The sequence below is a fragment of the Eriocheir sinensis genome, chromosome 1 (genome assembly GCF_024679095.1).
Source record: "Eriocheir sinensis breed Jianghai 21 chromosome 1, ASM2467909v1, whole genome shotgun sequence".
Classification (NCBI taxonomy): Eukaryota; Metazoa; Arthropoda; class Malacostraca; order Decapoda; family Varunidae; genus Eriocheir; species Eriocheir sinensis.
In genome coordinates this window covers 17,004,408-17,076,496 of record NC_066509.1, presented here as the reverse complement: position 1 = coordinate 17,076,496, position 72,089 = coordinate 17,004,408, and the positions used below count along the sequence as shown (strand labels likewise).

The window sequence follows — 72,089 nt, the reverse complement described above, 5'->3', positions numbered from 1 at the left end:
GAAAATCTTTCGGCTTGAGTGAGGCTCGAATCCAAGTCTGCCAGGTGACAGCCTGTATGACGGGAATGGTGTGTAATTCACCCACGGCCTGATCACGAGCTGGATTCATCGTCTCCAACAAGTACCCTCCTGATTACAGCAAGGCTCATTAGTCGATCTCTGGGTACTGCTGGGACCTTCACAAAATACACACCTCCTTGCTCAAAGGGGGGCGTGTGTGTGTGTGTGTGTGTGTGTGTGTGTGTGTGTGTGTGTGTGTGTGTGTGTGTGTGTGTGTGTGTGTGTGTGTGTGTGCGTGTGTGTGTGTGTGTGTGTGTGTGTCCCCTTGCTCAAGGGGGGACAGTAACCACTCCTAGTCAACGGAAAGAGTCCGGCCTGAGCGGGCTCGAACCGCCGCCCTGTCAGACCGTGAAGCCTGGCAGCGCAGCACTCTAGCCAGGTGCGCCACGGAGTGTGTGTGTGTGTGTGTGTGAGAGAGAGAGAGAGAGAGAGAGAGAGAGAGAGAGAGAGAGAGAGAGAGAGAGAGAGAGAGAGAGAGAGAGAGAGAGAGAGAGAGAGAGATCCACCATGGATCACCTGAAGATCCGCCACCCCACAGTGACCACCTGAAGATCAGCCACCCCAGACTCTCTCACCTGAAGATCAGCCACCCCAGACTCTCTCACCTGAAGATCAGCCACCCCAGACTCTCACCTGAAGATCAGCCACCCCAGACTCTCTCACCTGAAGATCAGCCACCCCAGACTCTCTCACCTGAAGATCAGCCACCCCAGACTCTCTCACCTGAAGATCAGCCACCTCAGCCTCTCTCACCTGAAGATCAGCCACCCCAGACTCTCTCACCTGAAGATCAGCCACCCCAGACTCTCTCACCTGAAGATCAGCCACCTCAGCCTCTCTCACCTGAAGATCAGCCACCCCAGACTCTCTCACCTGAAGATCAGCCACCTCATCCTCTCTCACCTGAAGATCAGCCACCTCAGCCTCTCTCACCTGAAGATCAGCCACCTCAGCCTCTCTCACCTGAAGATCAGCCACCCCAGACTCTCTCACCTGAAGATCAGCCACCTCAGCCTCTCTCACCTGAAGATCAGCCACCCCGCGCGCAGCTGGGGTGGCTGATCTTCAGGTGATCCTTCACCATGATCTAATCACTCTCTGAACTTGCAATCGCCAACCAATACCTTCCCCGAATGATTAAACTTTGGAGCTCTTGAAGCCGTATTAATAAACAAGTCTGGGAGTGGAGTCTTCCTCTCAACTTGGCTCCTATCTCTTAAGATTACTCGCAGAATCGGGACTCGTGAGATAGCTCGCAAATCGCGTGAAAGGTAAAAGTACTGTGAAGGGTCTTTTAGCGACGTTGGAGTAAAGTTTTGACAAGCAGCACCACGGCGGGAATGGGAGCAGACGTTTTTTTTTTTTTTTTGTACTCGGCGTTATGTGCTGAAGAATAGAGTGAGAATAGTGTGTGAGGAATAAAGTGACTCAGAGCTGGTGAAAATGTATAGACCAGATAGAAGACAGAAGGAGAAAATGGGAGGAGGGGAGACTGATCAGTGCATTATGATATGGATGGCGGTGGTCGACAGCGTCACAGCACAGCCTGCCGTGCCTGACGCCATCATAAGAACATAAGAACGTAAGGAGTCTGCAAGAGGCCGGTTGGCCTATACAAGGCAGCTCCTGTAAGCCTAACCCCACCTTACCTCACTATCAATGAATTTATCCAACCTCCTCTTGAATGTATCTATGATATTGGCACTGACAACATAACTGCCAAGCCTGTTCCACTCATCCACGACTCTATTGGTGAACCAATTCTTGCTTATGTCTTTGCTGAATCTGAATTTATCTAACTTAAAACCATTACTACGTGTCCTACCTGGCTCTTTTACAACCAAAACACTATTGACATCCCCCTTTTAAAGCCCTTCATCCATTTATAAACTTCGATCGAGTCTCCTCGTAACCTTCGCCTTTCTAGAAAATGCAGATTCAAATGCTTCAGTCTATCCTCATACGGCAAGTTTCTCACCCCTTGAATAATTTTTGTCACCCTCCTCTGTGCAGATTCTAACATCTTGATACCCATTCTATAGTGGGGTGACCAGAACTGGACGAGATGAGGTCTAACTAGTGCTAAGTAAAGTTTAAGGATGACTTCAGCGCTCCTATTGCTTACGCTCCTTGAGATGAAACCAAGTACCCTGTTTCCACGATTTTTAGCCTGAGTGCATGAGCCCTAGGACGTAGATCAGAGTTCACTAAGACTCCTAAGTCCCTCTCACACCCAGACAACCTTAGAGGAGTGTCATTTAAGGAGTAATTGTGTGGGGGGTTATTCGGACCTACACTCATAATATTACACTTCCCGACATTGAATTCCATCTGCCACTTCCCCGCCCAATCATAGTCTGTCTAGCTCATCCTGGAGGAAGCTAGCGTTTAGTTGAGCAAAACTAATCAGTATGATTGTATATAACATAATTATTGAAAATAAACTTTAAACCAAGAAATATGAAGCATAGAAACCATATCTCGGCCAATATCAGTAAAAGCGCAACTTCGAGTGATCTACTTGCGAGTAAAGACTGTTCATACGAGTACTCTCGAGAGTAAGTACTCGTACGAGGAGAAGCAACCTCCTACGAGAGCTCCCGTAATTTTACGAAGCATCCTATGATTGCTCGCAGAATCTGGACTTTGTTCAGAAATATGCTCCTAAATTACGTAAAAGGTAAAAGTAACCGCGGATATATATATATATATATATATATATATATATATATATATATATATATATATATATATATATATATATATATATATATATATATATATATTTAGCGGCGTAGGAGTAAAGTTTTGACAACATAAACAAGCACCACGGTGGGGAATGGCAGCAAACGGAGGGCACCCATGAAGTTTTCGTACTCGGTGTGATGTGCTGAACGAATATAGTAACTCAGAGATGGTGAAAAGGTAAAGACTAGGTAGAAACTAGAGACAGGAGTGGCAGTGGTCGGCAGCGTCACAGGCCTTCACAGCCCGCCCTGCCTGACATATTGGTCTTGTTGAGCAAAATTCGAGTTTGCGCACTCGTAGATAACATATTTAATATAAAACAACTTTAAAACTATATATATTTATCATACAATCTATATTTCGGCCTATGTTATTAAAAACAGGGTGCAATTTCACATACGAGTGATCTGTTTAATTGCGAGCATATAGGGATTGTTCATATGAGTAATCTCGGGAGTACTCGCAGAGGTGAAGCGGCTTTGAGTTTTCTGAATGTCTTTCCTTTCGCACTAATTTATTTTCCTCACTTCTTGTCATCCACTTGGTTTCGATTGACACATACCACATATATTCTTCAGTACACAAGTTTCTGTTTGTTGTGTTAAGACTTAAGAAATGTATCATTCGTTCATCACCTGTTTTACCAGAAAACTTACACCTGCCAGCTGCTCACATTAACTTCACCCTAGTTACCTTAGAAGAAGTTATACTTATGAGTTCCATGCATGTTAAAATGCCTCCAAAATTGTTCCTTCTATTACATTGTCATCCATAAGGAGAAAAACATCAAGAGAAAGGAGAGAGAAAAAGAGAAAATGCTCGTTGAGGTTGAGGACCCTGTACTCCTCATCCAGATCAACCAGCCCCACGATCGCGACAGTATGGAACGGTAAAGTTGGGTGCCTACGCTAAAGCTGCGCGTGGCTGCGGTGCTCATTTCCGTTGTACTGGCCCTTTGAGCCTGTGCTGGAGAGAACCGAACACGGGCCAATGTGAAGTCTGAGATTTCCACAATTTACTTTCCCCAGGTTTCCCCAGAATGATATCCATTTATCGACCAGTCTGAAAGGGAGGATGAACAGCTAGGTGAGTTGCACACCGACTGCCCGAGTCAGATTTTGAACCCAGGCCCGCGGATTCTTAGCTAGGCATACTATCCACTGCTCCACGGAAGGGCTTGTACGTAATTTAAGTGGAATATTAGGGTTCCTCTTGCTGTTGTTGCTGCACTTATTTATTGTTCGTGGTATTTAGTTTCAATGTCACTCGTAGTATCGTGATTCTCTCACATTACATCCAGATCTACCTTTGTTTATTGTTCTTCTTCAGTAGTTGTGGGGGTATAAAAACTATTCTCTCTCAGTCATAGTAGTCTAGTGGCAGCTCATATATACAACCTTCAGTGAACCCAGAAATGTTGCTTCCACAGCAATTATTTTATGTAAATGTGATCTTTGGTGTTTGGAGACAACACTCATAATCGCAGGGATGCCAACGAGTAAATGTTTCGCAACTTGTGTGATAATCGTAATTAGCATGTTAATTGCATCGGAAAGCAAAATCTGTCAAATTCTCCATATAAATACACTTAGAGGTGTGATGTTGGTGTCTATACCCATGTTCTCGACTTCGAAGAATTCAATGAGCATGGTTTGAAACTCATTAGCATATTCCTTATTTGCACATGCGCATAATTATATGCATAATCCATCTATTCATTACGCAAAAATTATCTTAAAAAATTCCATATCATTTGCTAGATACATCATATCTTAACGTCTAAACCCATGTTTTTGAGCACTAGGAATTCACCGAGCATACTTTTGAAATCATTAACATATTCCATCTATGCATAATATGTATACTAAACATATACTCACTTGTGAGCTTACCCAGCTTTTCAACGGCAAGATCTGGCCAATGGCATTTCGTGCCTTTCGCATGCTGGTGGCCGTCCTGCTGCATGATTTCCAGAAATATGGACCAAAAACTGATGAAGAAATCGCAAGATAAATGGAGAAGGCAAGGGGGCAGCCAACTGGGAGGTTGTGGTTGGATTGCTTCATCGTACCCACCATAATCGCTTGTGGGCAGGCCCGGATTAAGCTTGCATTGGGCCCTACGCCACCCACAGTTTTGCCCCCCCCCCCCCCCCTGAATAAATTAGGCAAGATCTGGACAATTTCATATTTTATTGAAACATCAGAATTGATTAATGATACAATATATTTGATACAGATTGTCATCGTCTTTATTTTAATTCTTTCTGTTCTGTATTAGCAGCATATATACCATACTTATTTTTGGATCCTTCTTTTCTTGTATTAAATCAACTCTTTTATCACTCATTAATTACTCCATAAATGATCTCACCGTCTCGTATCCCTGGTAGCGTGATCCGGCTTAAGTTGTTATTGGAGACTGGTGTTCGGGGATAAACAAGGGAAAAAGAAAATATACATTTATTTAAAATTAAATGAAAGTAATTGCCTTACGCAATATTCTATGCTCAGACGATCATAACACTGGCATATTCAGCAATGGATGCAACATATGACAAACGACATGTCTTAAACATAATACTACAATATGTGCTCAGTTGTTGCCAATAATAATAACACTCGTCGTTCCACAAGCAGTGGTTTGTATCTCTCTGCTTACATCACAATCATTATGTACTCTCTTCACAAAATCCTAATAACACATTCCTATAGTATAATCTACTACAAGTCATGGAAACACCCAATTATACCACACCCAGTGGTTTTACCTTTGCTTTACATCGCAAACAAATAATCACAATCCTGTCCCACTCACAATCCTACTTCACATCTCCTACATTATAATCTCCAGGACAATACAGTCGGTTTCCCTTAGATTCTCGAATTTCTACTCACGATTAAGATCACAACAGCCTTTCTCGGCTGAGTGAGTAGCAGGTCTGCTTGAGGCGAGAACCAAGCTCGGTCTACCCATACCACTGATTTCTAGGCCACCTTTTTCTTTGCTTGAGGCGGACTTACATCCTTGACACGCCCTTAATTTTCTACATAGCCAATGGCCAATACTTCCTGTCACACCCATCTGCTCGCTCATTATGTTGTATTGTTTTACTTTTCCTGCTATTCGTGAGTCAGTCTTAAAACACTCCCACAGTGATTTTTCTGTTAAATTATTGGCTCTTAACATGTCGCCACGACTGACGTCACGGGTCAGAGTCTTTTTCAGTGGTTGTTCACACTTTCTGACCACGCCCACTAGGCATCTGTTTTCTGTATCTGAGTCTGGGTATCTGTTTTCCTTTACCCTCGTTGTTTCCCCTCTTTTGTACTTGAGATGTTTACACTGTTATATATGTCACCCTTCTTGTTAGTGTGTGTCCTGTCAGATGTTTACACAGTTGTATATCTCTCATTCCTCTCTGGGTATCTGTTTTCCTTTATCCTCGTTGTTTCCCTCTTTGTTTGTGTTTGTCCTATGAGATGTTTACTCTGTACAGTTATGGCTATTCCTCTTGTTTGTTCGTTTTCTGGTTCCCGACATTATGTACATAGGTAACTATTGTAGCTACTCCAATGCCCGTTTTCTTGATTTCTCTTGTGAAAACCGTTCAATGATGGTTTCAAATGTCATTGAGGAGGTGACACCATTTTCAATTGATATATCAGACAAAGCATTCAGTCGTTTTTGAGTCATTGTTGAATGAAATCTATTTTTGATCAAAAACAGTTTGAAAAATGAACGTTCACCTTCGCAGACTGTGACTGGTAATGTTAAGAACAGTCGCAGAGCAGTTGAAACATTGGCAAATGTTGACTCTACAACTGGATTCTTCCTTAAGTATTTCAACAGGACGTGAGGATCACGATCCAACTTCAAATGAGTTACAAATTCTGAGACTTACAAATTCATCCTCGCAGTGGGGTTCCAAGTCATTGATGTATTTTTTCAACTCTCAGCTGTGCAGTAGTATCATTCTCCCTCAATGAATTGTTAAAGGCAAAGTCGTCAGATATCTTGGATATCGGAGAGAAGCTGAGCAAGGACTTTTCTGAAACACTATACCTGCATGGTGGCTTTCACAAAAAAAATGAGAAGAAAGTGAAAACGATGCTGCAAATGAAGAAGGTTATCAGTGTGAAGGGGAAACCCGTGTATGATATGGAAACCATATTGTTTTGTCTCCTTGTAGTAGTTCAACAGCGGGGCATTGAACTGAAGGAGATCTTCAAGTATGAGCTCAGTGGAGTTCCACCAGCACTAGTCGACGAATTTGGGTGCCTGAGGAAGGGAGAAAAATCTGTCTTGGTTAAGCGATTAGGATGCATCTGTGAGACTGCCCCAGCTCCAAACGTTCTTCTCGTTAATGTAAGTCAGCTGTTATATCATGTTGTTTGGCCATTATCTGGTGGCACTGTGTCTGACATTTCTGACATTTCACGATGCTCTGACTAAATGTACGATAATTATCGTATCATTAACGTCCATATGATGTACGATAATTTCTTGACGGCCTCAAAACAAATAATTTACTGTTAATATTGGTTATATTAAAGCGCCCACATCTCGCTTTCTACCCTATGAAGTCCTTTTGTGTTGTCATGCGTATTCTACTAACCTTCAAACCTCTCGAAAAAAACATGAGAAAGAATGTAAAGATTAAAGAGTGAAATAGCCATAAACCAACTGTACAGTACGGACGAAGAAAATCATTAGTTACCGTGACGTACATTATAGATATCGTCCTAAATTACTCAGTCAATCAATGGGGGCATACGCCGGGGGACACGTCGCCTCGCCCACCCTACGAAGCCAAGTCCGGGGTCACTCCGGGCGAGTCTCCATGCAAGCCCCCTTCCCATCCTGAGTACCTCCCGGCAGGATCTATCGACTTCCTCAAACCACGACCTCCGTGGGCGTCCCCTTGACCTCCTCCACTCAGGATTGTCTCTTACAAAGACAACCCGATGAGCAAGATCAGCTTCAGGTTACGTGCCACGTGCCCGTGTAGCCGGAGTTGGCGTTGACGGACTTTGCAGGTAACATATGTCGAATCAGTCTCACGGAGTAGTCGCCGGTTTAACACAAAGTCATTCCAGCGATATCCCATGATTCTGCGTGGACATTTATTACCAAAGGCATCAATCCGCCTCTCCAATTAAGCCCCTATTTAGTGTCCATGTCTCACAGCAATAGAGTAAGACAGGGAGCACAAGGGACTTCAAGTTCCGGATCCTTGTCCTTCTGCACAGGTATCGACAATGCCATATACTCGTGCTGAGCGAGTCCATAATACCGTGGGCCAAACCAATGAGCCGCAAGACTTCCTGGCGAGACTCACCGTTGTTCTGAACTACTTACGTTACCAAGGTATGTGAAATTTTCCGAGATCACAATGTTCTCACCACATGCATGAGCAGATAGCAGGCTTACTGTTTCATCTAGCAAGCCTCGAAACACCTGTATTGTCTTAAAGGCAGACTGATTAGAACCGATCTTATTATGGTGTTTAAAAATTTAAAAGGACTTTGCACTGATCTTGAACATCTGCTTATGAGAATCATAATAAGGCCTCTAGAGGTCACTCCTATAAGCTTTTTGTCCCTCGTTGTAACACTGAGGTGAGAGCTCGATCGCTTCTTCTCAGTGAGGGCAATTAACATATCTGGTGCATCTTGCCGGAATCTGTTGCTTCTGTCATCTCGGTGAATGCCTTCAAACACCAGCTAGACACTCATCTTGATCAGATCTTATACGAGTTTGATTAATTTGTTCCTGTAGTTTGATTGTCCTTTTGGGTGTCTTGTTTGGATTGTTGCTGTTGACTGTGTTTGCTGCTTTAACAATGATTTGTAGTTTGCTGTGTGGATGTCTTGAAAAGAGTACCTAGTTGGCCGTGCCATCTCGCGATGTCATATTAGCCAACCATCAGAGTATCTTCATGAAAATTTGTCAGCTGCAATTCTGGTTGGAGACATCGATCGGTCAGGGTTGATAGGTGGAGAAATTTGTTTTTTGAGGCACTGAAGGACACAAGGTTCCTTTTACCCCAAATCGGAAATGATAGCAAGGTCTGAAGTTAAGCGTTCAGCAGCCTCTAGTCTGGAGTCTTGTAATTCCTGTTGAGAAGGTCTTCTGTTGAAAGAAGTTGAATAATGCAGAGTGGAGTCGTCAGCGTAAGAATGGATAGGACAGTTTGTTAAAGAAAAATCATTGATGAAGAACAAGAAGAGAATGGGTGAAAGGACAGAGCCCTGTGGAACACCACTGTTGATAGGTTACCGTTTAGGGGAAGGACAGTGACCGTCTGCCACAACGGAGATAGAACGGCCGGAAAGGAAGCTGGAGATGAAGGAACAGAGAGAAGAATAGAAACCGTAAGAGGGCAGTTTAGAAAGCAAAGACTTGTGCCGGACTCTATCGAAGGCTTTCGATATGTCTAGCGCAACAGAGAAAGTTTCACCGAAACGGATGAGAGAGGATGACCAAGAGTCAGTTAAGAGAGCAAGAAGATCGCCAGTAGAACGCCCCTTGTGGAACCCATACTGGCGATCAGATAGAAGGTCAGAAGTGGAAAGGTGCTTTTGAATCTTCCGGTCAAGGATTGATTCAAAAGCTTTAGATAGACAAGAAAGTAAAGCTATAGGGCGGTAGTTAGAAGGATTGGAGCGGTCACCCTTCTTAGGCACAGGCTGTATGAAGACGTACTTCCAGCAGGAAGGAAAGATAAATGTTGATAGGCAGAGACGAAAGAGTTTAACCAGGCAGGATGTCAGCACGGAGGCACAGTTTTTAAGGACAATACGAGGCACTCCATCAGGTCCATAAGCCTTCTGAGAGTTGAGGCCAGAGAGGGCATAGTTAATATCGTTCTTAAGAATCTTAATAACGGGCATAAAGGAGTCAGAGGGGGGATGAGTAGGAGGAATATGCCCAGAATCGTCCAGAGTGGAGTTTTTACAGAAAGTTTGAGAGAAGAGTTCAGCCTTAGAGATAGATGAGACGGCGGTACTGCCGTCAGGGTTAAGGAGAGGAGGGAAAGATGAAGAAGTGAAATTGGAGGAGATATTTTTGGCTATAGGGGCCAGAAGTCCCGGGAAAAAATAGAAAAAAGCAAGATTTTGACATTTTCTATTTATGAAAGAGGTTTGGTAAGTCGAAGAATAGATTTGGCACGATTCCGGGCAGAAATATAATGATCATGGTTAGTAGGAGTGCGAAGGCTCTGGTACCTTTTGTGAGCTGCCTCTCTATCTTGGATAGCACGAAAACAAGCGTGATTAAACCAAGGCTTTTTAGCATGAGGAGTAGAGAAAGTACGTGGAATGTGTGCCTTTATTCCAGAGACAATCACCTATGTGATGCGCTACTATAATCATTCCACTGGAAATCGGAAAAGTACATCCTCAGGTCGTTCCACCGAGCGGAGGCAAAATGCCGGAAGCATCGCCTCTTCGGTGGGTCAAGAGGATGTACTGGAGCGATAGGACAGAATACTGGAATAAGGTTGTGATCTGAGGAGCCCAACGGAGGGAACAGTGCGACAGATTAAGCAGAAGGGTTAGATATAAGGAAGAGGTCTAGTATGTTGGGCCGATCTCCAAGACGGTCGGGAACACGTGTAGGGTGCTGAACTAACTGCATAAGCCGCTTGGGCTTATGAGAATACCAGGATACATCCACTTCTACCATTGTCCCAGGACAGCCAAGCTTGGTGGGGTTGGCCTGAAGGTATCTGCTGCACACTTCTGGAAAAAAAAAATGTAGTTGTCGACTATAGTTTTCTCTGAAACACCTGTTTGACGGGATGCTTGTTTTTCGCCAATGCGTTAATTCACTCCATAGATACAATGCATGGATCCAGGTCTGAAGTGATAAATTGGAGTTGTATATTTGTACTTAACACAGCCTTTCGTTTGGCATCTCCACGTATAACCATCCTTACACTTGGCATGTTTAGTCCAGTTCATCGCTTTTTTTTTTTTTTTACATCAAAGGATGCAACTCAAGGGCAACAAGAAGAATAAAAAAAAAAAAGCCCGCTACTCACCCCTCCTACAAAAGTAAAGAGTAAAGAGTAACCAAAAGAGAGGTCAATTTCGGGGCAGAGCCCTGAGGAACACCACTGTTGATAGGTTTAGGGGAAGAACAGTGACCGTCTACCACAGCAGAGATAGAACGGCCGGAAAGGAAACTGGAGATAAAGGAACAGAGAGAGGGATAGAATCCGAAAGAGGGCAGTTTAGAAAGCAAAGAGTTGTGCCAGACTCAATCGAAAGCTTTCGATATGTCTAGCGAAACTGAGAAAGTTTCACCGAAACGGCTAAGAGAGAATGACTAAGAGTCAGTTAAGACTTAAGAGAACATGAAGATCCCCGGTAGAACGCCCCTTGCGGAACCCATACTGCCGATCAGACAGAAGGTCGGAAGTGGATAAGTGCTTTTGAATCTTCCGGTTAAGGAATGATTCAAAAGCTTTAGATAGGCAGGAAAGTAAAGCTACAGGGCGGTAGTTTGAGGGATTGGTACGGTCACCCTTCTTAGGCACAGGCTGTGAAGGCATACTTCCAGCAGAAAGGAAAGGTAGATGTTGATAGGCAGAGGCGAAAGAGTTTGACCAGGCAGGGTGTCAGCACAGAGGCACAGTTTTTAAGTACAATAGGAGCATAGCTGGGCACGATAACAGAAAACCTTATTCCCGATAACCGAGAACTGATAATGAAAAACCTTAACGGCGATAACCGATATTCGTTAACTAGAGACACAAATATAGGTGATAACCGATAACCGATACCCGATATAAATCCACAATTCCGATACTAGCTAGCGATAAGTCCGATAGGCGAAAACGATACTATATTGATATTTCAGATAGAACAACATTGATGAATTCAAATTTTCATTATCTGTATTTTAGGAAACTTACAAAACCTTAAAACCACACGTTGACACGTACATATGGACGTTAATACTAGAAATGCCTGAACCGGTGTTGTGTTATTTGGCGTCCCCACCGTCAAAAATTGTTTACAAACACTGGTCTCTCGTGAATGGTGCATGCTCAGACCAGCAAGCGTAGACCTGTACAGTCTCACAAAGCTTTTAAACCGTAATTAAGAGTTGCTGGAAGGCTGAATCAGACATATAGTACAACTACCACCATCCTCGCTGTTTCTAGGACGACACTGTACGAGTTGTATTTATATGTACAGAGTGTACGTCGTTCTAGAAACAGCGAGGATGGTGGTACTGTATGTTTGATTCAGCTTTCCAGCAACTCTTAATGTGTTAAAAAAGCATTGTGAGACTGTACAGGTCTACACTTAATGGTCTGAGCATGCGCAGTTCACGAGAGACCAGTGTTTGTAAACAAAAGCCCCAGCTTTTGACGACGGGACACCAAATAACACAACACCGGGTGCCTTCAGTATCATGGCATGGTCACAAACGAATATGGAATATCAAATTTGAGGCAGTGAATAATCATTTTGGGGGCAAAGTTAAATGATTTTTCTCTATGATATATTGATTTTTGAGTAGCATAAAAAAATAACCTAGTGTTTTAATTTTCATGATCTAAGTATGAAACCTCATCACCGAAGATATTTCATACCCCGAAGATTTTTCATACAACACCGGGCCACGCATGCGCAGTAGGGAGACAACGTTTTTTTCTGAGGCGGAAAAAAAGTAGCGATTATCGCTAGTTTGGTTACAGAAGTAACGAAGATACCGATAAATATTTAAATAAGTAGCGGATGGTCGATAGTCCGATTTTGTTATCAGCGATAAAGTATCGCGATAACTTATCGCGATAACGCCCAGCTATGAATAGGAGGCACTCCATCAGGTCCATAAGCCTTCTGAGAGTTGAGGCCAGAGAGGGCATAAAAAACATCACTCTTAAGAATCTTAATAACAGGCATAAGGGAGTCAGAGGGGGGAGGAGTAAGAGGAATATGCCCAGAATCGTCCAGAATGGAGTTGTTACACAGGGCCGGATTATCCTATACGCCAAGTATACGCCATGGCGTAGGCCCTCAGCACTGAGGGGCCCACAAAACCTGATAGACTCGACCCATAATTGGGCCCCCACATAATGGAAATCCCGGAAATGCCTGTAGCCTCAGGGAGATCAGTATGCTTCGCTGGACTGTTGATCGAAAAAAAATAGATAAAATAAAATAGCGAAAACTTCTTTGTGTTGGCAACGCAAGTCAGTGCTTGCAATTTCTTTGAACATGTGCAAGATTTATATGCATATTCAGTTGGATCAGCAAAGCGCTGGAATTTACTAACAAAGGGATTGTCACCTAATGAAAATGGCAGAATTCTAACCCAATACAATACGATAATTTAGTTTGAAATACGACAACTTTGTCCAAATTGTACGATGATGGTGGCATCCGTCACGCCGTAAACAAGTCTGGCACTCCAACGGGGCGCGGCGAGCACTTTCTGTGGACTAACTTGATAAGAAGGTACCTTCCTGCAGAAGTCGGGGCAACTCGACAGGATCTAACTCCCGCCCTGGTGACAGGCCGGCCAGCACAACCAACAACTCCTGATAACAACTACCACTGACGGGGCTCTAGAGGCTGTGGGTCCACAGCCTAAATAGCCCCATAAAACACCCACGAAGAAGAAGAAGAAGAAGAAGGTGAATAATTGAACATATCAACCCGAACTCCATTTAGCCTTTGCAGAGTTGTCTAGTTTAGCCCCATGTTATAATTAGCGTGTGTGTGTTGTTAGTGGATTACTTTTTCTTTGGAGCAGTTCTGCCTTGTATTGCTTTTTAGGTCCCCCTTGGTACTTCTGTACATTCATATACTGCAGCATATATGGGGCAGCAGCTCCCTCCACCCTTGCCAAACTGGACAGTGTGAGCACCATCCAAAACACTGCGCTGAGGATCACATTGAGTGCTATGCGGCCCACCCCAGTTACCTCCCTCCATGAGGAGAGTGGCATCCCCCTCCTAGCCACCCACAGAAGAGAGGTGCTGTCCCACCACTACCACCGCATCAGAGAACGCATTGTTTTCACAGAAAACTAGGAACATTTCAAGGGTACCAAAACTGTTAAAACCCAAATTTCAATGTCTGAGTTGAAAATATTCATTTTTTCCGTCGCCTCCCCTTAAGTTGCTGAGACGCTTTGCTTTCTGCCGATTCTGATTCTGTTTGATAATGCTCAGGGCACCAGCAGAGTTGCCAAGTTGGGGACTGCCAACCCGCCACATCCATCCCTGAAAACCGCCAAATCCCGCCAGACCAATTTGTTTTTTCTGCCCCCCCTGCCCCCCCCCCCCCAAAAAAGCCAAATTTTAGGCATCATACGTAGACTTTTTCAAATTGCATAACATTTCATTTTTTCTAAAATTAACATCAATAAACCTAAAACAATAGTTTAGAAATCCCTTAGAATTTATAAACAATGCCATGTACCTACTAATTACCCACAAAAGAAACAAATATATATTATATGATACTGAATAAGTTATTAATGGCAATAAATAAAATGCTACGGTACCTTAATAAGAATTGCGCTGTGCAAGAGGAGATATATAAATTTATCTTTGGCCTATACTTACAGCTATAACTATTTTCCTCTTTAGTTTTATAATTCAGGGAAATCCAGGTCTGTGTATCCACATCCTTACAGTATATGACTTGAGTGAAAAGGGCTAACATTGATGATGTCGGCACAAATTCTTGGCAATACATGCCGTTTCACGACTCAGTTGCTTATTACGTCCGCATATCATACACATACATGAAAATTCGCTTCTGGAAGGCCTAGTGCAGGTGGCCTTAACTGACAGGAAAATAAGCCCTCCCCTCTTGACCTGATGTGAGCAAGGGCAAGGAGAGGAAAAGGAAGGGAGACAGAGAAGGAAGGGGGAGACAGGTATAATTAGTGGGGAGAGGTCGTGGGCAGGGAGTGACCCTGACTCAAGCTGTGAGGGCAGGCAAGGATCATCATTAGCAGCTGAGTGCGAACATTCTTCTCGTCGCTTGCCAGTCAACTACATGTTTTATGAATCATGACCTTGAAGATCATTTTGATAGTAAGGGTAATTTGAAATTTACTGGAGACAGAAAAAAAGATGCAAAAAAATCGCCAAGCAGGACAGAAATCTGCCAAAAAAACGCCAGCCCGCCAGCATCAAATTTTGCCTCCTAAAAAAAATAAAAAACGCCACATTTTGCGGAAAACCCGCCAACCTGGCAACACTGGGCACCAGGGTTGGGGCATAACACGCAGATGTAGGAGTTGGTTGATGGGGGGAGGGTGAGCTAAGTGTGCAGGGAGAGAAATGAACAAGTGTAATTGTTGATATTAGGGTGCAATCTAAAATATCTTGGTCTGTTCCAGTCACGTATAGTGTATGGAAAGTATGAATGCTTACATGTATCAGTATTGGTATGGTATATGTTTGGTATTTCTGGCTGTGTTACAAGTATGTTGATTGTTTGTGTGGTGTAGGTATATATGTGTATCAGTGTCAGTTTTGTACATAAGTGTGAGTCTGCTTGTATGTGTGTGTGTGGAGGAGATTTACGTTTATTTGTTGTTTGATACATGTTGTGATTCCAGACTAAAATATACCACCAGTTTTCTTGTTCTCTACTTGCAGTTCTACTTGTCTGTGTGCAGCACTCTGTCAAGAATCATTTAATATACCTTGTCCCATATTTTTCAATGGCATAAATTCATCCATCATTTTGGTAATGATTCAGTAAACATCTAGCACATTTTTTGGTAAATATCTATAATTTCACCTGTCTCACAGCGTCATATAAAACTTTATTTTTGGTAAGTTTTGATGTGTTTTAATTAATCTGCTAACTATTTTCTGGGGAAATGACAAGTGTCCTGAATATCACTCCCCCCCTCAAAACAAACAAAAACTCACCAGGAATCAAAGTTTTGTCCTCACAACATGCAGAAATGAGTGAAGAAAGGACTAGCTTACCTAGAGATAGCAATATGTCTAATAAATTAATAGCCCTTATTCATTGAAATTAGTGAATTATTCCCAGAAAATAACCTCACCCCACCAAAGTATTAACCTAGCCTAGTAGTCTCACAAAATCAATAACTTAATTACACCAGATTTTAGTATTATTTAATATAAAGTGTCATAAAATATTATTAATCTGGCTTCCACTATGTGTGCTTATCAGTATCCTATGATATCTGATGTGTATTAATTAATACCCTTTGCAAATCTAAACTAACAAAATGGCTATAATAAAAGGATGACATGTAGTACATGGCAGTGCTTCTTCATGACACCATTGCGATGATGCTGTGGGTTGGGAATGGGTCATGGGCTAGGCTACAATAATATTTGTGGGCAATAAGTGGCTCCTCAGATGCATTTAGGTTATTGTCCAGGTTGGGTTAGTGTAGATAATGTCAGGTTAGGTTAGTTTATATGACTTTATGAGATGATGCTACCCTGTGCATCTTGGAAAGCAGTATGCAAGTGGTGGTGAGCTGGTATGTTAACTTTAATAATCAGTAATTTTAATAGTTAGTTAAGGTAATGATTATCAGATTCTTTAAGACATAAAAAGGTCATAAAGGAATGGTTTTATTTACAGAGTTTATAAATGACCCTTAATAACAATTTACTGAGAGTTATTGTAGCTTAGCTTGGCTCAACCCACATGAAAGTACAATGGCAGCTGCCAGCCAGTGAATGTGAATCTTCATACCCTTTTATGGAAGAAGTGATAAATTTCACTTATGTATGTATTGAGCTTCTGAGATGGTTGGAAATTCCCTGAACACATTTCTGGGGTAAGATGGTCAGTAGATTGTTTAGTTTAGGAGAACCAGTTATTTTAGTTACAAAATCTGAATCATCTTTACTTTGCATCCATGATCCTTTATATCCCTCTTTCCCAACCCTGGTGTCGCGACCTCAAGTGGGGTCGCCAAGCGCTTTTCTGGGGGTCGCCAAGACCTCAAGATATCAAACATGGTGTTTTTATGTTACAATAACACATAAACAACTAAACTAGTGGGGTCGCGGTCATATCTAGAGGTGCATGATTGGGGTTGCCTGAAAAAAAGGTTGGGAACCACTGCTCTATATGATAGCTATAATAACACTGCCAGGACAAGTTTTGGGATGTTTCTATCTATTTTTTAATAGGGGACCTAAGTATATACAGCTGGAACTGGAACTTTCTGATTTGGTAATTTGCCATAAACTAATCTGAAAGGAACTAAAGCTTTATTTTCTCATTTGTGCATCCCAGGGATTGAATACAAGCTGAAGATCAAAGTTTAAAAAAAATAACAAATAAGGTTTTGATCTCAACCCAAGTTTAGAGGCTTATATAATTTTTTTTTTTTTCTCAGGCCAAATAGTCATCCATTCCCTTTTGCCCTGCATTACTATTTGTTACTATTTGCACTAAGCTACACTAAGATATTTATTCTCATAAGAACTTGAATGATCATTTAGGTCAGTGAACCCTATACTATGGAACGGACATTTGCCCCAGCCTTGTCATTAAACCGCGAATTTTGGAAAATCAACCACTTTGGTGCGAATCGCCATAACTCCCTTATTTCTGGGGCTACAGTAAAGTTTTTAATATCAATCGACAGCAAAATGAAAGGGCTATATTTTTAAATTAGTGACCGGGCTCGAAAACCGACTCAAAAGGGTAAAGAATCTAATAAATTCGCAAAAAACGACTCCGGAAAAAAAAAATTTTCCCAACCATGAAACCCACTCATTTTTTGAGAATTTAAAAAAACTTATTTAACAAATGATTTAGTCCTGCCAATGTACTTTCCAATATGGTGCATAACATTTCCCTACTCCTAGTAGTTTCGTCGCTAAAGCTTGAAACGTGAACCCTGTCGAGAGCGATTTTGACGAACTCCAGACACTGCCGTTTTTGTCTAGTGTGGCCTTGCTATTGCCTCTAGAAAGCTGTAATTTGGCATGTAGCTCCTCTTGGTAATGTAGTTTGACCATCTCAAAGGAGTTTTTAATAGCTCAATTTCAAGCTCATCGTTGAGCTGTCACAAAATAGCCTGTTTTCAGCCCTTTTGCTGCGATTTGGACATGTCCTAGTTTTTTGCTTATAGCTTTTTTATTTATTTAATGCTTTCCAATTTTTTTTCTGATTATTAATCTGTATTAAAAGACCTTTCATTTGCCACCAAGCTCGCTTTCCTAGCTTCAGTAGTTTTCGCTCAAGCTTGACCAAAATTCGCAACGAACACTCGCCGAATCTCACTCATTTCACGTGCCGCAACGAAAAACCTTCCTGACGCCACAAAAATTAATATATCTGCATAAAAATTCATATATGAACACTTTAATATGTTGACTAACTTGTATTAAAACCATTTTAAGATATCTAATGAAAAAAAGTTACTATTTTTTTACAATCATTTCACTATATAAATCAACCTATAATAAGCGCCTTGCTATACTTCTTTTTTTTTTTTAGTATTCAACCATATTTCTTCCCATTTATGAATAATACATTTAGTTTCCTTTCTTTTGATACCATATATATATATATATATATATATATATATATATATATATAGATATATATATATATATATATATATATATATATATATATATATATATATATATATATAGGATATCATAATAAAAAAGTTAGTATTTTTTTTAATAATTTCACTATATAAATCAACTTATATTAAGGGCCTTATTATACATGTTATTTCTTATTTTTTTAGTATTCAACCATATTTTTCTCATTTACGAATAATATATTTAATTTGGTTTCTTTTGATACCAATATATATATATATATATATATATATATATATATATATATATATATATATATATATATATATATATATATATATATATATATTTATTTATTTATTTATTTATTTATTTATTTTTTTTCACGGGAAACTCGTTGAAACTCTAGTCAGAAACTCAGTCACCAACATGTTGGCTAATTGCTTGTGAGGTCGGTAAGTTGTGGTCACAAGAAGAAGAAGAGCATATCAGCTGTTTGGTTTAGTAGTTATCCGTGTGTTTATTCCAGACCGCAAAGAGTTCAACGAAACTAGATAAGCTTTGAGTAATCTTGTTGAGTAAGTTTAGGTCTTAAGTTTTGTTAAAAAGTAGTCATTGCCTCATCCTGTCTGGGTCCTCACTACCAAGTTCTCGAGCATTTAACGGTAGCAAGCTGCAACACACTCTCCCTTTGTCTCCGAGCTAACCACTCACGAACCAACAAATGCTACGGTCGCTGAGCCAATCAGCACCCAGGATACAGAACAGAGTGCACTGGTTGGTCGCCTCCCATCCATCAGCCAATAGTGTGCCGTGTACGATCACACGTGGGCAAACTAGCTCAAGCGGAAGTGGCCGTAGCTGCGTTTTACATACGTGCGAGTCTGTGTCTACTCATCTACTGTACGCTACATATTTTATTTCGATTTAATATTCTTCTTATATGTTCTTATTAATATTTTCTTAATTTTTTTTATATTGTTTACAATTTTTTAGGGTAGAAAATGCTTCTTTTTACTGCAAAATAAGTAAAATAATAAATATATATTAAAATGCCTCTTTACCGCGATATAGCGAAAAATCCGCGATACGAAACTATATATATATATATATATATATATATATATATATATATATATATATATATATATATATATATATATATATATATATATATATATATATATATATATATATATATATATATATATATATATATATATATATGGCTCAGCGACCGTAGCATTTGTTGGTTCGTGAGCAGTTAGCTCGGAGACAAAGGGAGAATGTGTTGCAGCTTGCTACCGTTAAATGCTCGAGTGTATATATATATATATATATATATATATATATATATATATATATATATATATATATATATATATATATATACATACAGTAATCCTCGCCATATAGCGGTTCACTTATCGTGGTCTCGCTGTATCGCTGATTTATATATATATATATACACGTGTATATATATATATATATATATATATATATATATATATATATATATATATATATATATATACAGTAGAGCCCTATTTAGCGCGAGAATTAGGTGGATGAACGTGGTCGCGCTAGAATAAAGTATCCAATATGAAAAAAAAATATTTGGTGCACACGTGGGTCTGACTTTAAGGTTTGATAATTACTCAAAATAATCACTCATTAAAAAAAAAAAACTACGATTGGCTGAGCTCTGAAAACATGCTTGTGATTCGCTAGGAGTCTGATGATGTCATCGCCGGCGCTCACCTGGTTAGCGGCCTCGCTGCCTTAAGGCAGTATCACATTGGCCGTTTTCTTCTAACCTTTGTGGCTACTGGCAACGCCCGTGCGCCCATCCGGGAGCAAGTTGTCAGTTCACCGTAACCTGGTGTCACACTGAGCCTTTTTTCTTCCCACCGCGTTGGTGGCAGCTTGGACAACCAGCAAATCCAAATTTTCCGGGTGTGCATCACACACGGCCAAGGTCAGTTGCCCGTATCCACATCCACAACGTAAACAAAGCATTTGCCCTGTATCAACATGGCGTCGTCTGCTAAAGTAAGGGCTCTCGCGGCTTGTGCTGCGCATCATGGCGGCTTGGCGCAATTTTCAAAATTCAGTCGTGGTGGATGCTCTAGCTAACTGAGGCTTTCGCGCTCATTAATTTTTTTCTTGGTAGATGGTGGCTCGCGCTAATTGCGGTTCGCGCTAATTGATCTCGCGCTAAGTGGGGCTTTACTGTATATATATATATATATATATATATATATATATATATATATATATATATATATATATATATATATATATATATATATATATATATTGTATCAACACAAAGAAAATTAAATGTATTATTCATAAATGAGAAGAAATATGGTTGAATACTAAAAAAAGAAATAACATGTATAATAAGGCCATTAATACAGGTTGATCTATATGGAGAAATGATTATAAAAATATAAAATAGTAACTTTTTATTTAGATATCTTTAAATGGTTTTAATACAAGTTAGTCAACATACTGAAGTGTTCATATATGAATGTATATGCAGATATATATATATATATATATATATATATATATATATATATATATATATATATATATATATATATATATATATATATATATATATATATATATATATATATATATATAAATTTTTGTGTTAGATTTATTGATTTCCATTGGTTTTGTGCTATGAACTTGTGCACAAAGTACTGCTGTAAAAGTATAAATAAGCAATCATCTGGTGTCCAGGAATGGATTAATCCATCTTAACATTGTTTCCTATGGGGAAAATAGCTTCGGTTTACGAACATTTTGGGTGACGAATGGCCTTCAGGAATGAATCAAATTCATTAACCGAGGTTCCACTGTATATGTACGCAGTCATACTGTCATTAATCAATGTAATGCTCTATGTTTTATGAAGACATGCAAATCAATCTGACAAGTTTATGCATGTAATTTTCTGCTCCATATTTTAAGGGCTTAACATGGGGCTTCAGAGTTTTTTTTTTTTATTTATTTATTATTTTTTTTATGTCACGGCCTATTGCGCCAGTAGGCTTCTTCCCAGTGGGGCCTGATGGTCGGCCCAAGGCTTCTTCCCGGTGGGGCCTGATGGTCGGCCCAGCCCGTTCTGGCGCAGGCGAGAGTTTATAGTGGCACCGTCTTGCATTGGCTCAGGCTGCCCTCCCGTAGCTCATCTTCAATCCTAGAATCTAGAGTCCGGGTTGATAGGTGGTCTTCTGGACTGCATGTGGATAGTTTTAAGCCACTCGGCGGCGGCTGAAAAATCCCAGCATGGTGGCACCGGGCAGGGATTGAACTCGCGTCCTTCTGAACGCAGCGCTGTCACTCTGTTGACTCAGCCACCGCCTCCCCATTGTGCAATATGAGCTGCTTGACTGACAGTAACATCACTGTTTGGTGACTGACTAGGTGAGCTTGACATGTGTTTAAGGAGCACAATTATGGGGGGTTCTCCTGCGCATATGGTACGTCCAATAGCTTTGCAATTTTAGTATGTTGTTTGTAGGTGTAAATGATATTCTGTGAATTTCATTAAATTTGGGTGAAGTTTAGGTGAAACTCAAACAAAACGTATTTTTCTTTTCTTTTTTTTTTTTTTTTTGGTTTCACAGACTTTATTTTTCAGTCAATCGTTTTTAAAGAAAAATACCATAGAAACTTTGTTTACCTATTTACATTTCGCATTGATGAAATTTTTAATTTTTTGTTTTGTCTTCGAAAAATTAAAATTACAATTTTTTGTCACTTATAATTTTCTCCATTGTCCCGTTTTCTTTTGACATTTTTTGAAATTTTATCAATAGCAAAAATTGTCCTTTAGTTGTAGTTTTAAATGATACCTAACAAAAGGTAGTCAGAGTTTTTACCGATTTTGTGAAATTTTTTGAAGTGTAAAAAACTACTTTTCGAGATATTGCTCCTAAAGATTTTTTTTTTAATTGCATCCCTGTCTTGCCATTTGTACTTGTTTGATTGGCATTAAACTTTCACATATTATTGTGTATACCTTGTTGACTAACTGGAGAATGATAAGGCATCTGGTCCCGCGGCACTTCCGCGTAGCGGGAGTGCCTACATGGGAGTGCCAACACACCCGCTTGCTTCTACCTCTAAATACCTTGCTTCTACACTACTCTCTTGCTTGTTTTCTGAGTCTTAGCCACTCCATAAGCCCTCTTGATGTTGATGACTTTTTCTGGTTTCCTTGCGCTTGTACGCACATCATTTGTAAAGACTTTGCTTTTCCTTGAGTGGAGACAAAAATGTGACGCACTCTCCCCATCTGTCTCGCTTGGCTCTGGCGCGGTAGCACCTCTCTTCCTCCCCTGCCTCGCCACACTGAGAAGAGAGGATGACAAATGACAAAATTTACGGAGAAAAAAATATTCTCATGCAAATTTTACGTATTTGCAAGCATTGAATGATACCGCATATGTTGACGCATATGTCTGGCTATGACGCAATAGCCCCTCCAGGTCGGGGAGGGGTTTTAATTTTATGAAAACAAACCTCGCCACCTGGCAATTTAGGCTTTCCCGGCCATGCTGAGCGAAAAACATGTACTCGTCCGATTTTAAATATATTCGTCGAAAAATAGCCTTAAAGGTAAAGATGGGGATGTATGCTAAGCTGCATGTGGCCACTGTGCTCATTTTCATCGCATAAGCCCTTGAGCCTGTGGTTGGTAAGAACCCATTACCCTGGAACACATGAGTATATACAAGTCTTTATGAAATAAGAATTTTACAGTGTAGGAACTTATTATGAAATACATACTGTAGTGTATATATGGAGCAATTTCTGAGAATCTGTCGAAAATAACTAATCATAAAACTCTCAGTGGCATGGCCATGGGGAAGGCACGATAGGCCCCAAGCCTCTTTACTGAAAAATATAATATGTAAGCAGGTTGTTAAATAGAGCAGAATAAAAAAATCATAAAGACCAAATTAAAATAGGGATTGGACTTCCACCACAGATACTTTGTCCCTCCTCAATGAGCCCCTCACCTTCGGACCCCTAGCTTTGGCACTGTAAACATCAAAATGCTTATTTTGAAAGAAGAGCATTTTTAAATATCACATTATTATGGCAACTAACCTACCCTCCCCACTGACAAAAGTTAAAGCTTTCATAATTTGACTGTTAAGCATTCTACTTTTTCAGCTATTACTAATATTTACCCATAAAAGAGGCATGTATTACTTTTTTGTTTTAGGGATGCTGCAGTGTGTTCAAGAGGAGCATATTTCAAACTACTTTGTAGCATGAGTTTGCTGCTACAAGCACAGTATCCCAGCTTCAGATCACCTTGCCTAATGAGGTGACTTCCCAGCACACCTTTCACAACATGTACACACACCATGGACCTTCAATTCAGCAACTTTTCCAAATGTTGTGTCTAAATTTGCTGTGAAGTGATCCAGTAATACAGGTACTGTAAAACAGCATGAGGATGGCAGAAGTGAAGCAGGAGCAGGCAGACAGTGATCAGTTTGATGAGCTATATATAAATGAAAGTACCTTATCACATACTCAGTCTCCGACTTCTGAAAATGGGACAAACTCTCTCCATTGTGAGAAATGTAGGAAAGTCTTCACCAGCAAATATGAGTGGCACCAACATGTGATGATCCATTCAGGTGTGAGTATATACACCTGTGGAGAATGTGATAAAACATTTCTTTATAAGAGTGACTTTATGAGGCATAAACTCATTCATTCTGATGGGCAGAATTTCAAGTGTGAAGTGTGTGGGAAAATTTTCACTTCAAGAAGTCACCTTCAGGATCACATTCCTGTCCACACACGAGAGAAAAACTTTGAGTGTGAAGAGTGCGGGAAGCTGTTCAACCGTAAGTGTAACCTCACCAGACATACAATACTTCACACTGGTATAAAGGTGTTCAGATGTGGAGACTGTGGGAAAACATTCACCCAGAAGAGACACTTGACATCCCATGCAGTGGTTCATTATGAGAAGGGAAATTTCATCTGTAATGAGTGTGGTGAACATTTTGAGACAAAAGATGCTATTACCCAACATGTATTAACTCATTTGAAGAAGGAAAGACTAGAGAGTAAGGGTACAAAAGCTGAAGATTTCATTGGGAAGATAACTTCCTAATTCTGAATGTCTACTGTTAAGGAGTTTCAATCTTAAATGAAAGGTGAAGGAACTGTCTTGCACCAGCCACATATTAAAACCAAGGTAAATTTCCATTTTTAAGGAAGCATATCAATATATTTATAACTTTAATTTTTATTTAACATGTTTGCTGTAAAACAAGGGAATTCCATTCTCATTTTTAACATTGTCAAAAATTTAAGTTGTTTGTAAGTTTTATAAATTATTGTAATTAATAAGCCTGCTTTTACATTTACTTTTTGATGAAAAATATGAAAATTTACATAGCAAGTAAATAGCTAATGAGATAAAACAAAGGAGAAGAGACAAAAATAGAATAAAAGATAAATTTGACAAGTGTAGCCTTGAGAAAAGATTTTATGCATCTATTTTTTCTATGTATGCATCTGTATCTCCACCTACCCTGTTCCATCACACCCTCTCAGCACATTCGCTCCCTCAACTGCCAACTCTCTATTTCCAATACCTGTCCTTTCTATTGGACCATTTCACTGGATTTTCTCCTCTTCTCATTTTACATATTAATTTCCCTTATGGGATTGGACAGGTTATGAGTCTCTCCCACTGTTGACAATCATGTACTCTCTCCTCCCTGATATTCATCCTTCTCATGTCTTCTTCCACATGCCGTCTCCAGGTCTTCTTTGGTCTTCCAGCTGGTCTTCTCCCTTCTATCTGTACCAACACAGCTTTTCTGAGTACATGGCCACTCTCCCTCCCCATGACATGCCCATACCATCTCAACCTTTGCCCCCTTAGCACACTCAACACATCCTCTACACTACACATTCTCATCACCTCCTCGTTTGATACCCTATCTTCCTATCTCACATGCCCCATGTATTTCATCATTCTGCATTCTCTGCTTCTTGTCATCCTATCCAACTCTATTTGGTGGATATGTCTCTGCTCCATATAGCATCACTGGCCTCACACATGCTCCATTTACCCAGGTTATCTCTCCCTCAATTCTTCCCCTATACACTATTAACTAAATATTTTCTTATCATCACATGACTAAACCATCTCAACCACTCCACAACAATCTGAGGGAGGCAGTGGCTAAGTGGTTGCAGGCATGGTGAACCTGAAGACCTAGGTTCGAATTCCACTGAAGGACACAGACAATTTTCAACCGTCACCAAGTAGCAGAAGATTACCCACATGCTGTCCAGATCTTCAATAAACCCTAACTTCAGTTACTTTGTTCACGTGGAGCACCATGGGCCAAGCAAGTCATATATCACAGCAGCCACAGTAGATTAAATTTGCTTGTGCCACAAAGTTGGGGTCATGCAAGAGGCTCCTCAAGAGAGTCTACTGATGCTATAGCAAGGCTACTCAACCGCCGGCCCGTAGTCCGAATCCGGACTGGCTGAGTGTTGTAGCTGGAGCCCAGGCTCCAGGAGTAGAAAATATAATTAAATAACATGAAAGTCCTGATGATGAATTCTTGCATGTGTATTTCCTAAACTGTCTGTAGGCCATGCAGTCAGTCCAGGGAATACACTTGCAAGAATCCGTCACCAGGACCTTCATGTTATTTGATTATATTTTTTCTACTCCTGTGCCCTAGGGTCCAGCTACAGTATTTATCTGGACCTCTGCATACATTTGAACTTGTTTAACTGGACCTTTGCTCATAATAGTTGAGTAGTCCTGTGCTATAGGCAGCAAATAAAAAAAATAAAAAGATAATAGATAAATAAATAAAAATCTTTGCTTATACACCCATACTAAAACTCATACACATATCCATTATTTTCTCCTTCCCCTCTTGACACATCACATCTTGTGTACCATCCTTATTTTCCCATATGGGGTTGGATGGGCTATGAGTCTCTTCCCCTCTTGATGATTGTATACTCTCCTCCATGATGTTCAGCCTTTTCATGTCTTCCTCCACACACCATCTCCAGGTCTTCTTTGGTCTTCTACCTGGTCTCCTCCCTTCTTCCTTTACCACCACAGCTCTTCCGAGTACATGGCCTTCCTCCCTCCTCATAGTGTACCCATACCATTTCAACCTTTGCCTCCTCAGCACACTCAACATGTCATTCACACCACACATTCTCATCACCTCCTCGTTCGATACCCTACATTCCCATCTCACATGCCCAAAGTATTTCTGCATTCTGCAGTCACTGCTTGTCGTCCTTTCCAACCCTTTATTTGTTGGCCATATGTCTGCTCCATATAACAACACCAGCCTCTCACATGCACAGTATATGTTATATTTACCCTGTTCCTAATGGTATTTTTCTGTTGACCAGCAGGCTTGCTATCTCTCTCCATTTTCCCCACGCAGCTGCTATTCTTTTTCTCACTGCTGTATCTACTACATTCTCACATGAAGACATCTCTCCTAAATAGCAGAACTGGTCCATCACTTGAAGACTACCTCTTTCTACCTCCATTGTCTTTTCTTCCCTTCTCTGTTCCCTGTCCCCTCTCACACACTGGGCACCTGTAATTCACCCCAGCTTGATCTACATTCCTCAGCCCTGAACATCTTTTGTGGCACCACTTCCCACATCTCATGCACAGGATGGAGTGCATACCCACTCCACTTCCACAGCAACTACATAGGTAACTTCCTGTCTCTAATCCTTAGGGCACATGAGGCCATGAACATGGTTTGGCAGGCAGGCTACGTCATGGCTCAGTTAAAAATTCATGCTTGTTTCAAGCTGGCCTCCAGATTCCAACTACGTCATTGGCCAACAGATTTCCACCATCTTTGACACCCAGCCAATCAGAAAATTAGGATTTATTTATATATTACTGAGCCAGTGTGGTGGCAGCATGGTGGTGGCAGTGATGCGGCATAATGTAATATTTCACATTTCATTCTATTTACGGGGTTTCGTAGGAAAATACTAATTAATTATATATCCTTTGAGATATATAAAGGCTTCAGAAACATTTAGTGTAATAATGAGAGATGACAGTGAAGCAGAGTGCAGCAAGCAGTGCTGAAAAGAGTCGGCTGAGAGGAGCAAAGATGGCTGCTATTGCACATAGTGACCAAACAGATGAGTAGGAGTTTGATGATGATTATTATTGAGATTATTATCAGACCAATGACTGACAATGATAAATCGTAATACACAAGTGATGATCCTGAGGAGGAAGTGAGTGATATGGGTGGTCTTGGTGACGACAGTGACAGTGTTGGTGTAGCTGTGTAGCTGGTGGCGTGTGGCTGACACTTGGTGATGGAGATAATATGGTGCCATTTAAAGGGCATATGGGACTTATTCACCCACCTATCGAGTATGTAAAGAAGCTCATCACTAGGAATTTAGTTACTACACCTGAGTTTCATCAGTAATGTCAGGAAAAGTGCCTATATATTTATTTTAACACATCTCATACAAATAACTGCTTTTTGTTCTACAAGTTTACTCAGTAAAATGATTTAGTTTATGTTTACCCACTAATGTAGTATTCCCAAATTTTGCCTGTGTCATGTGAAAGATCATTTTCTTACCTTTGCATTGATATATTGTTTTACATATTTTGGGTGCTAACATACTGTATGTGTGGAAGAGGAAATCAGTTCAATAAATCTCATTTACTTTTGATCCCATCTTTTATGTCCAGGTCAAAAAGGTTAACCTCACTCCAGGGGCTCTCCCTGTTACCATCACCTTAGTTTTTCCCATGGTAATCTTCAGTCCTTTCCTCCCCATCCCAGTCTTACATCTTCCAAACCTCTCAGTTGCATCTTCCCTGCTCTCTGCATTTATCACCAGATCATCAGCATACAACAATTTCCACAAGCCTCCTCTCTTCTCATGTTGCCTCCTCCTTCACCACCACAAACAATAGGAACACAAAGGAACACAAAGGAAGAACAAACAACAGCAGACCTGCTGGTCCTTACGAGGCTGTTTGTGACAAGCTACACTAACAATCTAATCAAAGGTGGAAGATGAAGGACAGCAAAGGCGAAGGCTCCTCCCCCCCCCACCATCCCTCCAGCCAAAGCTGGCAGGAAAGGAAAAAGAACCATGCAGCATGGAAATTATGTAGGAAAGAGGAAAGAACTACCATTACTGCTGCCACTAACTGGGCGATAAAAGCAGACGACACCAGTATTTGAAAGAACTTAACGTTATTACGACAATGAGTAATATCTTAGTTGCTGGTTGGATTCAAAATACTTGTCTAATCTATTCTTGAAGGCCGCAACTGGTGTACTATCAACGACATCACAGGGTAGAGAGTTCCAAACATTAACAACTCGATTGAAGAAGTGTTTAGCTTCGTGCAACGAGAATCTTTTACCACTTATCTTCAAATTGTGATTTCTTCTTGTTCTATTTGATCGATCAATTTTAAAGTAATCTTCCGCATTAATATCACTGAATCCTTTAAACATTTTAAACACTTCTATTAGATCGCCTCGCATTCTTCATTTTGATAGGCTGAATAAATTTACTTCTTTAAGCCTTTGTTCATATGATAAATTTCTCAACCTAGGAATCATCTTTGTTACTCTTCGTTGAACCCATTCCAACTTTTCTATGTCTTTTCTGTAATAGGGAGACCAAAACTGTACACAGTGCTCTAGACAGGGTCAAACCAACGAATTATACAGTTTTAATATTACTTTTTCCGATTTATTATTAAAGACTCGGCCGATGAAGCCAACCAATTTGTTTGCAGTTTTAACTACCTCTGAACAATGCTGACCAAGCTTTAAATTGCTTGATATAGTGATTCCAAGATCCTTTTCTTTACTTGCTGCAGAAAGTTGTTGGCCATTCATTACGGACCGAACGCGATTGTTATTTTTTCCGATGTGCAACACTTTACATTTGTCAACGTTAAATTTCATTTGCCATTGATTGGCCCAACGTGCAAGTCGATCTAGATCTGATTGTAAAGCTTCTTCGTCAAGTGTCACAGTTACTTTACTAGCAATTTTTGTGTCATCAGCAAATTTTGATACTTTGCAAGTTAGCCCATCATCGATATCATTAACATAAATTAAGAAGAGCATGGGGCCAAGCACTGATCGTTGAGGAATGCCGCTTCTGACATTGAGCCAGTTAGATGTAACACCGTTTAGAACTACTCTGTTTCCGCTCAGAGAGCCAGTCCACAAGCCAATTGTGAATGTTACCCGAGATACCATGCGCCAATAGTTTGCTGAGCAATCGTTGGTGGGGGACCTTATCAAATGCCTTTTGAAAATCCAGATATATGATATCTACTGATCTGCTTTCATCAAACACCTCAAAAATATAATGAAAAAAATCAATTAAGTTAGTTAAACACGAACGTTTACTACGGAAGCCATGTTGCGAATTATTTATTATATTATTATCTTTGAAGAATTTCACCATATTGTCACGAATAATAGTCTCCATTAACTTACAAACAATCGATGTCAGGCTAATTGGTCGATAATTTCCTGGATGAGACTTGTCCCGTTTTTTGAAAATTGGTGTGACATTTGCAAGTTTCCAATCCGACAGAACTTTTCCAGCTGTTAAAGATTTATTGAATATGATGGAGAGCGGTTTACAAATTTGATGTTTGATTTCTTTCAAGACCCTCGGGGTAATTTTGTCTGGACCAGGAGCTTTGCTTACTTCAATCTTTTTAATTGTGCGTAAAATGTCACTTTCTACGATGAGCACGCCACTTAACATCAGGAGCTCAGGGCCAACCCCAGATGAACCCCCACCCCTATCTCAAATCCATTTGGTGTTCCTGCTCCAGCCTTGTGTTCACATCATCATCACCAAAGTAATCAATCTCTCCAGCACTTTCTGTCTCCTTAATGCCCATGTAATCACTTCTCTTGAGACTCTGTCAAACACCTTCTCCAAATTGACAAAAACATGAATATGCCTTCTCTTTTTCTCAACATATTTCTCCTGTAGCTACTTGCCTCATAATAAATATCGCATCTGTTCTTGACTTTCCTTTCTGGAATCCAAATTGACATTCATCAATCATAACCAACTTCGTCAAGCTCTCCTCCAATACCTTCTCCCTCAGTTTCATCCCATGTTTCAGCAATCTCACTCCTTGATATTTGCCACAGGATGTTTATCCTTTCCCTATGTAGATGGTGATAGTATAACTATCACCCCACTCAGCTGCCATTTCCTCTGTCTTGCACCTCCATAGACACTTACATTATCTCCAGGCGCGGATCTAGGAACAAAGCTTGGGGGGGGCCCGACGGCAGAATTTTCGGTTGTTTAACGAGCATTAGCATTACCGTTTCTCCACTCACGGGATTCTTATATTATAATAAAATAATGGACCTGACCTAAATGAATGGCATAAACCATCTGCTCTAGCCTCTAGGTGCCCAGTGTTTTCTCTTGATTCAAATGAGAGAGCTTTTTTTTGAAGAAAGAAAAAAACTGACCTTACAATGTGAGAATTTTTATTTTTTATAATTTTAAAAAAAAAGAATAGACTTTACCAGATGCCTTTAATATATATATATATATATATATATATATATATATATATATATATATATATATATATATATATATATAGTTATTACACTGAAAGGATTAATCACACTGCATCCTAAGCAAAGGGTTCCTTTCCGCAAACTTGTTGATCACACGATCAACAGGAACATGTACATCGTTATGGAGATCCTGACCTATGGTGCTCCTCAAGTATGTCTGCAGGCGTTTCAGGGCTGAGAACGATCGTTCGGCTTCTGCATTTGAGACTGGCAGGGTCAGTAGGATGGTAAGGAGCTTCGCGATGTTCCATACGGGCCTCTATTCCTTTGCTTTCTTGACAGATTCCATGTCCACCGATGTGTTTCCGTCTGCACGAGCAAAAGTGACTCAACGTCATTTTCGTAGAGTTTAGTGGCTTTAAGAACAGCATCCACGTTTGCTTTTGAGCCCCTGAGCAGCTCCTTCAATTGGAGAGCAACGGGCACAGTGTCATCATCAAATCTGCTCTTCAACTCAGCGACCACATGGTCAACGAACGGAATATACACCGAGCGCCGATAGTACTCCTCAGCAGATGCCGCTGGGACATTCGCGCGTTGTGTCTGTCGTGCACAGACTCTGGGAATAGGGACGTCATCGTGAGCTGAGCCCACTTCGACTAGAAGATCTTTGGCTTTCACGAACACAGCGTGGAAGTACACCTCGGCATCTTCTCTAAATTTGGCGAATAGAGTACCAATTTCACGAATCAGTGCGTACGCACATACCAGGTCACCTTCCTTTTTCTGTAGGATTCTGCTTGGCTGAAGCGTGTGTGCCAAAACGGACTCGGCCACAACCAACCCAACGAGAAAGCGGGGGTCCCGAATTGCAGCGAGTAGGAGTCCGGCGTTCGCATCCAACTTCATCTCATCCTCCAGAAAAATAGCGATGAGAGGCAGAAACTCGATGAACACGAGGACAGCATCGTGCCGCTCGACCCATCTGGTGGGGCACAGGGGCACCAGCTTTTCCCGCTTGGCTGAGGATAGCTTCACGAGTTTGGTAAACCGAAGCGTCCGCATGTTGCTGGAATGGATGAAGTTGTACACCTCGTTCAGCGTCTGGAGGGCGAGTTTGACTTCTTTGACATCAATGTAAAACTGTTACATAACTTACATAATGTACTTGTAAATACGATTTTAAGAATGAGGTTCAATGTTTTCGTTCGTAGAATGTCTCGGGATGTGATAAATTTGTGCGTCTAATTGTTTATCTCTTGTTACTTGTTTATCTTCTACTGTCCGTCCACGTCCTCTTGTCGTCCACTCGTACGGACATTGTTCCACATATATCACTAGACAACCCTAATGGTCAGGGTGCCTTCACACTTCATCTCCAACATTCACACCTCCTCTAAACACATACACAAACAAACACCTATCCTATCTTTGTCCTTACCTTGTAACGACCTGGTATGTTTTCACTGAATAATAAAGTAACCCTGGCGGATATGATTTTCTCTATCCGTGAACCAATTAGCACTTAGAACACTCGCTACCACCAACAATTGGTGGGGGACGTGGACGGACAGTAGAAGATAAACAAGTAACAAGAGATAAACAATTAGACGCACAAGAAACAGCGAGACGGGAGCACGAACGAAATCCCCAATTATACAATACATTATACAAGAATTTTATTGAAAAAACGTACAAATCAGTGAGACGGCTGGTGCTGCTTGCCATGAATAAGTGTTTCAATGTCTGGCTCGATGGATAAGGTAGACAACAGAAGAATGTCGTTGAGGTGGAGGTCCGAGAGTTGGGAGCGAAGGTGAGACTTCGTGTACTTCATTTTGGAGAAGAGCTGTTCGCAACAGTAGGTGCTACCAAACGTGGCCACGATGCGTTGAACACGCCCAATGTATTTTGGAAAATTGCTAGAAGGGAGGACGAGGTCACGGAAGAAGGACAGCGGAGAAGAGGTGCGGAACTTCGCCTTCAGTTCATCGTTGCACTGCAGCTCCACCAACTCCATCTGCAGGTGGGCAGGGGCGTCGTCCACGGGGAAGTCAAAGGGGGCGGTGAAAAGTTTGAAGTCCGCAGCCAGCGTCCTGCTGCGAAACGGGAGTCAAATTCCTCCCGCAGAGGGGCTTCGAAGACATCTTGGAAAGGTAAACTGGGAAAATATAGGGATTCATGAGGGCCAGAACTGTGGGTTGGAGAGCCAGGAGAACCAGGTAGAAATGACTCACAATAAATTAGTTAGAGTAATAGTAGAGGGGCAGGGACAGCATGTCGGATACCCCAGCGAACACTTAGAAAAGAAAACAATGACCCTAAGTGGATGACTCGTGGGCTAGAACACGAGATAGGGTTAAAGAAGGGAATTTATCAGAAAATAAAGAATGGTGAAACACATCTCAGGGGGCGCAGTATGTAGGACTATCTAGATTAGAGAAGAAAAGCACTAGGGTAGCAAAATGAACTATGAGTTTAAAATAGCAAAAGAGGCAAAAAGTTATTCCAAGGGCATCTTTCAGATGTATAGAACAAAAACAAGGGAGAAAATTGGACCGCTGAAAGCAAACACAGGCTAGCTAGTGGAAAATTACGAAAATATGAGCACATTGTTGAACGACTACTTCCTTTCAGTATTCACACAAGAGGATCTAACGACTATTCCGGAAAGGGTTCAGGTATATGAGGGCGGGGATGGCGATAAATTGAGGGATATAATCATTACCAGGCAAGTAGTCCTGGATGAGATAGATAAGCTTAAGAAGAACAAGTCGCTAGGTCCCGACGAGATATTTCCGAGGGTATTAAAGGAATGCAAGGATGTACTCAGTGACCCACTAACCGACATTTTTAAGATGTCGGTAAATACTACCGGTTATGTGCCCAGCCTATGGAAAGTAGCTAATGTGACGCCGATTTTCAAAAAGGGGGACAGGTCAGCTGCTTCCAACTATTGCCCAATTAGCTTAACATCGGTTATACGCAAGATTCTGGAGTCCATAATGGCCAGGAACATTAGGGAGCATCAAGAGAAACATAACTTAATTCACGACTTGCAGCATGGGTCACGAAAGGTAGGTCATGCCTCACCAATCTCTTGTCCTTCTACACTAAAGTATTTGAGGCGGTCGACAGAGATGAAAATTATGATGTAATCTATCTTGATTTTAGTAAAGCGTTTGACAAAGTTCCTCACCAACGACTGTTGCTTAAATTACAGGCTCACGGAGTAGAGGGTAAAGTTTTGAACAGGGTCAAGGCGTGGCTTAGCAATAGGAAACAAAGAGTGCAGATCAATGGTAAAAGATCTGACTTGGGCTGTGTTATGAGTGGGGTCCCACAAGGTTCAATATTAGGTCCACTTTTGTTTATTATTTATATCAATGAGTTACATACAGGAATTAGTAGTGATGTCAGTAAGTTTGCAGATGATACCAAGATCGGTAGAGTAATTGAGTCGGATCAGTCCGTCCTACGGCTCTTAATACGAGCCAGAGACGGAGACTTTGCTTTATAAGTATGGTAGGAACAACCCGCCACATAACTATTGCTTAAATGACACTCCCATAAGCAGGTCTGGGTGCGAGAGGGATTTAGGGGTCTTAGTGAGCTCTGATGTCCGTCCAAAGGCACAATGCATTCAAGCTAGAAATCGAGCAAACAGGGTATACTGGGTTTTATTTCAAGGAGCGTAAGCAACAGAAGCGCCGAAGTCTTCCTCAAACTATATTTAGCATTATTTAGACCTCATGTTGATTATGCGGTTCAGTTCTGGTCACCTTACTATAGACTGGATATAAAAATATTAGAATCGGTGCAGAGGAGGATGACTAAGATGATTCAAGGGTTAAAAAACTTGCCATACGAGGAAAAGACTCAAACAGTTAAACTTGCATTCAATAGAAAGGCGAAGGGTGCGTGGAGACATGATCGAGGTTCATAAATGGATGAAGGGTTTTAATAAGGGGGATATTCATAAGGTTCTGTTGGTAAGAGAATCGAATAGGACACGTAGTAATGGGTTTAAACTGGATAAATTCAGATTCAACAGGGACATAGGCAAAAATTGGCTTACTAACAGAGTGGTAGATGAGTGGAACAGTCTGAGCAGTCATGTGGTGAGTGCCAATACAATTGTCACCTTAAAAGTTAGATTAGATAAATTCATGGACAGCGATATTAGGTGGGGTTAGATTCACGGGAGCTTAGGTTCAAAGGAGCTGCCTTGTACAGGCGCCTACCGGCGTCTTGCAGACTCCTACGTTCTTATGTTCTTATGTTCTCTACTCATGCTAAAAAGCCTTGGTTTAATCACGCTTGTTCTCGTGCTATCAAAGATCGAGAGGCAGCTCACAAAAAATACCAGAGCCTTCGCACTCCTGCTAACCATGATCTTTACATTTCTGCCCGGAATCATGCCAAATCTATTCTTCGACTTACCAAAAGCTCTTTCATCCATAGGAAATGTCAAAACCTTGCTTTTTCTAATTCTTCCAGAGACTTCTGGCACCTAGCCAAAAATATCTCCTCCAATTTCACTTCTTCATTTTTCCCTCCTCTCCTTAACCCTGACGGCAGCACCGCCGTCTCGTCTATAAGGCTGAATTCTTCGCTCAAACTTTTTGTAAAAACTCCACTCTGGGTGATTCTGGACATATTCCTCCTACTCATCCCCCTTCTGACTCCTTTTTGCCTGTTATTAAGATTCTTAAGAATGATGTTTTATGCCCTCTCTGGCCTCAACCCTCAGAAGGCTTATGGACCTGATGGAGTGCCTCCTATTGTCCTTAAAAACTGTGCTTCCGTGCTGACACCCTGCCTGGTCAAACTCTTTCGCCTCTGCCTGTCAACATCTACCTTTCCTTCCTGCTGGAAGTACGCCTTCATACAGCCTGTGCCAAAGAAGGCTGACCGTTCCAATCCCTCAAACTACCGTCCAATGGCTTTACCTTCTTGTCAATCTAAAGCTTTTGAAATAGCCTAATCCTTAACCGGAAGTTTCTTAAGCATCTATGCAAAGGCGTTCTACTGGTGATTTTCTTGTTTTCCTAACTAACTCTTGGTCATCCTCTCTTAGCCGTTTCGGTGAAACTTTTCCTATTGCGCTAGACATATCAAAAGCCTTTGATAGGGTCTGGCACAAATCTTTGATTTCCAAATTACCCTCCTACGGTTTCTATCCTTCTATCTGTACCTTTATCTCCAGTTTCCTCTCTGACCGATCTATCACTGCTGTAGTAGACGGTCACTGTTCTTCCCCTTAACCTATCAACAGCGGTGTCCCACAGGGATCTGTCCTATCTCCCACTCTCTTTCTGTTGTTTATTTGGTGATCTTTCCAAAAACGAACTGTCCTATCCATTCCTACGCCGATGACTCTAATCTGCATTACTCAACTTCTTTTGATAGAAAGCCAACCCAACAGGAACTATACGATTCCAGGCTGAAGGCTGCAGAACGCTTAACCTGTCATTACTGTCATTTCCGATTGGGGCAAAAAGAACCTGGTGTCCTTCAACGCCTCTAAAATTCATTTTTTTTCATCTATCAACTCGATCGACACAACCTTCCAAACACCTATTTCCTATTCTTCGACAACACTCAGCTGTCACCTTCTCCTACAGTAAACATCATCGGTCTATCCTTAACTCAAAATCCCAACTGGAAACTCCATATCTCCTCTCTCACTAAATCAGCTTCCTCGAAGTTGGGCGTCAATTCTTTATCGTCTCCGCCAGTTTTTTCTCCCCTGCACAGATGCTGTCCATATGCAGGGGCCTTGTCCGCCCTCGTATGGAGTATGCATCACATATGTGGGGGGTCTCCCAAAAGCTCTTCGTCTCATCAACTCCCCTCCTCATACTGACAGTCTTAAATTCCGCTGCCATGTTGCCTCTCTATCTTCTATCGATATTTTCATGCTGACTGCTCTTCTGAACTTGCTAACTGTATATATGCCTCCCCTCCTCCCGCGGCCCCGCTGCACTCGATTTTCTACCCTAGCTCGTCCCTATACTGTCCAAACCCGGCCTTATGCAAGAGTTAACCAGCATCTTCACTCTTTCATCCCTTACACTGGTAAACTCTGGAACAGCCTTCCTTCGTCTGTATTTCCTCCTGTCTATGACTTAACCACTTTCAAGAAGAGTGTATCAAGACACCTGTCACCCGAAATTGACTCTTATTTTGGCCACTTTTGTCTATTGTGGGAACAGCGAGAAGCGTTTTTTTTTCCTACACTCCTTTTGTTGCCCTTGAGCTGTCTCCTTTGTTTAAAAAAAATATATTGTATTCTTTAACACATGCACATGGGTGGCTCCCGTGGCCCAGTGGTTAGAGTCTCCGCCTTGAGTGCTGGCGAGATGCTGGAGCGTATAGGTTCCAGTCCTTACCGGTGCCATTGGGAGTGGAAAGGTGCATGGGCTCTTTCCGTCACCCGAGCCCCGTTGTTAGGCCTCCACTTGAAGGATTGGGCATCTCTCCACCCGCCGTCTGGGTGGTTGCGCGGCATGCACCGCCCTCCTCCCTTGGGGTATATCCCTAACGATTATAGTATAGGGGTGGGCAGGTACCGGTACCGGTACCAATTTGTAATGATTTCACTCGGCACCCGGTACCGGTACCGGGTGCCGAATAGAATCGATTCTATTCGGCACCCGGTACCAGTACCAAGTGCCGAGTGGAATCATTACAAATCGGTACTGCTCAGGGCTGAGTGCTCATTGACACTATCGGTACTGGGTCCCGCTCAAAGTGTCGGAAGACTAACGGTACCATTTCCGGTACCAGTACTGGTTGGATTCCCAGTGCTGGGACACGCTCGTCCGCCATGCTTGGCTCTGTGGTGTTGGGCCCAGCTGTGCGAGTCGCTGCATGTCCGTCTTCCCGCCATTTTGTCCTGCCTGATGTTTCCATCCTCCCGTTCGGCTCCATTATTTTATTAACATATCTATTAGATAATTCTTCATCTCCGATTCTTATTTTTATAGTTTTGCTAATATATATACTATTATCGTTATTAGGCTATGAGTCCATCCATAGTAACTTTATATATTGTTGTGCTGGAAGCTTCCCCCGGGGACTATGGGCCTCTGGAAGACTCTGGGAGGAGCGAGCAGGGGGGCGGGGACCAAGGCCCGCCCGCGCCCCGCGGGTCCAGCGGCCAGGCGCCAGCGGGAAGTGTTGCCAACTCGCACATATTTTTTGCTATATGTTCTTGTATGATCTAATATATACTGTAACGTTCTAGACTGTACTGTTCTGTATATATATATATATATATATATATATATATATATATATATATATATATATATAGAGAGAGAGAGAGAGAGAGAGAGAGAGAGAGAGAGAGAGAGAGAGAGAGAGAGAGAGAGAGAGAGAGAGTTTTCTTTACAAAAAAAATAATTATGAATTTCAATAGACGTCATTAAGCTGAAGGAAGTGACGGTCGAGCTTTGTTTTTAAAGGAGTCAAACGTGTTACACTGGACCACTGTTGTGGGAGCTTATTCCATTCTCGCATTACAACATTGGTGAAAAAAATACTTGGCGGTACCGGTACTGATACCGATATTAACGGTACCTGAGTTTTCGGTGCCGGTACTTCCGCTACTCAAATTAACGGTACCTGCCCATCCCTACCAACGAATAATTAAGTTATTTACGTAGATACGATGATGATACAAAACGAATCAAAAGAAACGTTGGTCCTGTATGCTGCATAAGGGGTAAAAAATTACAAAAAAGGTAAAGGACGTTGCCAAATTGTCGTACTAAACATTGTTTTTACACTGTCCTGCCCGGGGGTTGGGATGGGATGTTCCTCCCTTCTCCCTTGTTGTTTCTACAACAATAAATTATCAATCAATCATTTTTATATAGGCCCCAAAACTCTCCTACCTACACACATAACGATAGTCTATGAAACATATCGTTGAAACTGTTAAATATTGATGATTTTCGTTTCCTTTCGCAGTAGTTATCAATCAGAAACTACGAAAATACAATGCGCTGAGTACGACAATCTGGTAATGCTGCTGGCGATGTAAACAAACACACCGCCTGTCAGGCTGCGCTGCCCTCACCGGGGGTTGTTTCCGGGGCTCCTGTAACCCCTGATGTGAGTTTACTGTGCTAAGTATTAAGTTCAGAAGTTTATCAGAGAAGTACTGGTAAGGTACAAAATAGCAATACGGCACTTTCTGTACACTGGGTGAAGTAGGGCTATTATTTCGGCTGGTCATCCGCAAGCAAGACAATTTTTACATGTCATAGTGTAGATCTTGTCAATCTGAGTCGCTAGAGGTAAAGATTCGTTTTAGTACCGTGCCAGTATTTCATTACCTACCTACAGAGACCACCCGAACGATCAAAGTAAGAGTTATCTCGAGTCGGAGACACAGGCTTTGTAAGCCTCTTCCGGAATTCTTCTGTGAGTTTCTGTGAGTTATGAAACATCTCTAGCTCTTCATATATCTTTTCTACAAACGTTCAACAATCATGGAAATGCTTTCAAAATCCAATTCAAGGACTATTTATTGTTGAAAATAGGGGATAATATTCACGAAAGCGTAGCCTCCTTTGGCGGCGGCCGTAGCGACGGTGCCGCCGCCGCAGCCGCAAAATAGCTCGCAGAGGGTTTAGGGTGGGGGAGCATATTTAAACTACTCCAACCGAACTTTACGACCTGCTAACGGGGGCTTCGCCCCCCTCGCCCCCCCTTCTAATTAGGGGGGGGCTGCATCCCCCTCTGGCCCCCCCCACATGTTCATGCAACATATTTCTGCGAGGAGGTATTTCTCACAACACTGGCTGCACCGCCTTTGTGGCCGCCGCCAGAGGAGGCTGCGCTTTCGTGAATATTATCCCCTATTTTCAATAATAAATAATCCTTGAATTGGATTTTGAAAGCATTTCCATGATTGTTGAACATTTGTAGAAAAGATATATGAAGAGCTAGTGATGTTTCATAAGGTAGGTAATGAAACACTGGCATGGTACTAAAACGAATCTTAACATCTGAGTCTTTTGTTCCCTATGTGGAATAATATTAACGAGAGGGTAGCCACCTTTTGCGAAGTTAATACTTACAATATGGATTCTTGTTTGGTCCCTGAATGCAGGCAGTAAGAAATGACTTCTGGAAAATAGAAGGCGGGTCAACGGCGGCAAAACCCCTCTTTTAGGGAGGCCGAGAAAGCCCCTCCGTTAGGTAGGTTAAGTTAGGTTAGTTTAAATTAATTTAGTCATTTCCGGAAAAAATACACGGCCGTACAATTAGGCAGCCTTAAACGGTGTCCCCTGTCTGCCGGATACTATAAGGTGATCTCGGTCCCTTCCTCTGCTAGAGCTTCTTCCGAGTTGGGTTGGTAGCCTCTGTAAACATCTCTACACGGAAATATTGATAATTGTCTGAAGCATTTTACGTATATTAGTGTAATCATACATATTTTTCAATGTATAATCACGAAGAAAATGGTTGATTGAAAGGCAAATATAGGTATAATTGGGAACATAGCGTGAGTGATAGGGTTGGCGTCCCTGCGCGGCCCGTGTTTCCTATGAGAAGGGAGGCCTAGGGGATAGGGACTGATGTCAGCACCCCTTGGTTTCCACCTCTCTCCATGCACACAGCCAGGGAGTCCACATGTGCTTGGCGCTATCACTTCCCTGCCCCTCGCTACCATCCCGTCAAGCAAGGAGCCGTTAGAAAAGTGCTCGAGCCCCATCGGAGCTACAGGAAAAGACTACTTAGCTCCTTGAGTTGACCAAGGAGGCGTGTTGATACGGCAACTTGGCAAGGGTTGAAAATCATGATACAACCCTAAAGTCTTAAACAAAATTTTAAATAATTTATTTAAAAAACTTTTGCAGATTCATATTAGATCAAATACATTTTATTATAATTCCTGGATCATTTATTACTACATTAATGAGAGAAATGCAGAATTGACGCATAAAATATGTGAAGGGGCTCACGAAGATGTACCTATCTCGACCCCTTGCCAGATTCCAACAATTTCGCCTGTCAACACCTTTCCTTCGCTTACGGAGAGGGCCCCTCAAAGATTATGGTATGAGAAATCGGCCGAAGAGCTTCTATAGTCGAGGAGGCTGCCTTATGGTACGGCCGACAATTTCCATCATAAACAGTATTATATTTTGTCCATAGATTTAGTATATTTAGGTTAGATCAGGATAAGTTAGATTTAGGGTAAATATGGAGAATCACTACATGCCTCAAATATTCCTCCCATGGCAATAATAACCTTTCCAAGGTATCACATACTGTTGTACTACTCTAGTTTTACCGGCGCATCAAACATATACTGCATCTACAAGTGATGATAATAAATTTGGGTAGGCGGTGGCCGAAGTGATAGCGTACTGGACCCACATTCGCCGCGTGATGGACGACGCGGGTTCGAATCCTCACGCTACCACTCTTTTTTTCAGTCACACAAAGTGGCTTAAACGACCCACATGCCGCTGTGAAGACCACCCATCACCCGGACTCCTAGAGGAGCCCGTCAAAGAAGCAGGTCGAGAAGCAGGTCGGGGGGCAGCATGAGCCAATGCAAGATGGCTTAACCATAAACACGAGCCTGCGCAGAACATCTGGGACTGGGACCATCAGGACCTGGCCTGGAAAGCCCCCTGGGCCGACCATCCCATGCCACAGATGGATACATGCAATATATAAAAAAAAAAAAAAAAAAAAATAATATTCCTCTCCCCTTCAACAAAATTAAAACACCTGGTAGTGGGAAGGGCTATGAAGACCAGGGAAATTATGGGGTAAACGCAGCTATTGCAATGATGCTGTCTACCTGAAATGACGCGCTTCTGTGCTCTACTTGCGGCGAAAATATATATTTTGTAGATAAGGCCACCAATGGCTGCCATGTAGGCCAGCACCATTTTGATGGCGACAGTGCGCCTGATCTATAGATGCAGGTAACCCATCTCTTGCTATAAGAGATCGAGTGTTAAAGGAAAATTGAGTATTAAATGTAAGAGATTCCGGAGTCCAAGTAGTTGGTTTGAGAGGCTTTTATGTTGGTTTCACATGTGTGATGAGTGTAATAGGCGGTAAATCCTTAAGAATTACCACTCCACCCCCTTCACCACCCCAGCCCCCCCCTACCCCCCAACTCAAGCCTGGGGACCTGTGCGGAACCGGGGTTTTGGGGGGGAAGACAAAATCACTGAAAAAATGGGCTTCCAAAATTTCCCCAGAAAAATCCCTAAATTATGGAAAATTCCCTAGTCTCGAAAGTAAGGAAAGTTCCTAACCCATAGTCTTGTATTCTATTCCAATATAACCTAGCATCTGCTGTAGCCAGTCTGTTGACGAGTGTCGATTGTGTCATTGGATGGTCAGTGTAGTGGAACCCCCCACCCCACCACCGTCGCCCCACCAATGCGTCCTGCACCGCATAGTTTTTTGAGGGGCCACACTGCATGTCAAATATATTTAAACTACTCCAACCGAACTTTACATAACCTAACAGCTAACGGAGGGGCTTCGCCCCCCTGGACCCCCCTCCTGCGCCCGCCTTGGATCCCCCCCACATGTATGATGAGCCGGTAAAACTAGAGAAGTACAACAGTATGTGAGACCTTGGAAAGGTTATTATTCTCGTGGGGGTAATATTGAAGGCGCGTAGTGTCAATATAACGCTCTCTAGGCTGTTGAGTGTTAAGTGTACAGCGCATCCCAAGTGACATACCCATGTCACTGTTCCAATATGGTGGTACTGAAGGGTCACAAGGACTCAGTTTGGGGTTATTTGCAGTGCTATGTGGCCCAAGGTACCTCATGGGGTATACCAATAAGAGGTAGTCAGTTAACACTTACCGAGAGGTGAAATAGAATGATAATTTGAGGAGACTAAAGAAGACTTGAGTGTTGATCCCACCACCGTCCATCATGGCCTGAGGAGGACTAAGGAAAGCTACATACATGTCAGCAGTGCGATACACCCCACATAGAAATACTTCATGAATGTATAGTCCTTTAAAAATAAAAAATAAAATACTTGCGCCATTATTTTCTCTAATATAGAGAAGAAAATAACGTACAACTTGTAAAGACCGTTTTATGTCCAAAATCGTAATGACCCATGCACTTTCTGGATATAACTGACTTAGGAACTAGTTTCTGTGGTGAGGTGCTCAGGCTCAGTCTGCCTGTGGAGGCCTTCATGAAACAACAACAATGGACTTAGAAAATCGGAAGCCAACCAACTTTATAATTAATGAGGCTTGCCCCCCTGGCCCCTCCCCAAGGTAAAACGTATACAAAAATGCATTATAATAATAATTCTTTCACGTGCTAAATTACTATGAATATTGGTTTGGAGTGGTGACCCTTAAGATTAACGGGTTAGGTTAGGTTAAAGTTTAGTTAGGTTAGATTTAGTATTTAGGTTATGCTAGATTTAGTTTGGTTAGTTTAGTTAATTGTAATTTTTTTTTATAAATATGTGTGGTATGCCTTTGTACTACACCAATGTGTTTGTAATTGGCAGTTGTCAGTGGTGGCAGGGGCAGCAGAGTCCACTCTCATCATTGACTTGTGAGGGCTTAACTGCTTATTTTTCCTCTTTTCCATGTTTTATGAGTACAAAACTTTTAGTTGAGGTGAGTTTTGATTTATTTGTTTTGCAGAAAGCAGAAAGTTTTGGGAAGAGGGAAAGAAAGGGGAACCTAAAAAAACTAGTGATTTGTGAGAAAAACTAATGTCATGAATTTAATATGCATCAAAAACTAAGAAAAATATAGTCCTGTCTTTGGGATTGGAGGATGACTTATGCCATGTGTACTTAATTAAGGATTACTAACATTATTTGCCTGGTTGTAAGTGCGAGCACCTGTAAGTCACATACACTGTACATCGTAACTCGATTTCTACCTGTAGTTAATTAGTTCCATTTAGCCTGATCCATTTTTTGTGTTATGGGTTTTGTGATCTGGTCTGTTCCATTTAGTATCTCAGCCCGATGTGGCGTTGAGTCTCGTACCCTTGTTTCAGTCCATCCACTCTGTTTACATACACACAGGGGTGGATGAATTTCACCACTACTGTGTCTTTTGTCGACTGCTTGTCATACAAGGGGTGCAGGTTGTCTCGTTTATTTAGTATATACATTTACCAACATAACAAGGAGGTGCAGTTTATTTCATTTATCACATTTACGAACATACAAGGGGTGCAGGTTTTATTTATCACATTTACCGACATTGTCCCACCCAAGTTTATTTTTACTTTTATAAAAGAAAATGATGTATGTTTTGAATTTAAAAAAATGCTTGAAATATGAAAGTTTGTTCCTGTACCCCATGTATACCGGTAACTGTGATAAATGAGATAACCTGCACCCCTTGTATGTCGGTAAATGTGATAAATGAGATAACCTGCACCCCTTGTATGTCAGTAAATGTGATAAATGAGATAACCTGCACCCCTTGTATGTCAGTAAATGTGATAAATGAGATAACCTGCACCCCTTGCATGTTGGCAAATGTGATAAATGAGATAACCTGCACCCCTTGTATGTCAGTAAATGTGATAAATGAGATAACCTGCCCCCTTGTATGTCGGCAAATGTGATAAATGAGATAACCTGCACCCCTTGTATGTCGGTAAATGTGATAAATGAGATAACCTGCTCCCTTTGTATGACAAGCAGCCAACAATAGGGTACCACGCCAAAATTCATCCACCCCTGTGTGTATGTAAACAAGGTGGACGGACTAAACAAAGGGGACGAGACTCGATGCCCCACCGGGACCCAAATCCTGATCACCATAACTTGGCAGAACCAAGTGATATGGAGTGTTCTTGGTCATAAGTGGGTAGAAGTGGGTTCACATCCCTGTGGCAGCAGTCATTTTGTACTTTTTTCTGCTATTTATTATATTTTGTTTATTAAAGTCCTCTTTTTTTTTTTTTTTTTTTTTTTTTACAACAAAGGAGACAGCTCAAGGGCACAAAAAAGAAAACAATAATAAAAAAAAAGCCCGCTACTCGCTGCTCCCAAAAAAGAATCAAAAGAGGTGGCCGAAAGAAAGGTCAATTTCGGGAGGAGAGGTGTCCTGATACCCTCCTTTTGAAAGAGTTCAAGTCGTAGGCAGGAGGAAATACAGATGAAGGAAGATTGTTCCAGAGTTTACCAGCGTGAGGGATGAAAGAGTGAAGATGCTGGTTAACTCTTGCATAAGGGGTTTGTCTCCCCACACGTGAGATGCATACTCTATATGAGGGCGGACAAGGCCCCTGTATATGGATAGCAACTGCGCGGGGGAGAAGAACTGGTGGAGACGATACAGAATGCCCAACCTCGAGGAAGTTGATTTAGCGAGAGAGGAGATATGAAGTTTCCAGTTGAGATTTCGAGTTAAGGATAGACCGAGGATGTTTAGTGTTGAAGATGGTGACAGCTGAGTGTTGTTGAAGAATAGGGGATAGGTGTTTGGAAGATTGTGTCGAGTTGATAGGTGAAGAAATTGAGTTTTTGAGGCATTGAAGGACACAAGGTTCCTTCTGCCCCAATCGGAAATGATAGCAAGGTCTGAGGTTAAGCGTTCTGCACCCTCCAGTCTGGAGTCGTGTACTTCCTGTTGAGAGGGTCTTCTATTGAAAGAAGTTGAATAATGCAGAGTGGAGTCGTCGGTGTATGAGTGGACAGGACAGTTTGTTATGGAAAGAAGATCATTGATGAATAACAGGAAGAGAGTGGGTGATAGGACAGATCCCTGTGGAACACCACTGTTGATAGGTTTAGGGGAAGAACAGTGACCATCTACCACCGCAGAGATAGAACGCCCGGAAAGGAAACTGGAGATAAAGGAACAGAGAGAGGGATAGAATCCGAAAGAGGGCAGTTTAGAAAGCAAAGACTGGTGCCAGACTCTATCGAAGGCTTTCGATATGTCTAGCGCAACAGAGAAAGTTTCACCGAAACGGCTAAGAGAGGATGACCAAGAGTCAGTTAAGAGAGCAAGAAGATCGCCAGTAGAACACCCCTTGCGGAATCCATACTGGCGATCAGATAGAAGGTTAGAAGTGGAAAGGTGCTTTTGAATCTTCCGGTAGTATCATAGGGCCTCAAATGTTAGGTGCTGGTGGTTGGTTGATATTGAGATCTAGATAGGTGCTAAAAAAACAAAAAATAGGCTAACAGTGATGTGTTGGTGAGTCAGGAGGTTGAGGAATTTTGTGCTACACTCATCAATCCAATATGCAGGCCTTCATGTAGGTCACACAGTGGTTGTTCACACACACAGTTGCATACAAAAGTGTAGGCAACCATCCTTACTCTATAGCTAGGCTGTCAGGGCTATACAATGCTCCATGTCTATCCATCATAATTGTTTACAACAAAAAGTGGATTCAGACATTTCATTTACCTGCACAGACCCAAACCCAGTTCTGGATTTAACCTGAACCTGGGTTTGGGTTTTGTGTCTAAATGGAAGAGGGTATAAGTATGGGTTCTTTAGAAATAATGACCACAGTTCAGTAATTTTGGATATTGTTTGGCAGACTTGTGCAGTCTTTCAGACAGACTATTATTTGAGGGGATATAATAGGATGTTTTTTTCACATAGAGATAGTTGATATCATTGGCAAAAAAACGGCTACAAAAGATCTTGAGTGAAGTTAGTGATAGCTTACTATTTTAGCTGAAATGGGTTATAATCTTTAGTGGTGAGGTTGTTATTTTAATTGTGTCAGGTTAAGTTCTTTTAGTTTAGAAATATATCTGGAAGTGAAGATGGCAGAACAGTCTACACTGAACTATTTGGTATTCAACCTAACAACCACAACATAGCACAATTTTTGTGAAAAATTTGCTGTTGTGTTTTTTGTAGCCATTTTCTATTATGGACAAAAATGCATACATTAATTAGTATTACATTTTACCCAAAAATTAATAATCTGTGTCTGAAAGAGACTGTTCAGGTCTGCTAAATCAATCTTGTAATTTTAATTTAAAATAATCATAATCTACAGGTTCAAAGAATCCTAAGTCACTTCAATTAGTGAAAGCTGCAGCAGTAAAATGAATGGTTATCTGTACATTTGAATATTGGTACTACATCAATTTCATTACCTGCACCAATAAAATAGGTAACATGGCATGAATATCTTGTACAGTTATTATTAGGAATCACATTCATTGTTTCCACTCATGAAGGAATTCTCCACAGAGTCCAAGAAATGAGCACCTCTCTTTAGCTTCTGAGATGAGTGACTTCCCAATGGCTGTTGTGCAAGAGGAATGTTTCCAAGGTTTCTCACCAGCATTGTATCATGCCGCTCAGTGGCAGTCCTTGCAGTGATCGCTAGTTTGTTACAGGTGATGTGTAAAAATTACTGACACTTGATGTTGATTAGATCAGTGGATTCTCATATTGTAGTGGATTAATAATAACATTAATTGCAACATTCTTGACTTAATAGCTTGCCTTTTCAGTTTTTTGCATGAGAGATCACTGGTGGTTGCTCAGTGTGGGGAATAGGTATCAGTATTCTATATTTCCTGAAATATCTTTTGGTCTTACTAGTCCATCTTGAATTTGTATTGCAGTGTGGCAAAGGAGATCAATCATATCTTTGTTAGTACTCATTGGAGGATCCTTTAGAGCTGTAGGGTTTTCTGGAGTGCTGAGTTCTTTACGACTGACTATAGACTTGTCTCGCAGATTCCAAGTTCCAAGTGGCTACTGCTTCTATCTTCCCACCTATCTTTCTCCAACTTTTCATTAGCAACATTTTCTACAGTCACAAAGCAGTCAGCATAAAATGTGTCTTTGCAGGTAACCAATATCGTGTTGTCATGGCGCTTGAAGCAGAGACAGTTATTGGTAGCCTCCGAGGCGGTCACGATGGAGGAACCCAGCAGCTGGCCAGGGTCTCGGGGACACCACATATCAGCCAGCAGGCACAGAGATTTTCACCTCGGCCCAAAGGTATGAGAGATGGATGGTCCTCATTTATCATCAAGATTATTGATCATTATAATTCTTTTACAGGAAAGGAGGAAGCTCAAGGGCACAAAAAAAAGAGGAGAAAAAAAGCCTGTTGATGCTGCTCATGCAAATAATTGACTGAGTAAACATGGAAACATGGAAATGCAGGCAACAGAAAGCCTATTGGCTCATTACGAGGTCGCCCGCTTTGGTGATTTAATCTGCTCGACCGCCACTTGGGGCTTGAGGAGCAGATGAAAGCACCTCATTATTCAATTTACTCCCGACGCAGCGAAATGACGGTCGATTCTATATTTGAAGGAGTGGATGGTATTCGCATTTACTACTTCTGAGGGAAGATTGTTCCAGTGGCAGATGACTCGGATTGAAAAGAAACTCCTTCCAATGTCTGTGTTACATCGACTCGACTGAATGGGTAAACCGTTATTTCTAGTTCTTGAGTTGGTTTGCAGTTCAAAGAATTTGGAGTAATCGACGTTATTGAACTTTTTCAGATACTTGAAGACTTGAATCATATCCCCTCATAGGCGTCTTTTCTCCAATGTAAAGAGATTGAGTCGCTTGAGTCGTTCCTCATACGGTTGAGCTCTTAGGGTTGGAATCATCTTTGTGGCGTGTCGTTGAATCCTTTCCAGTAAAGCAATGTCCTTTCTGCAATTAGGAGACCAGAACTGTACTGCATACTCAAGGTGCAGTCTTACCATGGAATTATACAAGGATAGCATTACGTCTGGTGTTTTACACCCGAAGTTCCTCGCTATGAACCCGAGCATAGTGTTGGCTTTGTTGTATGCTTTTTTACAGTGATTCGCGTGTTTCAGGTCACTGCTGTTAGTGACTCCAAGATCCTTTTCCTCCTGCATCGCCTGCAGAGGTTTCCCATTCATGATGTATGTGTGGTTACTATTTTGGGACCCAATGTGCATGACTTTGCATTTGTCAACATTAAAAGACATTTGCCATTTTTTCGCCCATTCGATAATGTGATTGAGGTCTTTCTGAATGATTTTGCAGTCGGTCTTTGTGAGGGCCTTTCCACCCACCTTGGTGTCATCAGCAAATTTGGATATTGTGGATTTCAGTCCTGATTCTAGGTCATTGATATATATGATGAAGAGAATGGGTCCCAGCACTGACCCTTGAGGCACTCCACTAGTGACTGGAAGCCAATCAGAAGGCTGTCCGTTGAGTAGTACTCGTTGTTTTCTGTCGGTGAGCCAATCTCTTATCCACGCGATCAGATTAGCTCCCATGTCCGCCGAGTGCAGTTTCTTAAGGAGTCGCTCATGCGGTACCTTGTCAAAGGCTTTCTGAAAGTCCAGGTATATAAAATCACTGGGGATGTGGGCATCCCAGTTCTTATATATACCTTGGAAGAAGTCTAATAAATTTGTTAGGCAGGAGCGCTTGTTTCTGAAGCCATGCTGGGTGTCAGAGATTATATTATTGTCTTCTAGAAACTTAACAAGTTTGTCTCTAATAATCTTTTCGAGTATTTTTCCTGCCACTGATGTCAAACTTATGGGCCTGTAGTTTAACCCCTAAAGGGCCGGCCTGGGTGGTCATCTACAACATCCACAGGACCGGCACCTCAGCACCAAACACCGAAAATAGCCTATATTAACACACTCTGATTGACTGAACTACAAACAAATATACAATTACAAATGTCTAGTCACAGTCATCATCTTTTTTTCTCTTTTTTTTAAAACGTTGAAACGTGTTGTGATGCTTTGGAATTTTGAGAAGAGGAGAGAGAAGAGGAGAGACTTTTTAGTTAGGCTCTCTCTTGCCGCCCACTTGCATGCTCGCTTTTGGGCCTTGAGACTAGCGTAATGCTAAGTGGATTATATATGCCCCCATGCTCTATATTTATATATACAATAGCTTTCTTTGTGGTGTGTGTCACACAGTCTGTGTCTGGTCATCTTGGAGCATACTCTTCTCTCTCTCATTCTCGCTGCTGGCTCTGCAGGAGGGCAGCAGGAATCAGGATCATCGTGCCAATCCAATGTCACGCGCCTGTCAATGCCAGCATTGGCAAGAAGCCTGAACAGCCATCCTTGTAAGTCAGCCAACGATGATCGAATGAAATTAAAAAAAAATAAAAAAAAGAAAAAAAAAAAAATGAAAATAAAAAAAGCCTGAAAAAGCCTTCGCCCTTCCGTTCCGTGGCCCGCCCGGGGAGCGTTAATGCAACACTTTTGTCTCCTTTTTTGAAAATCGGTGTTACGTTCGCCATCTTCAAGTCTTCTGGGACCTTGTTCAGTTGAACTGACCGGTTGAATATGTTAGTGAGTGGTTGAAGTATTTGTTGTTTAAGCTCTTTTAATAACCGCGGGGACAAACCGTCGGGTCCCGTTGACTTGTTCGTGTCGAGTTTGTCCAATTACTTTTTTACTTCTTGGTTGCATATTGAGTCAATTTCCAGGGGCGTGATTCCCCTTGGCGGGTCAGGGCTCTCGGGAATGGTTTCGATGTCCTCGACTGTGAATACGGATGCGAAGCTACTGTTCAGGATTCTGGCCATCTGTTTACTGTCCTGAGTTACAGATCCAGTCTCGTCTGTCAAGGGACCAATATTGGATTTTTCTTTCTTTTTCAATCTTATGTACGTGAAGAATTTCTTGGAGTTAGTTTGGATTTCGTGCGCTATTTGCTTTTCATAGTTGCATTTGCTACTCCGAATAAGGCTGCGACAAGCTCTGAGGCTGTTGTGGTACTGTGTGCAGGCTTCGGCCGTGGCATTCTCTTTCATCAAATTATAATTCCTTTTTTTTAGGTTTACTGCCCTTTTTATTTCTCTGGTCATCCACGGTGGATCTACAGCCCCATTTACTCACCTGGACTTCGTAGGCACTGTAGCCTTCTCTACCTGCAACAGCTTATCTTTGAAGACGTTCCATGCATTGCTGATTGTATTGATGTCAAGTTGGTACCAGGTCGTAGGGGGAAGCAGCGCATGGGCTAAGTTGAAATTTCCTTTTTTGTAATCTGGTATCACTGACGGATTATCTACGAGTTTGTGACATATGTTGACATTAAAACGGATTAAGTGGTGATCGCAACCATTAAGTTTCTCACCAACTGTACAGTCTTGAATGAGGTTGGGGTCGCTTACTAGTACCAGATCCAGCAGATTATTTTCTCTTCTTGGTTGAGTTACAACCTGAATGAGGAATGAATCCACCATTTCTATAAGTCTGTTACCCTCTTTATCTCCAGTCATCAGTCCCCAGTCAATGTTAGGGCAATTAAAGTCCCCAATTATAATTGCTTCCTTGCTTTGTGTTAGAGAGTGAATCTCTTTGTAGAGGGCAGTGTCATCGGCTGCCTGTTGTTTTGGAGGCCTGTATACGGCTGCAAGTGTTAATTTCTTGTTATTTGTGATTATTTCCACATAGACAGAGTCGTATTTCTCTGCGTCCTGTTTGTCTATTTTTATGGCAGGGAGTGTACTTTTTACGTAGCAAACTACTCCTCCTCCTTTCTTGTGCTTTCGACTCTTGTGAAAGCTTTCGTACCCAGGGAATGACAGTTCGGATTCTAGATGTGTAGAGTTGGCCCAAGTCTCTGTGATGACTACCACATCTGGTTGCTCTGTTGCAATATACGCCCTAATTTTGTCCTTTTTGGGTAGTAAACTATGTGCATTTGTGTACATGATAGAAATGTGACCGCTGTTTTTGCCGTGACGAGTTGTACCAGTTCGCTTGTCGGAGGCGTCGTTAGTTACACCGTTTCTTGTGAGTCGCACCGATGCTACGGGTTGGTTGATCAAGAGCTGCCTTTGCCCCGCCCTCACCCGCCGTTTTTTGAAAGGCTTTTCGAAAAGCTTTTCACTGCCTCGTCCTGAAGCCTCCTGAAACGCGCCGAACCAACCTCATTCAGGTGTGTAGTCCATCGTTCCAAAACAAGTCTGGGCGCTCAAAAAAGTGATGCCAGGCATTTGTAAACGCCACGCCTTCGTCGTCACAAATTTCCTTCAGACTAGTATTGATGTTGCTCGCTTTGCTGTTGAAGCTGATTCTGGGTAGAATTCCAGAGACAATGACGTGAGGGGACTTGGTCTTGTAATGCCGAATGACTTGACGGTATTTTGATAGTAGGGCCTGAGTTTGAGTAGACTGAACGTCATTTGTCCCCGCGTGAATCAGATAAACTGTGTCTTCCTTTGCAAGTTCCGTGACAGGATCAACAGCTGAAGTAATGTCGTCCAATTTGGCTCCCGGAATACAATAACGTCTCCGCGTCTCTGTATTCCTGCCGCAGAATTCTGTTGATTGACCTCTAACCAGCGAGTCCCCTACAAGTCTAACAGATGTTTTCAGCTTGTCTGTGCCCCGAAACTGTGTCTGATCTACGCAGAGCACAGCAGGAAGAATGGTCTTGTGGCGTCTAATGGATGAGTAGTGAGCAGTGGGAGTGGGGTGGCGACTGGACGTGGAGGCGTTAGGAGGGCTGGTAGAGGGGAGGGAGGGGGAGCCAAGGGAAGAGGAGGAAGAGGCAGAAGGGGTTGACTGGGGGGGAGTAGAGGAGGAGGATGTGGAGGAGGGGGGAGAAGAAAAGTAAGAGGAGGGGGCAGAGGCAAAGGATGAGGAAGGGGCAGAAGAGAAGAGTGAGGAAGAGGAAGGGGAGGAGGAAGAGTAGGTCGTGGTGGTGATGGTGGGATGGGTGGGGGAGGGGGTGGGGGTGATGGCGGTGCTGGTGGTGGCAGTGCCGGTGGGGGAGGACCCCGTGAAGTTTTGTCGGGAGCAGAATAAGTTGGAGGGTGAAGAAGGGGGGGGTGTTAGCGGCCAGTGGTGATGAGGTGAAGGAGGGAAGGGAGGAGACGGGGGAGGGATGAGAAATGGAGGGGGCTGAGGAGGAGGAGGTATGTGATTGGGTCAGAATTTCGGAGTACGAGGAAGAAGAAGAAGAAGAAGAAGGAGGAGGAGTAGGAAGCGCGGGGAATGATGTCACAATTTCCCATAATAAGGCATTGGAGCGTTTTAGATCCTTGTTGGTTGTGTGTAGTGCCTGAATACGTAAGTCTAATACACAGTACCTACACATCGAGTCGCTGGTTTGGTAGTGAATCGCAGCATATTTCTTTGAACAATTACAGCAATTGAAATAGTTGGACGGCATGGTTACTTTTTATTTACTGTTGCAAGACGATATAACGGTGAGCTTTACAGTTAAGATGAATTTTGTATCCGCGTGGGCTGTGCTGAACACCTGGAGGGAGGTGGGTTAATCGGTCGAGTCACGCGGGAGAGTTTGAGGTGTGCCGTCTGAGGGCCCACACGTGTTTTCCCTCTGGGATTAAAATTCTCTGGGGGATTAAACTTTTCCTCCTTTTCAAAACAGGTGTGCTGATGCGGGTCAAGCTTTGTACTTCTACGTTAGTGACAGATTTTCTATGTTAGTAAGACACAAGAAGCTCACTGTCTTTCACTGGGTGCTGTGTTAGGTCGTATAGTTGTAATCCTACTGAGGAAAGACAGGAAACACGAAAAGTCGATATGTAACTTATCTGCTCGTGGTTGCAGCAAGGAAGTCCTCTCACTGTAAGGTAATCCTCGCAACACTTCAAACACTAGTTAGACGCGTCACAGCACTGAGTTAGACGTTAATTAATTAGGTTGAGTAGTGCTAATTAAGACAAGTTAACAAGCACAGTTAATTGTTCGATTTCTGAGAAGGCATATGGGCCTATTTAAGTAATGGTTAATTAAAAACGTGTGTGAACGGATTTCAAAAGTTGTGACGTTAAAATGTGACACACGGAGTCGATTCACACACAAAATAACAAGTGTCAGTTCACCAGACGAGGTGAAAAGCAATGTTAAGGTTTGATGCCGGCCAGAGCAGCAAGGTCAACGTCCGTCCCTTTGAGAAGGTCAGATGAGACTGAGTAGTCAAAAGAGGGTCATAATCAGCTGGAGATTTATCTTGATACTCCCTTCTTGAAAGTGTCAAGTTTTAGGAAGGGGGATATACTGACAAAGTAAGGCTGTTCCAAAGTTTACCAACAAAAGGGCTGAAAGAATGAAGATACTGTTCAACTCTTGCATTAGGAATTTGTATTGCATAGGGATGAGCAAAAAAAGAAAGTTGTGTGCAGCTGGGCAACGGGAGGGGTGGAGGCATGCAGTTAGCAAGTGCAGAAGAGCAGTCAGCATGAAAATGTTGATAGGAGATGGAAAGCAGGCAACATTGCAGTAGAGTTTAACAGGTGAAAGACTCTTGTCAATAAGAGGGGGGAGTAGATGAGACAAAAAGCCTTTGACTCTACTGTATCCAAAAGAGCTGTGTGTGTGTGGTGGTGGACTGTGGAATCCCCCTACATGAGCTGCATGCTCCATACGAGGGAGGACAAGGCCCTTATACAGTACCCTTTTGAGTTTTGCGCTATCCGAGTTTCGCGATCCTTGAGTTTCATGTTTAGTCCTAAATTCTCACCATCTCGACTGTTGCGCATTACCTCCCCGAGTTTCGCGCTGCTTTGACATGTACTGGTCACGTCTACCTTCCGTCGGCATCATACGTGCTGCCTTAAAAAGCGTTGTCACACTGGCAGTTTTCATCCAACCATTGGGGCTACGGTGTATGCCCAACCGAGAGCGAGTTGTTGGTTGCCCGTATAAATGGAAAACGGTTGTGGTTATGAGTGTGAGTATGTGGGTACCGTGGAGCTGTATGTAAACAAACAGACGACGGCAGTGGCTGAGGAGTGAGGAGCAGTGGAAAATGGCCCACCAAGAGACTCGTAAAGTGGAATGGCAGATCTGCTTTGTTTACTATTTAATTGACAAGATAAGAGAACACCCCGTGCTGTGGAACCAGAGTCAAAGATTTTTTTTTCCCCAGTTTATGAAAATTGTAGGACTCCCAGTGTTGTGTTCCTGGCGCAGGACTGGACATGGCGTCGGTGGTCCACTACACTGGCTGGTGTTGCGAGAAATATCTCCTCGCTGAAAGAAGTTGTTCTGCTGTCCACCACACATGCACACCGGGGGAATACACAGCAGGAAAAACACTAGTTTGCCTGGTTTTGTTCTAGTTTGTCCACTTGTAATCTTTGTGAGTCAAGGGCGGATCCAGCCTTGAGTTTTGGGGGGGGCCAACTGTTCATCGACGACGGACTGTACACATGGAATTAAGTCACATCAGATTGCATTGTGCTTTTCAGGGGCATAACTCAAGAATTAGATCCAGAATACTTTTGGTCTTTATTAAGCATATATTAATATATAACATATAAGAATCACAATAATCACATCGTAATATTTAAAAACATTGCTTTCATCAGCCTTGACCTTTTTTAATCTTGACAACCCCGTCTTCTTGCCTCCATATGTAAATTTTGACCTTTACCATATACACTTGTCATGCGATATAATAAATAATAATGAAATGCTCAGATGCAATTATGTTTGCTCGTGTTTGCTTTGCTCGTAGTATGGCTTATAGGCCTATTTCTATCATCATAACTGAAATCCCCACGTCTAAATGTCATACATGTACGAGCGTATTAAAGACAAAAACACGATGTTTATGCAGTTGTGCCTCTTTGAAAAATTGGACTTACTCTCGCAAGAGCCAAATGTCGTTGTCCAGTCCAGATGACACAGTAGTCTATCACTTCAGCTGCGCTCGGCGAGTGCCAGAGCCACATCATATCTCTGCCGTGGTTCAACCTAGACACTTCCAATATCTTTCATCATGAGGAGCAGAGGAGGAAGGATTGGCGATGAGATAGCAGTAAAAACTATTATGTTTTCGTTTGAAATTACCACACAGGGCATTGGTGAACAACACCTATTTTTCCAAAAATTTGCAGTATCGCTTCACGCTGGGAGAGTGACAATAGACCCGAGGTTTATGGGCTAAAGATTCGACAGCGCACGCCCTGAGTAAATTCTATATTTAGAAGTCCTTGCTGAAGCTCAACCTTGGTATTTTCCCTAATCGCTGATTGGCCGAAGAGGCCTTCCTTCTCAGCGCTTAATTCCGATTCGCTTGTGCATTGAGGCCATAGAATTGGATTTTGTTTTATGTAGTAGAGCGATGCAGTATCGACTATCGAGTTCTACATGATATGTATATGATTGAGGGAGGCTGACAGTATCTGTAACGAATTTCTTTGGGGGGGGCCAAAACATACTCTCAGAGCGTTTGGGGGGGGCCATGGCCCCGTGGCCCCCCCCCCTGGATCCGCCTATGTTGTGAGTGATGAGTAAAATACAGTCATACCTCAGTTTGCGAGTTTAATTCGTTTCGAAATTTTGCTCGCACACCAAAACACTCATAAACCAAAACAAATTTTCCCATTAAAATTAATGTAAATCCCATTAGTGCATCCCATATCTCAAAAAAAAAATTATATAAAAATTATTTTACATGTTATTTTATCCAGAATTATAGTAATTTTACTAACAAATAGCAATGATAGATACCATATTTTGTGGCGTATAATGCACTCCGGTGTATACTGCGCACCCTAAACTTTAAGACAACCATGTTTGAAAAAAGTATTCAGTGCTTAAAATGCTCAGAAATATGTACGGTTAAGCAACACTGATGATGTACAAATTCCCAAAATTTTTGTTAACCCCTAAACAGAGGGGGTGTACCGTTAAATGGGTTCTCTTCGTACGGCAATGTTCTGACGCTCTCCCGAAAATTGGTCACTTTCCATTATTAATTTCACAGCTCTACCTAAGCCAGTAGCTCTAAATTTATAAGCATTCGCTTAATCCATCCTTCTTCTTCAGTCTGCCTCAAACCCGAAGTCTCTACATCATGTGATTTTTCCGTGATGATGTGATGAAGCACAATAACTTTTAGGTCAGAGCAAGCCTGTTCACAGCGCTGCATAGCTTGTGGTTGGCAGCCGCCCTCCCCCTCCACGCACTTGACCCCGTTACAAACCCCCTTCATTACCCTCATGTTCTCAACTTGATAACCCTGAAGGGTGGTGGGATGCATCCTCAGGGGCCTGAGTATCACTTCCACGATCACTGTAATGAGATTGATCTACAGGATGGCCACCAAACTAAGGTTCCACAATAACGGGGCTCAGCCTTCCTGATAACACGAGGGGTTTGAGTTCAATGTTGTTGATGTCACTGTCTTCACCACTAACACCGCTTTCAAAGCTTGAAAAAGTAACTTTCAACTCTCTCCCAATTGAACATACACTGGGAATTCTTTTGGGAGCAAGAGGATTCTTATAAGGAGTCAAGGTCACTGGCTGTGGACACTTGGGCGTGGATTCAGATGTGGAAAATACAAAAATCTCTCCTGACATTGTTATGGTCATGGAAACACTGAAAATGGCACAGAGAAGTTGTGTGTCAGCCTAGGAGTCACGCTGACCCATAAAACCCCACGCAAACTTCAAAATTACGGCTGAAAAAAGCAGACTGGAAAAAAAATCAAACTTTGTACCTTCAGCGTATACTGTGCAAGGATAATTTTCTGGCATTTTTTGATTGAAAAAGGTGCGCGTTATATGCTGCAAAATACGGTTATGTAAAACAAATCAATGTGTTACGGTTGTTTCGGAGACTCCCGCAAACACTAATTACGCCCAAAGTTTAGGCTTCGCACCATGGTTTAGAAGCCGCAGTTTCCCTATTCTCAAGGCACTGGAACTACGCTCGACCACCAACGTGAAGATAAGTCGACATATCATCTGAGATGGAGGGTGGACGGGAGTCGGTCACGTCCAAGAGGGCATACAAGCTGCCAAGGCTCGCACCCCGTTCCTGATGCAAGCATAGTATCCGCTGTTCCTGTTTTTTCTTTGCAGCACCCTCCCTTTTAACCATCTTTCTTGGGGACATTCTTAAAGCACAAAGAATGCACACTAGTGCTGAAAACACTTAAGATTGCACACCAAAGCACAAATGCATGAACACGAGTGCACGGATGTTATCTCTTCAAGTTTACAACGTGGACTGAAACTAGGGTTGCCTACTTGCCACTGTTTCCTTCAAATACAGAACGCCATTTGTTCCCTATTTGGCTGTTTGAATGGTTAAGCAGATAAAATTCAGTATTTTAAAAACTGTAGTGAGTGCATTTTTCGGTGAACCACAAAACCAGTCCATGAAATTATGTTTGTCAAGGGTCTTCATGAAATACGTGTAAAATACGCATCATAACATCCCTCCCCCTTCCTCCTGCCTTCACCAGTAGCGGCTATCAGTCATGGCAGGCTAGAGAAATTTTAGGGTTGTCACCTTTTCCTTAAAATATTGATTCGTTCTATATTGGAGAATGGGATGTTGCGTTCCTTATTTTTTTTAGCTCACGGTGGCAACCCTAACTGAGACTCTGTTCCCACTATTTTCCGCTTTCAGTACTCTCGTCTTGCGGCGAACAAAGGGAACCCACGCTCACGTCTTCGACATGTACAAAGAGACACGCCAGTCCTCGTTGAAAGACCGACTTGGTCGGCTAGGCTGACGTCAGCCGATAGTCGGTCTATCGGCATCCTCCCCTCCCCTTCGTGAGCTGTCACCCGGCAAGGGTCTGTGGTCCCTCCTTGGAGGGACGTATGCATGACTCCAACAGCCTACATATAGCCCGTGTCCCCACCCTTGAGGTGGCGAGAAAAAAAAGGTGTACAAACAGGATGCTCATATACCAAGTCGCCGCTTATAAACCAAAGAATTTTGGGGGGATTTTTTTTGCTTTTAAATCAAAACAGTCGTAAACTAAGGCACTCGTAAACCGAGGTTTGACTGTATAGAAACAGTAAGCAAGTTGAACCTCTCTGCGAGCTATTTTGCTGCGGCGGCGGCGAGTGCATGTACATCAGGCTTAGAAAAGTCAATCATTATATTAGTGATTTAATGATTTACGTTAGAAACAGTTAGCAGTTTATTTCATAACACACCGAAAACTACCAGAAAAAATAGGTTCGTCCAACAGTGTCCCACGGGTGACGTTTTGGAAATTTACCCAGTTCTCTGATGAGGTTTGGGTAAACACTCCTGTCCTCCCGTCTCTGAAGCCATAATCATGCCCACAACCGCTTCTTCCTTCCATTTAACTGCAGCAACATGTCTATAACTTGGGTAATGGCTGCACAAGCCGCGACAGCCCTTACTTTAGCAGAAGACACCATGTGGATACAGGGCGACTTCTTTGCTTATGGGCAACCGACCTTTGCTGTGTGTGACGCAAATCCCAGCAAATCACAAGCGTGTTTTCAGAACTGCCAGCCAATCATAAGGCAATTATGGCTTCAAAACAACCCATTCTCACTTCTCATTTTCTTCCGTTTACCAAGGTACGTATTTTGAGATAACAAGGAAGTAAAGTTGAAAAAAAACTTAGTTTCTCCATGGGTCAGAACCAATAAGCGCTTTTTCAGTGTTTTCAATACCCCAAGTTTTGTGGTCCTCGAGTTTAGCGCTATACCTTCGGAACGAAGTAAGTGCGAAACTTGGGACGGTGCTGTATATAGATAGCATCTGGGAGATGATACAGAACACCTCTCCTTGAGAAGCTGATTTAGCAAGGAATACAATATTTCTAGTTCAGTTAACTTGAGGCTATGAGTGGCCGAGAAATAGCTAAATATGGACCAAATTTCAGACTAGCAAAACAGCATGAAATGTACATACCATATTTCACCCCATATAAGACACACCCATAATTTGGCAAGACATTAAAAAAGAAATTAAAAACTCAACATTTTCCCTGAACTTAATGTATATGCAGTATTACATTTGGCCACTTTACTTACAATTATGACTATGATACCGTATGTTGGTTTGTGCCCTTCTCTGTGTTCAAAGTGTTCCACTGTTGCTTGAAGAATTACAGTGCTCCTACCCCTAGGACCTGTGACTTTGAAATGGTAAACAAAAGGGTTGATTGGTAGATTCACTCACTGCGCAGTATGCAGGCGGTAACTTTCGCCGAGCTTCTGAGGAAACTAATCACACAGGGATGCTATGTTTGATGGGTAATCTTGGTCTTGATCTTGACTTTCAGGGACTGTATACCTACTTTCAATTAGAAATAGATGTTGATTAATTTCTGTCAATCATATTAAGTTTGAATATAGTTATTTTTACAATGAGAAGCAAAAATGCGTTTACATTAAACACTTTTGTCATCCACGGATATCCGTTCTTTCAAACATGTATCACAGAAAATGTCAGCTGATCGAGCTGCTGCACAGCAGCTCCAGACTAACCCGCCCAAGTCCACCCCATGGGCACTGAGCAGAGCCAGCCACGTCAGACAGCCCCCTCCTCCGCCAAATTGTTTCCATGTAATAGCCACTTTAACCCCTTCAACACGAGGACGCATATACTGCGTCCTTGCGTGCCCAGTACCATATCTGAGGACGCGCATACTGCGTCCTGGCTCGGTTTAGCCAATATATGTGTTATTTTATCTCTATATTTATGCTTACATCTCAAAATTATCAATTAATTTATGTTTCTTTATGTGCACCATTTAATTCTGCATGTTTTCATATATAATACATGATGATTATGTTGAGTTTATGGCTGAAAACTTGTTATATCCAATAGCGACATTTGAAATTTGGCGTGAGCGGCAATCCCAGATACGGTGCGGGGCGCTGTTTTGGGCCAGCCGTAGTGAAGGGGTTAACCATTATCGCCAAGGTACCCAGCAAACTGGTGACTGGCACACCGCGACGATGTTGCGGCTTGTTTTTCATGTTCACACCGCGCCTGGGCTCCCACGTGTGGCGCATCTTCTTCTTGTGACCTGTATGGTTTTATCGCTTCACATGTCTTTCTCCTCTCTTCTGGGTATTCACACTTTCGTTTTCTATTGCATTACACAATTCATTATATAAATCAATCAATATTTGTACCTTCAGCATATACTGCACAGAGGTAACTTTTTGGCTTTTTCTGAGTGAAAGAAGTGCGCATTATACTTTGTTCCAGTGTCGTCAAGTCCATCTCCTTCAATCTGTCTTTATGCGTCATATTCGAGAGTTTTGGGGCCATTTTAGTTGCAATTCTGTGTGTGTGTGTGTGTGTGTATGTGTGTGAGTACTGACACTCAGATACACTTGGCTTTTTTCCATTAGATATACGTCTTGCATAAGACTTTCTTGTTGTGTATATACGTCCTTCATTTGAATGGGAACCACAAGGAGGAAAATATTTCATCAGGTGGCTGGAAAGACTACAGTAACCGAAGGATAGGACAGCAGATAAAGGCAGGAGGGCGAAGTGGCTAGCAGATGCTATTGCAGTTACCAGGTGCAGTTGGTTCAAAAACAATTCTTGGTTGGTCCCTGTGCATTTCTGACCCTCTCACCTTGTCCGTTATATCCAAAATCTGTTGTAAGCGGGTCTGTTGTACTGAGGGTTTACTGTAGTTCCTACTGGGTGGGTCCTCTATCAAAAGATGTTTAGTAATGCAGAGTAGAGACATCAGCATAAGAGTGGATAGGACAGCTTGTTTTGGAAAGATCATCAATGAACAACAGAAAGAGAGTGCGAGATAGGTCAGAGTTCTGCAGGACACCACTGTTGATAGTTTCAGGGGAAGACCAGTGACTGTCTACCACAGCAGAGATAGACTGGCCAGAATGGAAACTTGAGATAAAAGTACAGATAAAAGGTGTAGGGGGGTAGTTTGTAAAGCAAAGGTTTGTGCCAGGCTCTGTTAAATGCTTTCAAGATGTCTAAGACAACAGCAAAACTTTTACTGAAACAGCTTAGAGAGGATGACCAGGAGTCAGTTAGGAAAGCAAGATTAGCAGTAAAATGACCCTTGCAGAGCTCATACTAGCAATCAGAAAGGTCAGAAGTTGATAGATGCTTAAGAACTTTCCTGTTAAAGATTGTTTCAAAAGCTTTAGAAAGACAAGAAAGTAAAGCTATTGGACAGTAGTTTGAAGGATTAGAGCGGTCACTCTTCTTTGGCATAGGTTGTATGTAGGTGTACTTCCGGCAGGGAGAAAAGGTAGATGTTGAAAGTCAAAGATGAAAGAGTTTGACCAGGCAGGGTGTCAGCATGGAAGCACAGTTTTTAAGGACAATAGAAGGCACTCCATCAGGTCCATAAACCTTTTGAGGATTGAGGCCAGAGAGGGCATAGAAAACATCATTGTTAAGAATCTTAGTAACAGGCATAGTATAGTCAGAGGGGTGATGAGGAGGAGGAATATGCCATGAATTGTCCAGAGTGGAGTTTTAAGAGAAAGTTTGAGTGAAGAGTTCAGCCTTAGAGATAGATGTAACAGTGGTGCTGTCAGCAGGATTAACCCCTTTGTTACAGACACTCCTTCTCACCACCGTGCTAACCCCCTCCCGCTGAACCGACTTTCACTACCCGCACCATTTGAAAAAAGGCGTGTTTATAATTCAGAATTACATAATTACTTTCCAGTCTATACATATTACATTTTTGTATTTCACCAAATGCATATTGGCTAGGAGATGAGATTACCGTAAAGTGCAGCATACAAGTCGACCTCAAGATTATTTGCTCTAAATTATGGGTTAGGCCTATACTTGCCATATAAGTCAATCCCAAAAATACAGTAAGCTGCTGGTATGGCAAAACTGGTGTTCCACAAAATGGAAATTGGAACGAACACCACGTCCCTTAGTCCCCTAGACAGGGACTTCGCTGCAGTGTAATGAACAGCCATTTAGAATTCTGATAAATTTTGAGGACTACTTTAAATTCACATAATATAAACACACATAAATATAATAAACAAGGTGTATAAAGTACAGAATGCAAGGAATTTATAACTGCAGAGTTGTTGGCATAATGCTGTACCTATGTGATTTTTATCCTCTTTGAAAATAGGTTTCAGATGACCACCAAGCGATCCTTTCCCGCATTGCTCATTGGAGTGTCCTAGACAGTTCTGGGGAGTTCCGTGTGTCTGTGGGGGTACTGCAGGGCTCAGATGCATCACCAGATGGCATAGAACAAGGGGAGGCTGCAGGGCGGTATGGCATCACCCTCGTCACCCAATGTTCCTTGGCCAGACTCCACAGGCTGCCCTCACTCACTGTACACTGGCAGGTCAGTAGGATTGCCTGCTTTCCAAATAAGGAAAAACATCCCCCATGGGTGTTGCATGTAGCTGGATAGGATATTTGTTTGTACTAGAAACTAAAAAAAAATATAAAATAATAAGATCCATTAAAGATAAAGATAGGTTAATAGCCTCAACAGTAGTTTGTTACTGCCATAAATTAAAGAGGTTGTAAATAGACAGTTTTTGAAAATATAAACCTAATTATGGATTAGTAATTTTTCTGCCAGTTGCATTTCAAAAGGACCCTTCATAACCCCTCAAAAATATTCTGTTAGATAATTAGCTTTTTTACATGCCATGAATTTAAGCAATGTCCTCGAAGTTAGTTATGATCTGCCTTTCCAGGGACCATTGTCCATTGCCGTGTTTGTGCTGAGTGGAGAGGTACAGGCAGCAGTTCAGACATTCCACTTGCTGAGGAAATGTTACCCTGATGTGAAGGAAAATGTCACCTTCAGCTTGGTGTTTCCTCTCAACTCGCCCACCTCCCCACACATCAACCCCACTGCAGACACCACCCCATGCCACAAGATCTTCTCCACCATACACCAAGACAACTACAGCTTCAATGGCGTGCAGTACCCAAATAATCTGCTAAGGAATATCGCCCATAAAGCAGCCACTACTAGTCACATGATAGTCATAGACATTGACATGACCCCAAGTTCAAACTTGCACCAGTCTTTCATGTCATTTGCCAAGAAAAAAGGTTTATTCGAGGTAAACTCAAGCGAGAAAAAGACAGTATGGGTGTTGCCAGCTTACGAGGTGAAGGAGGGGGCTGGCATCCCTGAAAATAAACAGCAACTCTTGGACATGAAGAAGAGTGGCATGGCCAGACCATTTTATCAAGAGTTGTGTTTAAAATGCCAGGTGTGTGATGCTGCAATGTCACTGTCATCATCATCATCATCATCATCATCATCATCATCATAAATGTGACTGCCATCCTTTCATACCCAGCACTGGATGGGTGTGTAATATAGTAGTCTGTCAGTGTCATCATCATAAGAAAATACTTTCACTGAGCTAGATGTAGGGTCAGGTTTAAGAAAAAACACTTAAGAATATAGCGGAAGAATGACCTGTGAAAAGAGCCACAAAGCTATACATGAAGACATAAAGTGTGCAAGTACTGGTCTATATTTTAATAGAGCTTATCATCATATTCAAAGTTAATGAACTTTTAAAGGAAAAGGGGATTGGTAATTTAATTTTATGTGCAGTTCATACCACCAGTAGGCTATCTTGAGGCACCTAGTGGTTGATTTCAACCCATTAGGGGTGCAAGCAAATGATATATAAAGTGGCTGCCATGATATGACTTACTTGGCAAGTCATATTGATTAAAGTTCCCGAAGTTAATGTTGATTGATGATCTGGACAGCTTGTGAGTGTAATCTTTCACCACTTGGTGATGGTTAAAAATTGCTAGCTGGTTGAGTTAGGACCCAAACTTTGGTCTTTGTGAATGCTCATCACTCAGCCCCATTGCTTACACTATGAATTTCAACTTTTTAGTCTACTGGCTTAAGTTTAAGAGTTGCTTTAAAGTAATTTAATGTAACTTAAAAGCAATGTTTTCCATGCCTCTCTCTGGCCTTAATTATGGGACCAATGGAGTGCCTCCTATTATCCTTAAAAACTGTGCTTCCGTGCAGACACCCTGCCTAGTCAAACTCTTTCGTCTCTCCCTTTCAACAGCCACTATTTCTTCCTGCTGGATGCACACCTACATACAGCCTGTGCTTAAGAAAGGTGACCATTCCAATCCCTCAAACTACCATCCTATAGCTTTACTCTCTTGTCTTTTTAAAGCTTTTGAATCAATCTTTAACCAGAAAATTCTTCAGCATCTGTCAGCTTCTGATTTTTCTGATCGTCAGTACGGGTTCCACAAGGGGTGTTTTACCAGTGATCTTCTTGCCCTCTTAACTGACTCCCGGTCATTCTCTCTTAGCTGTTTCAGTAAAACTTTCGCTGTTGCCTTAGACATCTCGAAAGCTTTTGACAGTCTGGCACAGATCTTTTCTTTCCAAACTACCCTCCTACGGATTCTGTCACTCTCTCTGTACTTTTATCTCCAATTTCCATTCTGGCTGCTCTATCTCTGCCGTGGTAGACAGTCACTGTTCTTTCCCTAAACCTTGTAACCCCTCGACTGTGGGTTTCCTACAAGAAGACCTCACCAAACTACAGGAATGGAACAAAAATTGGCTACTACAATTCAATGAAGAAAAATGTAGTCCTGCACCTTGGGAGGGGATATCCAGCATACCAATACCACATGGGAAACACTCCACTATCCACCTCAAAGGCAGAGAAAGACCTGGGAGTATATGTTATGAGGCTACCAGTGAAGGCGAAATCCGTGCCAATCGCAGTGGACGGGTTAACAGTGGTGTCCCACAGTGCTCTGTTCTGTCTCCCGCTCTCTTTTTGTTGTTCATTAATGATCTTTCCAAAACAAACTGTCCTCTCCACTCCTACACTGATGACTCTACTCTGCATTACTCAATATCTTTCAACACAAGACCCACCCTACAGGAATTACATGATTCTTGGCTGGACGCTACAGAACGCTTAACCTCAGATCTTGCTATCATTTCTGATTGGAACAGAAGGAACTTGGTGTCCTTCAGTGCCTCAAAAACTCAATTTCTCCACCTATCAACTCAACACAATCTTCCAAACACCTATCCCCTATTCTTCGACAACACACAGCTGTCACCTTCTTCTACAACAAACATTCTCAGTCTATCCTTTACTCAAAATCTCAACTGGAAACTTCATATCCCCTGTCTCGCTAAATCAGCTTTCTCGAGGCATGGCGTTCTGTATCATCTCAAATTTGCTTTCCATATACTTGTCTGCCTTGTCTGCCCTTGTATGGAGTATGCATTTCATGTGTGGGGGGATCCACACACACAGCTCTGCTGGACAGAGTGGAGTCAAAGGCTCTTCGTCTCATCAACTTTTTCCCCTCTCCTACAATCAGTCTTCTACTTCTTCAGTTCAATCGCAGTGTTGCATCTCTTTCTATCTTTCATCAAAATTTTCATGCTGACTGCTTTTCTGAATTTGCTAACTGCATGCCTCCCCCTCCTCCCATTGTCCCACTGCACACAATTTTCTACTCTAGCTCATCCCTCTTCTATCCACATACCTTATGCAAGAGTTAACCAGCATCTTAATTCTTTTATCCCTTTCGCTGGTAAACTCTAGAACAGCCTTCCTTCATCTGTATTTCCTCCTGCCCACAACTTGAACTATTTCAAGAGGAGAGTATCAGGACGCCTCTCCACCTGAAATTTACCTCTCTTTTGGCCACTCGTTCTTTTTTTCTTTTGCCAGAGCTGCGTTTAGCGGACTTTTTTGTTGTTGTCTTTCTTTTAGCCTGTGAGCTGCCTCTCTGTAAAAACATTGAGGTTGCTGATTTGAAAAATGTTATGTTTTTTGGCAATCACGTCATTTTTGTTCTATAGTGAGGGTCTGCATTGGACAGACTTTAATTAAATTATGATAGAAATTGTATGTGATTTTTACATAATTTGTATTCAATGCAGACAATTAATACTTTCCTAGTGGTGAACTTTTTACTAATGGTAAATTTTTTACTCAGTCAGCAAAGAGAATATACAACATATCTGTGTTTCCTTTGTTTATGGGATAGCCAAACTAAAGACAGTACTGGGTACAGAAAATATGGCCAGTCAGAACAATCCTGACTTATGGAAAATTATAATTATATTTCCTCCCCTTCACACCAAACTAGGTCTGATGAAACAATGTGTCAAACTCTTAATGTTGAGAGTGACTGTTTCATGTATACAGGCACAAATTTTCCTAGCCTGAGTTATGACAAAAGAAAAACTGATGGTTTTGATGGACCACACTTCAGAAAGTTAACCCCTTCTTTACTGTGGCTCCCCAGTGATGTAAACAAAGTGTTCCTCTGCACCCATTCACCCGTGCCTCATGCAAGGTTATCCAACAAAATCACTCTTCCTCGCTTGCTGACAGTGTGTCAGCACTGGTAACACCATCTGCTACTTTCACTGTCCACCTCTGTTTCACAGAATCAACCTGAGTCATACATTTCTGGAGAGTCTTCTAATAACTCCTAACTATCTGTCTCATAGTTATAATCTTTATCACTGCTATCTGAGGGAGGAGACTCCGTTATCTCCAACAAGCATCAAAATATCGGTCTTAGAAAACGGAAGATCGTGGAAGGTCTGGGGTAACAATATCATCCTACTTCTACATGAGAAATGGACTCTGCAATTGATTGGCTACTGGGTGTGACTTTGTAACAGATGGGTGGTTGTATTTAATGGTTCATGCATTTTTTTGTTTCTCAAGAATGTTGCCACCACGTGGGGTCCGAAAAGTCAAGATCCACAGTTACAGCTTGGCCAGGCACATTCACATATTAGCTTTGTACTTGCATACCACACTCATTTTGTTTGGTACCACAAGGTTACTTCTGCACTTGGTACAAATATACATCAAAACAGTACTGTAGGTGTATTGGGGCTAATAGAAGACCCAAACTTCTTAAGCTCAGTGACTGGCATAGGGAAAAAAGCATGGAAATCCTTTGTAGCTGTCATGAAAACTTTTTCAGGGAATACCACGGTTAAAAATTACAAACATCTGGTGGAATATCTGCTAGAAGTTTTCATCTTATGGGCTGCAACATGAGCATAAAGATTAATTTTCCTTTTCCCTTAAAAGCCATTGTGACAAATTTCCTGCTAACCTCAGTGATGTGAGTGCGGAGTATGGAGAGTGTTTTCTTCTAGATATTAAGGTTATGAAGGAGAGGTATCAAGGCCCATAAGACACACTCATGATGGCAGACTACTGTTGGAGTATTCTAAGAGACTGTCCAGACATGAAGCACTCCAGATGTTCCAGCAAATCATGGTTTTGAGCTATATTTTTTAGTAACCTATCTTGATCATGCAATTTATTTTCACTACACATCATTATACAGAGGCATGCCATATAGAAAAAAATTATGTGATAGGCAGAAACAGATGCCATTTTTTAAATCAGCAGCACAAAATTAGCTGAAAATTTAAATCTTACTCAGCAAGAAGTGTGTCGACCAGAGTTATTAGTATTGTGCCAATTCTTGTCTGTGAGCTGTGAATGTAAAAAGAGAGTCAGATGCCAAGTTTAAGAAGCTAAGATTAGATAGACTGAGATGATAAGAGCTCTTAATATGAAAGCTGCAAATGCCTATAGTGAAAAATTGTTGCAGAGATTTACGGACTACCCAGAGTGGGAGAAGACTCAGGCTGCTGTTGGGATAGAAGTGACACCAGTATATGAAGTGCTGTGGCAGGATCCCTGGGAACCATTCTACATTGCCAGCACTAAGATCCCACTGTATGATGAGAGGTTCAGACAGTATGGCTTCAACAGAATCAGTCAGGTTGGTGTTAAAGTTAGGTGGGTTAGGTTTGATGGAGTGCTTGTAGTGTCATGCTCAATGTAGAGATTAATCAAAGTTTGGGTTGTGACTAGGAACTCAGGACTCGGCTGACTTGGTTGCCAGTTTTTCAAAAATATTGTTAAATACAGGACAGAGGGAAGCACTTAATGCATTTGGCCTTGTTTTGGGTCATGAAAGTCAAACATGATGAAAACTACAAAGTAAGTTTGTTGGAATTTCAAATTACTTAGCATCTTTTATTCATTAATTATAATTTTATTTCTTAGTGAATAAAAGCCAGACTGTATTTAATAAGCTTGATTAGTCACATGATATGAAGCAGTCAGATTTCTTGGATAAAAGCTAAACAGCCCCTCTTGTTATGAGTTACTGTTTACTTTTCCCCCAGGTATGTGAGCTGCATGTAGCTGGCTACAGGTTTATGGTGCTGGACTCTGCCTTTGTGGTCCATGAAGGGTTCAAAACAGCAAGCAGCTTTCACAGCACAAAGGACATGGAGCAAGAAAAGAATCGCATCCTCTTTCGCCAGTTTAAGGCAGAACTGAAAGTAAAATATCCAGAGTCCTCTCGGAGATGTTACTAAGGTCCAAGTCTTTGCTCACATCCTCTTATCCTCAACACCCCATGATAGGCAGCGTGGTCCATGGGGTTTCAGTGTTTCTATTTGTAAAGACATCGGATTCTTTTGTATTTCACTGAGTAATGTGAAATTTATTGAAGTTACATGTCAACTTTAAGAAACTTATTGTGAAATGAAGAATATATAAGTGTTCATATTACCAAACCCTAGCCATTAAAGCTGAAATGGAGTGTTAAAGTACTATACCAATAAAAAGCAGGAATAATTATATTATTGAAGATTTAGGTGGCATTTGAATGATATCTGGCCCAACCAGTAATCAAGGCTACATTGCATTGCTATTTTAGTACTGACAATTGCCAACAATTGATGTAATATGCTGCTTCAGTTTGAGTACCACACTCCCTGAAGTTAAGCTTTAATTCTGATAAAAGATATTTTGACACAAGCTTTAATTTGATTTATGCAATGTAAATATTTTTTTTCTTCTAATTCAAGTATGTAACAAGACATGCCCATATGTATTTTGTTTTTTCCCAAGGCAGTGTTTATAGTGACTAGTATCATCTCAATTTTTTTTTCTATATTTATACAAGCTATTCATTAGAAGTGAATTAATGTCATGACAATAATAAATTATATCAATGCATTGTTATTATAATTATCATGCTTTATCTATTTCATAGTTTTAAAACCTTTGATTAATGCTTTTTTAAGAATTATTTTTCTCTTATTGGCTCTTCATTCAACACTGAAGTTCATATTTCCATGTAGTCTTTTAAATCACTGCTGAATTTTCTAATCATAACAGTCTTTTAGGATTGAAATTATGTTAAGTACAATCAACTTTTGAAATAGTTTACATACATTTGACCAAAATTAATGTTTAGTTAACTTCAGCCTCTGCTAAAATTTGGTGAAGTTTATTCCAGGGGTGTGGAGTCTGATTACAAAAAATCTGACTTCAATACTGCAAGAAATTTTAAGGTTGCAACTCCAACTCCAACTCTGATTCAACCCCTCCACTTCCAAAAATATAACATTTTCTCACAAAAAAATCAATGTTTTTTCAATATTCCCACAAAAAATTCCCAGAAATTGCTTGCTTGAAATGTTCTCTCACAAAAAAACACACAAAAGATAATTTCTCCAACAAATTTGTCTGCATTTCCCATGAAGTGGCAACATTGGGCTAGCAATGCACCCAAGTACTTTCTGTGAGAATTGATCACGTAAAAAGTTGACCTGTTGATAATTCGTAGCCAGTTGTAACAAGCTAGATGATTTTAGTGTCAGAATTTGTCTTTTGCTTTATAGTTTTCAAATAATGTTGTGTTCTTGAGACACGTTTCTGTTTTGAAAACAAGCACAATGTGTTTTTGAGATTTCGTAATAATTTACCCGCCCGTGCTCACTCCCAACCCTCTTCACCCACAAGTCAGCAGACTGGTGGGTGGGTTTCCGCGTGAGGCCGTGTCGAGGTAAGAACGCACCACGGACACCAGCCCCAGTGCACCGTCACCCGTCATCGCCTGCGAGAGTGGAGTGCTTCGTTCCAACCGACCGCTCGATAGAAGCTGCGTCAGTGTGCACTTCAAAGAGCCCTAACACACTTGAATGTCGCCCTACCATTATAAAAAAATTCTTGTGGTGATTCTGTGATCATTAAGCTTCCCCCCCCAAAGAAAAGAAAAAAACTGTGCCCTACATCTTATAGTTTTTTTGTAATAACATTTTTTTACAAAATTATTGACCATTTTTTTACTTCCCTGCTACTACTGACCTCAAATGTGGGAAGTTCTTTCCCAAGATTTTTGCCATTTTTTTTCCCCGGTTCAACAGTGTCCGAAGTAACCTCCGGAATGTGCGAACAGGCTCACTTAAACTCAATGAAATATAGACACCGTCCGAAGTCCCCTTCGGCACACCCATATTTTTTCACTTAGCACAAAAACTATTAAGTTTCGTGAAAATGTTGCACCATGTAATGATAGCCCTTAACAATACAGAGTAAATGCACACTCAGCATAGGTCCTAGAAACAAAAAAAATCATAAGCAAAAAACCTTGAAAACTGTCCGAAGTCACCCCGGTTGACGGTACGTAGTACAATTAGCATATACCCAGAGATCAGAAGGAGAAAGTATATTGAACAAAAGACAAGGATGAACTCGGAGGAGGAGGAGGAGAGAAAAATAGAGGAAGAGGAAAAGAAGAATGAAAATTAAAAAGAGAAGAAGAAAGACAAGATGAGAGGAGGAGGAAAAAAACCCAATGAGAGAAGCGATCGAAGGTAGAGGGAGAGATGGAGATAAAAAGAGGAAAGGAGGAGGAGGAGGAGAGGGTAGAATGAAGTTGATAAAGAGCTAGATAGACAAATAAATATATACACAGGTTATTGCATGAAAGCAGATAATAGATAAACAGAAAGATACTGAGGTTATTGCACAGTGATAAATGGAAAGATAGATAGACAGATAGATAGTAGACAGATATATATATATATATATATATATATATATATATATATATATATATATATATATATATATATATATATATATAGATAGATAGATAGATAGATAGATAGATAGATAGATAGATAGATAGATAGATAGATAGATAGATAGACAAACATAGATGGATAGATAGATAGATAGATACAGACGGGTAAATACACAAGAAATAGACAATAGATAGAAACGGAGGTTATTGCACAGTGATAGATAGATATATAAAGACAGATAGATAGGTAGGTAGGTAGAGAGAGAGAGAGAGAGAGAGAGAGAGAGAGAGAGAGACTCAATATAGCTTTAGAAATACTCCTCTGTTTAATTTTCCCTTCCTTAATAACGTAACTCCTCCCCTTTCTCCTCCTCTTCCTCCAGGGCTCAAGGTCAAAAGGTCAGCCCCAAAACGCAGCCCGATGTAATTTTTGGAATGTTTATCTGGATCTGGATATTAATGCGCAGGGCACCCATTAGGTGCA

The 72,089-nt window shown here is 41.6% G+C and overlaps 2 protein-coding genes across 2 annotated transcripts; one reads left to right on the top strand and one right to left on the bottom strand.

Annotated features, from left to right (window-relative positions):
* Positions 1-32,663: 32,663 nt before the first annotated feature.
* Positions 32,664-37,532, bottom strand: LOC126991005 (general transcription factor II-I repeat domain-containing protein 2-like). The gene is made up of 2 exons (XM_050849976.1): positions 37,386-37,532; positions 32,664-33,089 (listed from the first exon to the last, which is right to left on the bottom strand). Exons 1-2 carry the CDS (start codon positions 37,502-37,504, stop codon positions 32,690-32,692), a joined length of 519 nt encoding a protein of 172 aa, XP_050705933.1. The 5' UTR covers positions 37,505-37,532; the 3' UTR covers positions 32,664-32,689.
* A 1,434-nt stretch (positions 37,533-38,966) lies between these two features.
* LOC126995646 (beta-1,4-glucuronyltransferase 1-like) lies at positions 38,967-69,750 on the top strand. The gene is made up of 7 exons (XM_050855390.1): positions 38,967-39,114; positions 47,214-47,362; positions 47,823-47,975; positions 62,817-63,038; positions 63,400-63,927; positions 68,327-68,500; positions 68,910-69,750. Exons 2-7 carry the CDS (start codon positions 47,285-47,287, stop codon positions 69,102-69,104), a joined length of 1,350 nt encoding a protein of 449 aa, XP_050711347.1. The 5' UTR covers positions 38,967-39,114; positions 47,214-47,284; the 3' UTR covers positions 69,105-69,750.
* The last annotated feature ends 2,339 nt before the right edge of the window (positions 69,751-72,089 follow it).

Coding starts and splice junctions, on each gene's coding strand:
- LOC126991005 (XM_050849976.1), bottom strand. CDS start 37,504: ATGCCGCGCAACCACCCAGACGGCGGGTGGAGAGATGCCCAATCCTTC. Junction 33,090..37,385: donor TTCCACTCCCAATGGCACCG/GTAAGGACTGGA, acceptor CCCGTTTCGCAG/CAGGACGCTGGCTGCGGACT.
- LOC126995646 (XM_050855390.1), top strand. CDS start 47,285: ATGTTTCCAAGGTTTCTCACCAGCATTGTATCATGCCGCTCAGTGGCA. Junction 47,976..62,816: donor ATTTTCACCTCGGCCCAAAG/GTATGAGAGATG, acceptor CTTTGAAAATAG/GTTTCAGATGACCACCAAGC. Junction 63,928..68,326: donor AGTTGTGTTTAAAATGCCAG/GTGTGTGATGCT, acceptor AAATTGTTGCAG/AGATTTACGGACTACCCAGA.